The sequence below is a fragment of the Herpailurus yagouaroundi genome, unplaced genomic scaffold (genome assembly GCF_014898765.1).
Source record: "Herpailurus yagouaroundi ecotype Mexico unplaced genomic scaffold, PumYag 29, whole genome shotgun sequence".
NCBI classification, from domain to species: domain Eukaryota; kingdom Metazoa; phylum Chordata; class Mammalia; order Carnivora; family Felidae; genus Herpailurus; species Herpailurus yagouaroundi.
The window spans coordinates 89,469,681-89,541,769 of record NW_024412377.1 but is presented as its reverse complement, the minus strand read 5'-3'; the positions used below and the strand labels follow the sequence as shown (position 1 = coordinate 89,541,769).

At 35.5% G+C, this 72,089-nt stretch overlaps 1 long non-coding RNA gene and 1 pseudogene across 2 annotated transcripts; both read right to left on the bottom strand.

The window, feature by feature from the left end:
- Positions 1–24,925: 24,925 nt before the first annotated feature.
- LOC121041331 (60S ribosomal protein L37a-like) lies at positions 24,926–25,610 on the bottom strand (annotated as a pseudogene).
- A 6,440-nt stretch (positions 25,611–32,050) lies between these two features.
- Positions 32,051–66,313, bottom strand: LOC121041325 (uncharacterized). 2 transcript variants are annotated; one of them, XR_005795677.1, is made up of 4 exons: positions 66,160–66,313; positions 50,078–50,136; positions 34,851–35,024; positions 32,051–32,316 (listed from the first exon to the last, which is right to left on the bottom strand). It is a non-coding gene; the product is annotated as an uncharacterized LOC121041325 (long non-coding RNA). The 2 variants fall into 2 exon arrangements; XR_005795683.1 differs by lacking the exon at positions 32,051–32,316 and having other exon boundaries at positions 34,736–35,024.
- Between the last annotated feature and the right edge of the window lie 5,776 nt (positions 66,314–72,089).

Here is a 72,089-nt window from a genome sequence, read left to right as displayed (position 1 = left end):
CCTTATTGTCTCAATATTAACTATTTTCCTTGCCACACACTCCAGACCTCAGTCTCACAGAATTTCTCCCCAAACATGGCCATCTCTTTGGTGCTGCTGCACCCAACTGCCCCCATACCCAGATATACACTGCTCCTGAACACTACCTCCTTCTCACCTCGGCTCAATCCACCCTCTCTGAGCTCTCTGTGCATTTACTCCACTGTGTTAGCAATCTGTGTTCATGAACTTGTCTCCTCCTCTAGATTATACACTGCTCAAAGGAGGAGGCTATGAGTAATTCCTGTTTGTATCCTCAAGTATGAAATTATGGAGCACAATGCCTGAAAACATTCTTGGAGCCTGCCTCGGATTCTCTCTTCCTCTCTCTGCCCCTTCCTGACTCTTCCACATGCTCTCTCAAAATAAATAAACTTAAAAGAATACATGGGTATACTAAGAACAATACATAATAAATAACACAAAATATATCTTCGGCCTGTGACAATGTGTGTCTTTTGTTCTTTTATTTTAATTTTAAAACATATTACCCAACTCCATTAACTCAGTGATTTATAAGTATAAATTTTCAGTCTAAGGATAGGGGCTGCAAGGCAGGGTTCTAGCCAGGATTCTGAGTTTACTCAGAGTGACCTTGAAAAAAACACTTACATTGGCTTTTCTTCTTTGTAAAGTAGGAAGAAAAAAAACACAAGTCTCACAGATTGCTTTGTGAGGGTCACATGGTATAACATATGTAAAACACACACGACAGTGCTCTCATTCAGTAACATTACCAATTATTATTTTCACTGCTTTTCTTCTTTGAAATTCATATTCTTTACCACATCATATTCTGAGCTCTGCTTTACAATAAGTAAACAATTAAATGACCTGCCTTGGGGCGCCTGGGTGTCTCAGCCGGTTAAACGTCTGACTTTGGCTCAGGTCATGACCTCACGGTTCTCGGGTTCAAGCCCCGCATCAGGCTCTGTGCTGACAGCTCAGAGCTTGGAGCCTGCTTCAGATTCTGTGTCTCCCTCTCTCTCTGCCCCTGCCCTGCTCACGCTCTGTCTCTGTCTCTCAAAAATAAATAAATGTAAAAAAAAAAAAAAAATTAAATGACCTGCCTTTAGCAGTTGAGATGCCAGCTGCCCAATTTGTCTATTTTTAGCACAACTTAATGTAGAGAAATCTTTCAACTTCATCTAAGATTTCTCCTTGATAAATCCAACTGGTAATTCCAGTGAAACATAATCCAACTGCCTTAATCTGAACACCTGTGGATAAACCCACATTTTTGCTCTCAATGTCAGAATCAAAATTATGTCTTAAGAAGTTTAAGCAATCCTATCTTTTCCTTTTCAGGCACTGCTTTATTACATTTCCCATGTTTATCAGACAAAGACAGTATGGTATTATAAGCCATTATCACTTCTGCAAATTGATGCTGCTTCCTATTGCACACACTCTCACTAGCAGTAAAAAGTTTAGGTCAGGAATCACCTGTCAGATGATTTCTCATCTCTTGATCAGGCTTGAGCTCAGGGACAGCACAGCTTGCTCTTTCCTACGTACAGCATCATGGATTCTGTGCTCCTGACACTGATAAAGAACAGGTACCAGTGAAGGAGCTAAAATTATAAGTCTAGAGACATATAGAGGGGAGAGAGGTGACATTTTCACCAAGTTCATTTTAACCCTCACTATATTTTCTGAAACTTTGTGTTCTTTTATATTTCCTTCTTCAAATCACCCCTGAAACCCTTCTGAACCTACACATCACTGTCTTTGGGCTGAGAACTATATTATTATGTCGAATTTGAGGCCCTTCACAAAAAGAGAATACTCACAGGGATTATGACCAAGGTGACATGCATTGGGAACCTAGGTAACAAAGTGTGCCAAGGGAAGAGGGAGAATGGAGCTGAAAATACCATTTCCTCCTAGCAAGGAATTAACTTTTTTGCTCCAACTGGTATTTTGTCATACTATTAGAACAAGTGATTTCAGACTTAGAATCAGATGACCACATTATCACGACACTGTTAAAAATGCGTTATATGGAGAACAAAAGACATCATGGTCCTCAGCCCAACCGAGACAGAAAGTTCGTATCTGAAAGGATGCTGTCTTTCATTTTTTTAAAAAAACACCATGTAATGAACAAGAGTTACCCACTACCAATAGTGCACAGTGCAAATTAGATGTCTTTAGATTCTGAATCAATTTCTTCAATTGTTCTGTTTTGGTTGATCAATGAAGACTGAAAGAGTATAGTTTGCAAATATGTCTATCTTTTGGCCAAAGGACACCTTAAGCTTTAGGAGATTCTAATTTAGAATCAGAATTAATTGGTAATTGCATTTAACCATTTGTTATTAGTTTAATTTTAATAAGTACAAACACATTTATTGAATTTAAATGAAAGCATACTACTGATGAAAAGATGAATAAAATAATGAAGAGTGAAGAAGAGTAAAGAGTACTACTGCCACAATAGTAAAGAAAAAAAGGAGACTGGAAGAAATTATGTACAAATTTTAGCAATTAGAATTTGTGTCATTAGAGCCAAGTGAAAAAGTAATTGTCGTTTACAAAACAATGCTAAATTAATTGGCAATACTAAGAGGTATTTTTTAAAAAAAACAATGCATTTGTTAATAAGTTTCCTCCCAGTAGTAGAGAATTGGTGAAACTGGTCATCAAAAGTCAAATTAAATGTCCCTAGAATATTTTGAAAGTTGTTTTTAATAGGATCTGATCTTGTTAACTCTGGCCAGCTACCAAGTGGCTGAAACTCAGGAACATAAAACTATTTTTAAATGGAGATATGAAGAAATGTCCTTAATTAGTGTCTCTTCCCCCTACACACACCCACCCACACCCACACACACCCACCCACACACACACACACACACACACACACACACACACACCACTCATGGCATAGATGTTTTGAAACTTGTATCTTTCAAAGAATAATTTGAGCTACATATAAAAAAAAAGAATTTATATCATGATGGACAGTGTTACAATTATATTAGATCAAAAATGCACATTTATCAGATAGTAATTACTAATTTGGAATTCTAAATTCTAAAACAAGTGATGATTATTTCTCTTGTTTCATTCCTCCAATGTATATTGAAAATATTTACTCTCAGATTTCTGAGGTAGGGTCTGTCTATAAAAGTGTCATGGAAAATAGTGTCAAAATTGATTAGCATATATGTGTAATGGTACAGCATCAGCTGCTTACAAAACTGTTGAAAAAAATAATAAATAATCCACTGATCCTGTATTCTTTGTCAATGCACATTGGTTGAGTCTTAGAAAAATTTTACTAAGATCAATTATTTTGAATAGATTTGCTGATAATTCAACGTAAAGATTTTCTTGGAAATTTAAAATTTCAAGTTTATTTATGACCTAGTCAGGCAGGGAAAAAAAGGCTGAAATGGAAAGTTTGCATAAATACAACTCAGTAATAATGATTTACACATCTAAAACAGTATCAATATACAGAATATTTCAATTGTAGCTTTTGGTGTTATGTAAATTGGCTGCAAAAAAATTGTAAGAAAAAATTCTGAAAAACTTTTTGTGATACACTTACAGTTGCTTTTCATTTTCAAGACCCTTTATAATTTAATGACAATGCACTTAGTTGATACAAGAGATGGTGAATGTTCTTTGCCAAAGATTAACAAATTTTTCCATAAAAGATGAACCAGTTTCTTTAATATGGGTGAAGATGTTAGAGGAAATGGGGGCACCTGGGTGGCTCAGTCAGTTAAGCGTCATGATCTCACAGTTCGTGAGCTCAAGCCCCACATCAGGCTCTGTGCGAAAAGCACAGAGCCCGGAGCCGGATTCGGATTCTGTGTCTCCCTCTCTGTCTGCTCCTCCTTCACTAATGCTCTGTTTCTCTCTCTCCTTCTCTCTCTCCTTCAAAAATAAATACAAACATTAAAACAAAATTTTTTAAAGAAAATATTAGAGGAAATGGTTTCCTTTGTTACTGAATTTAGTCATTTGAAATTTCAATTATCTTTGGATCCAGTTTTGTATATGAACCTATGATTTCAACTTTTTATTTTCTAAAATCTATATTAAGTGCTTCCAGTGAAATTTTGAAACAGATATGGTTTAAGTACAAAATACATCATGGATTTTGAAAACAATACAAAAGAAAATATAAAATCTCATTAACAGTTTTATGTTTATTACATATTGAAATAATTATTTTAGATATACTGGATCACATAAAATATACACTAAAATTAAGATAATGTTTCTTTTTACTTTTAAAATGTGGCTACTAGAAAATGTAAAATGATATACCTGACTTGTATTCTACTTTTATTATTTTTTCTTGAATTACATAATTTTTCACTATTATTATTTTGTGCATATTTTCCACTTCCCTTGTCTTTTTTCTTTCATGTATATTTTGTAGTAAACACTAGAGGCATTTATCTATAAAACTTATTAAGTATTTGTATTGCACACTCAGTGGCCTCTGTTAAATCATTATTTACCTAGAATATCATTCTAGTAAATATGGAAATTACATTTTATTACTAATATATAAATTGTGTTAGTCATTTTGGACATTTGTCAAGAATTTAATGTTAAAATATTAATAAATTAATCGACATTGTATCTTTTCTTTGTGGGCAATGCCATGCAGAAACCTAAGTCTTAAATATTAACACATCGTGTCCTTCCTTTTCTTTTAGATTATCTGTTCTTTAAAATAGACTTTGAACTTGGTAAGAAAGCTTTAAGTGAGAATAAAAGTATATAAATTTATTTTATAGTGTTTTTTTAAGTTTCTTTATTTTTGAGAGAGAGAGAGAGAGAGTGTGTGTGTGTATGTGTGAAAGCAGAAGAGTGGCAGAGAAAGAGGAGAGAATCGCAAGCAGGCTCTGCACTGTCAGCACAGAGCCCAAGGTGGGGCTTGATCTCACAAACCACGAGATCATGACCTGAGCTGAAACCAAGAGTAGAACACTTAACCCGCTGAGCCACCCAGGTGCCCCTCAATATTTTTTAGTTCTAAGTGGGTTAAAAATATTGGAGGAAAAATATTTTAAAAATCAGACTTGCTAGCAAAGTAGGCAAGGATAGATCCGCACATATGTGAGACTGTTGGGTGTCATGCTTCAGGGTTTATGTATGGTAAAATTGTCTACATTCAGTCACAGAGGAGGTGAATTAGAAATTAGATAAACTTAACTGTAGAATCACTAGACACAGGCAACATTACTGTCCTCAAAGAGTCCCAGTAGTAGCTCAAATCACAGCCTCAGGGTAATTGGCACTGAGAGACACTTGAAATTATATGTTGGCACCACAGTCTCTGCAACTAATTTAATTATGCTCAGGACCAGTAAAATCTGGTCCAGAATGGGATATTAAGGTTGACTTTGAAATGTGAATAATGCTGATTTGTCACAGATCCAGCTTATAGTGTATTAATGTTTTACTTTAGACTGTGGTAAAGATGTGATGGTCCCTCCCTAGATTTTTTTACTTCCGTCTTTAGAGTTCTGACTTTCTTTCTTTTTTTTTTTTTTTAATTTTTTTTTCAATGTTTTTTATTTATTTTTGGGACAGAGAGAGACAGAGCATGAACGGGGGAGGGGTAGAGAGAGAGGGAGACACAGAATCGGAAACAGGCTCCAGGCTCCGAGCCATCAGCCCAGAGACCGACGCGGGGCTCGAACTCACGGACCGCGAGATCGTGACCTGGCTGAAGTCGGACGCTTAACCGACTGCGCCACCCAGGCGCCCCATAGAGTTCTGACTTTCAAAACATGAACAAAACAGAAAGAGAGAAGGAGGAAGGGAGGAAAATTGGGTAAGAGAAAGGGAGGTAGAGAGGAAAGGAGGAAAAACTCAGAAGAACAAAAAACAATAACAGCAAAAATAAACTCTAAAAACATTAGAAGCAATTCCTGTATTCCTTGCATGAAATGAGTTCTACAATCTCACATTTCTTCCTCTTTTGAGGAGAATGGAGGAGAAACTATAAATACATTTCAATTTAACACAGAGGTATTTTCCAATCCTTACTTCTTATCTTTATTCTCTTGTAAAGGTGGACACCCTCAGTATCACAATTACCTTGCTCTATCCTGGTAGGCTCCTATTTAAAAGAATCAGAGTATAAGTCCTAACTGGGTTCAATAAAAACTCACATACACACTCGCTGATTTCAAACTGTACTACAAAGCTTTGGATAGTAATCAAAACAGGATGGTACTGGCATAAAAACAGACACATAGATAGAGAACACAGAAAAATCCCTGGTATATATGGTAAATTAATCTATGCTAAAAGAAGCAAAAATATACAACGAGGAAAATGCAGTCTCTTCAATAAATGGTGCTGAGAAAACTGAATAGCTACAACCAAAAAAAAAAAAAAATGAAACTGGACCACAATCTTATACGACATACAAAAATAAATTCCAAATGGATTAAAGACTTAAATGTAAGATCTGAAATCATAAACTCATTGAAAAAACCACAGGCAGTAAGTTCTTTAACATCGATCTTAGCAATATATACATATATTTGACCAGTCTCCTCAAACAACGGCAACAAAAACTAAAATAAACGCAACTACATCAAGCTAAAAAGCTTTTGCATAGTGAAGGAAGCCATCAAAAAAATGAAAAGGTAACCAAGAGAAAGGAAGAAGGTATTTGCCAAACATACATCTGACATGAGGCACTAATATTCAAAATATATATTTACACAGGTTAATATCAAAAATACCTCCAAATAGCTGATTGAGAAATGGGCAGAGACCTTGAATCAACATTTTTTCCAAAGAAGACATACAGATGCCCAAAGAGCTGTGACAAGATACTCACCATCACCAATCATCAGGGTTATGCAAATCAAAACTACAAAAAACCACCACTTTATTCTGGCAAGTTAGTTATTATCAAAAAGATGAAAAAAAATAACAAGTGTTGGCAAGGATGTGGAGAACAGAAAACCCTCATACACTTTTGGCAGGAATGTAAATTGGTAGAGCCACTATGGAAAACAGTACGGAAGTTCCTCAAATAAATAAAAAGATAGCTACCATATGATCTGCAATTCTACTTCTGGGTATTTATCCAAAGAGATATATGCATACTTATGTGCACTGTGGCATTATTTACAATAGCCAAGATATGGAAGTAATCTAGGTATCCAGTGATAAATTAATAAAAAGGTGTGGGGGTTACACACACATACACACACACACACACACACACACACACACACATATACTGGACTGTTGCTCACCCATAAAGAAGAATGAAATCTTAACAGTTGTGGCAACATAGGTGGACTTAGAGGAAATTATGTTAAATGAAATAACTCTCACAGACAAAGACAAACACTGTATGATTTCACTTCGATGTAGAATAAAAAAAAAAAAAAAAAACAGAAACACTGTTAGAGATAGGAAATAAACTATTCGTTACCAGAGGAGGAAGGGATTGGGGGCAGATAAAATAGGTGAAGAGGATTAGAGGTATAAACTTCCAGTTATAAAATGAATAATTCATAGGGACATAATGCACAGTATAGGGAATATAGTCAATAATATTTTAATAACTTTGTATGGTGACAGATGGTAACTAGACTTATCATGGGGATCATTGCAAATACATAAAAATATCAAATCACTATGATGTACACCTGAAACTAATTGGATATTGTATGTCACTTACACTTCAATTTAAAAATGTAAAAACTCAAATTCAGTTAAATGCATGAGCTTATGCACATGTACAAGTGCAAATGCATGTACATGTATACACACATACACACAGAGTCCTGCCACAAGGAGTGTTTTAAGGCTTAGAATAAAGCAGCTTATCCATCATTAGAGCAGCTGGCAGTGCAGATATACCATCAGTGCTTTAGAAGTTTCATAATGTACTCAATTACAGTATTTGTAAATGAGTTGCCTGACGATAACACTGTCACGTGCCAAGCAGACCCAGAGAAGGGCAAGGGGAATTAGAGTTCCGCCAGCAAAACTTTTTATTTTAGTAGGGGCATTAGGAAACCAATAGTTCTAAAAAAAGAGACCCTCAACTAATCTAAACTACTCAATATATGGCCTAGGTACAGGGTGGAAAATGTGGTCTATCTTTTTGATGCATATAGTCTTTACCTGATATAAATGAAGCATAGATGTATAGATGTAAAGATACTTATATGACGTGTAGGAATTTGTTTGCCAAAGATGTTTTACATGAAGTACAACTACATGGAAGCAATGAGAGAACTATGTAAAATTACAAATACAACATTAGTTTTACTTTGTACTTTCTATGTGTCATCACTGGTGTAAATCCTTAAGGAATGTGTATATGAGTTGCCCTACTTCTTATCCTCTGAAAGGGGTTCAAATGATTCAAGATAATTGCTATCGCCTTTTTATTTATCTCTTTCAACACTTTCACTGGAGTTTTCATTATAACTCTACGAAGTGACCAACTGGACTTTCCACTTGAACGTGGCTAAGCTGAGAAAATTACTACGGCCATACCAAGCCTGCATATGGTGAACAGGCAGTCTCATTAAGATGGAATAAATACCAGCACCACTGTAATTTTTCTATCCTATTTGCCTTAATATACTCCAGCACTTCATCAAATATGTCAAGTAGCATTTGCTGGAGACAAACAGAGATCAAGGAAAGACTTGTTCTTCTCAGGCACCATGGTTCATAATAATTACTGAGCATCCGTAGAGCCTGGACCCAGCTTTGCCCTTTGTGATAGGTGACAGAATTTCTTGAGATATAATCTGTACACACATGTTATAAACCTTAATCATAGTTTTCATACAACCATGATGTTTCCATGATCTTTTTCTTCTCCAATCTGTCTTATTCATGTTGGCCTTAGCATATAAGAGATATCTATTTTTCCTCCCCTCAATGTACAGTCCTAGATTTTCTGATGCCAAACTCCCAACTAGTCTAGTAAGAAATAGATTTTTTCCTGCCAAGTCCCTTTACTGGCATTATTACATTAAAAAACGGGGACAGTTACTTTTACTTGTCTGTCTCTTTAAGTAAAATTTAAACAATTAAGAAAATAATTTGTCTTTAACATACTCCTTCAGGAGTCTGCTAAAAATTCGTGATGTTTATTCACTATGTACCCAAGCAGTTGATATGATGTAGTATTTTATACATTTAAATAATCTTTAACCTGCCAATTTATGTTAATTGCAGTGCCAGCTGAAAATAATGCACCATGTTACAACCTTCAATTGCATGTATATGGAAATGTCATGTATTTTTCATGAAACTTAAAACTTTTTCCGGTAAGTATGAGCATGTTGCAAAGAATTATAAATGTATTTTTATATGCATAAATAGAAAAAAACTAGGTAATTTAAAAAAAAAGTATTAAGGCAATGTGGTTGTAAAGTGTTTCCATGTGTTTCCCTTCCAACACTTAATCCCATTCTGTAACTCTAAAGATCACATTCTATTTGAAGACTACTCACTACTTACATATTTTAGCCAAAGTCTCCTAAATATAAATGTTGCACTTAACACATAATATTTATTTAGTATTTAATAATAATATTCATTTATGTATTAAATGCTTAGGAATTCTGAGAGATAATGCATATTTCTATGCAATAACATAATGCATTGTTCATAATCTTCTAACATAGTTGTTCTTTAAGATCCATTTAAACAAATACCAAAACATCAGAAACTAAAAAACTCACCATTTAATCTAAGTTTAGCTGATATAAAATAGCACGGACTTTGAGATACTTGCATACTTGGAAAACTGTAGGTATAATGGATTCTGAAATTTCCCTAAAGTCTGTAGAGTTGCTTTATAAAATTAAGATCAAACCAAGTTTCCTGAGATTCTTCATACTGGTGCAAATTTACATTGTGACCTTCTGGTCATTTGGGTATTGCTTTGGTTTTGATCTTCATCATGGGGTTGACATTATTAACTACATAAAAATCTGTTCTCTAAAAGTGGAATATAGAGGCTTGTAAAACTTCAGCATGCAGTTGAACAATGTCACATATACTAATAAGCTATATAATCAAATATCTATCACTGTAGATGTTATTCTACTGAAATCTTTGACCAAAACGTTAGTTTTTCTTATGCAAATTCATCTTAGAATAGAACTCATATGTTGGCAATATGATTCATCAAAAGAAATCAACTCTTTGTTTATCTGAAATGTTTAATGTTCTATCAGATATTAAATAAAATATTTAACCTAATGGTAGCATTCTTCAAAACAAAATACCTGAAACCAGACCAGGAAAATCACTATTTTTTTTCCTGGAAATTAGTAGTAAGACTCTTTGTGATTTAACTTATATAGGTAAAGTCTAGTCCATTTTAAGATTTTGATGGAAAAAGATGTTTAAAATCAATGATGCTTCTTTTTCCAAAACTTAGTGTATATAAGAATTGTTCTTCAAAAATGCTGGAATTTCATCTTAAATTGTTGTCTGATTGACTAAATCTACCAAAATATATTTGGTCACTTTAAACAAAAATTCTAAAAGACTTTTCTCTCCAGAATCATAAATCATTCTCTGCCAATTATTTATGGTTATAAATGATGTCACAACCACAGAATCTCCAAGAGTAATCACTTATTGCCACATATGTGAACCACTTGGTTAGAAGACTCTGATGAGGACAGCTGTCACTCAAGTATCTATGGTTTTTCTGATCTACGACCACCACAACTGGGACAACTAGGATAACTCAGTTGTTCTTCTCTTGCCTCATTCAACAGACTAGCCAGTTATGATCCATGGCAAAGGCAGAGAAGCTTCTGCTTGTATCACATATGCTAACATCCAACTAGCCAAAGAAAGTCCCATGGCTAACTTCAGCATCAAGGAGTGGTAGAAGGGGCTTCAACCTTACATGACAGAGGGTGCTGAATTAGGTAAGTTTAAGAAGTTTGACAGATAAAGCAACCATTCCCCCAATACACTCCTCTGCTTCTTTTTACTTAAGAAATAACTGTTGTTATAATGATAGCTACCAAATAAAACAAAAACTCACAAAAAAACCCCAACATCCCAACAATAGAGAAAATTTAATTTCTGCCATAATAGCACAACCTGAAAGCTCTTACACTTTAGTGAGACTTCACATATTTTATATAGGACAGCTAAGATTAAATTCTACATTGCATACTGTATGTAAGTATGAAAGTAAAAAGTTTTTTGGAAGGATGAAGTTGCAATTTTAGATAGGTGGCCAAGGAAAACTGCATTAAGAAGTTTATACTGGAATAAATACACGAAGAAAATGAGAGAGTGTGCCATATAAATGACTGTAGAAAGAAAAGTTCAAGTAAAGAGAAGAGCAATTCAAAGGCCTTGATAGAAGCATGTCTGATGTATTTCAGTAAAGCAAAGTATGACTCAATGAAGAGAAAGAAATTAAGAAATGGAAGTTAGAGAGGTAGTGGGGCTAGAAAAGGTAGAATTATGATTGTTGCAATGCCTTTGACTTTTATTCTCAATGGGGTGAAAAATCTGGAAATTTTTGAGCAATGGAATTTCATGATCTAACTTAAGCTTTAATGGGTCACACACTCTGCTGTGTTAAGAAAAAATTGAATAGTAGCAAGGACAAAAGCAGTGGACTTTAGGAGATTATTGCAAAAAAACCAGGTGGCAAATAATAGTGTTAGGACAAAAATTGTAGCAGAGAAGATGATGAGAAGTGAATGATAAATGTATTTTGAAATTAGAGCCAACAACATAATCTGATCAATAACTGTGGGGTATGAGAAAAAGACACAAGTCAAAATTACTCTAAGGTTTCCACCTGAGCAATTGGAAAATGGAGTTTCTATTTACTGAGATGGGAAAAACAGTGGGAAGGCAGATTTGGGAAGGATATCAGGAGCTAAGTTTCTGACATGTTAAGTTTAAATATCATGTTACATTTAAAAGTCACAGAGACCACTGGATGTACGGAGTATGGAGATCGGAGGTAAGATGATGAATGAAATTATTTATTTGGCAGTCATCCTTTTACAGATAGCATTAAAACCACAGACTGATGTGGTAACCAAGGTAGTCAGGGACAAAGACAGAAGAAGAGGTACAAGAAGCATACTACTGTCAAGAGTGGGAGGGATAAGAAGAAACCAGCAAAAGATATAAAGAAAGGCAGCCAGTGAGGTAGGAGGAAAACCAGGAAAGTACATCTGGGAGTCAAGTGAAGAGACTATAAAAGAAGAAAGAGTGTGTGATATGTACTTTTACACAAGAAGAACTAAGAACTGATGATGCATTTAGCGATAGGAATGCCATTGATGACTGATGGGGAAAATTGAACCTAAAAGGAGACATTACTACTGATTTTACAGCCTTTAAAAGGTAATAAGAATATTTTGAATAACTTTATGCTAAGGCATTTTAAAATTTAGATAAATGAGTCAATTTCTAAAAACACAGATCTTACCAAAACAGAAAAGAAAATCTAAATAGGCCAACACATATTAAATTGAATCTGTAATTTACAATATACCCATAAGAAAAATTCTAGGCCCAGATGGCTTCACTTGTGAATTCTCAAAAGATTTTAAGAAGATATACCACGAATCTTATCCAAATATAACAAAATAGAACAGAAAGGAATGTGACTTCTCATTTTATGTGAGCAGACAAGGATGATGCCAGAAAGAACTATTACAGGCCAATCCCTCATAAAACTAAATGTAACCCTCCCAATTTATCAGAGAATCCAATAATTAAAAAAAATAAATCATGATATATTTATTTATTTATGGGATGTAAAGTTGATTTCATGTTCTGAAATCAACCAATTTAATACATCAATCAAATTAATAGGGCAAAAAACACAAGACACATAATCATTTCATTACACACAGAAGTGTATTCAATAAAATAATATTCCACATTCATTCACAATAAAACCTCTTAATAGGTTAGGAATGGAATGGAACTTCCATAAGAAAAAGTTTAATTGTAAAGGACCTATGACAAATGTCATACTTCACTGAGACATACTGAAAATTTTCCACCTGAAGTTGTTTTCAAGACCAGTATGTTTACCATCAGAAATGTATTTTTACCATATTTTCAAGTATTTTTACAGTCAAAATGTCTGGTAGCTTTTTACTCTATTAAAATTTAAAGCTTCAATCAAAGACAATTTTAAGAAGGCAAAAATGTAGAAAAAAATCTTCCAGGAAGATGGTGGAATAGGAGGATCCTAAACTCCCTTCCTTTCATGGATACACATAGATACCATCCACATCAGTGTAAGTAACGCAGAAAACTGCCAGAAGACTGGCAGAGCTGACTCTCCACAGCTAACCATAGAGAAAAAGCCATACTGAAAACAGTAAGTAGGGTGGAGATGCAGTCAGGAACCAAGCTGCACCACAAGATGGTCCACAGGAGGATGTACCACTGCAAGCACAGAGAAGGAAGACCAACAGGCTCCATCCCCAGACATCCCAGGCATGGGGCACCTGCACTGAGAAGATGAATCCCCATAAGATTTGTCTTTGAAAATCCAAAGGGCATAATTTCATGAGTTCTTACCATCAGTGGGAATTAACACCTGGTACTTTAAAAATAAGTGACTCAGGAGAGCCACAGAGTAAAAAGAAACTGAGTCCCTGTCCCCACAGAGATAACCCAATCAACAGCTCACCTAAAAGACAGCATAGAGCAGCAATTTGAAAAACATGTAGGGCTTATGGGAAGGAAATATATTTACTAATTTTGGAGTATGTGCTGGGGGGCATGGATCTTTGGGAGACTTCTTCAAGAACAAAAGAGCTGGTGAGCCCTATTTTCCTCCCCCATTTCCCTCACCAACCCAGTCTAGATAGATACCTGTGGGAACCAGCATAGCACACTCTCTACCTAGCTTGCTAACAGAGCACCCTGCTTTCACACTCTTCAGTGGACCCAGCACCTCCAACAAACCCTCCACAGTTTTCCAAATCTGGTACCAGGTGTCCTCCCACCACAGACGTGTACAAACCATGCCAATGTCATGTACTCTGCCACCATACTGTTCTACAGAGTTTCCACCTCCAACCTGGCCTCAAAATAAATATATCCAAAAATGTGCTAAAAGTTTAGAATTGCACAAGCAGCCTCAATAGGGGCCAGATCATTCTAAAGTGACTGTCCCTGGGAGAGGGGAAGATACTCACACACATCAGTTTGACTGAAGTCCACACAGTGGGCTGGGGGCAGACAGACACCTGGTCTGATGGCAGGTCTAGCCCACCAATGAAAATCTCCCAGGGGGACAACCTAGGGAGAGTACCCTATAGGTAGGTCAGTGCTACTACATTTCTGACAAATGCCTGGTCTGACCCAACTTAAGCCCAAGGCAGCCCAGACTGGAGACATAGCTGACTTGCCTAACACATAGGAACAGAGAGGTAAAATGAGGATACAGAGGAATACATTTCAAAGAACAGGACAAAATCATACCAAGAGAACTAAATAAAACAGAAAAAAAGTAATATGCCTGATAGAGATATTAAAATAATTATAATATAGATACTCACTGGACTTGAGAAAAGAGTGGAGGATGTCATTGAGATTCTCAATGGAGAGAAAAGATTTTAAAAAAACCTATCAGAGACGAAGAACTCATTAATTCATATTAAAACATTCTGGATGGAATGAACACTAGACTAGAGAAAGCAGAGTAATGGTTCAGTAACCTGGAGGATGGAGTAATGCAAAGCAATCAGGCTGAACAGCAGGGAGAAAAAAATAATAATAAATGAGTATAGACTAAGGGAACTCTGTGACACCATCAAATGTAATAACATTCACATTACAATGATCCCAGAAGGAAAAGAGAAAATGGGTCAGAAATTTTATTTGAAAAAATAGCTGCAAATTTCTTGAATCTGAGGAAAAGAACAGAAATCTAGATCCAGGGGAACAGAGAGCATCCCCCCCCATAAACACACACACACACACACACACACACACACACACACACAATCCATGCAAGAGGGTCGATACCAAAGCACATAGTGATTCAAATAGCAAAAAGTGACAGAGAATCTTAAAAACAAGAGAAAACAATTACATATAAGGGAAACCCTGTAAGGCTATCAGCTGATTTTTCAGCAGAAACTTTGCAGGCCAGAAGGGAGTGGCATGATACATTCAAAGTGCTGAGGAAAAAACCAACAACCCTGAAACCAAAATACTCTATCCAGCAAGGCTACCATTTAGAATAGGAAGATAGATAAAGAGTTTCCCAAACTTAAGTGAAAGGAATTCATCACCACTAAACCAGCCTTACAAGAAAGTTAAAGGGGATTCTTTGACTAGAAAGAATATAAGCAGGAGTAAGAAAGTAGGAAGTACAAAAGCAGTAAAATTAACTATATCTATAAAAATCAGTCAAGGGATTCACAACATAAAAGGATGCAAAGAATGACACTATATACTTAAAATATGGAGACAGGAGTATAAATTTAGTGCTTTTAGGATGGATTCCAACTTAAACAAGCATCAACTTAATATACACTGTTATAGGCCTAAGATGCTATGTACAAACCTAATGGCAACCAATAATGGATACACAAATAATAAAGAGAAAGGAATCCAAAATATCACTAAAGAAAGCCAGAAAACTGAAAGAAATGAGCAAGAGAAGAAAGGAACAGAGAAGAGCTAAAAAAAAAAAAAAAAAAAAAAAAAAAAAAAAAAAAAAAAAAAAAAAACAAAAAAAAAAAAAAAAAAAAAAAAAAAAAAAAAAAAAAAAAAAAAAACCAACAACCATGACACAAGTAAAATGGCACTAAATACACATCTTGCCAATATTACTTTTAATGTGATGTAATAAACACTCCAAAGACACATGGTGATAGAATGGATGAAAAAGCAAATTTCATCTATATGCTGCCTACAACAGACTAATTTTAGACCTAAAGACACATGCAGATGAAAAGTGAAGGGTTGGAAAAACTTATACAAATACAAGTGAAAAGAAAGCTGGGGTAGCAATACTTGTATAGGAAAAAAAAGGCGTGAAAACAAAGACTTTAACAAGAGACAAAGAAGCACACTACATACTCAAAAAGGGAACAATCAAACAAGAAGATATAACAATGGCAAATATTTACGTACCCAACATGGGAGAACCCAAACACATAAAGCAGCTACTGACAAACATTAAGGAAATAACTGATAGTAATACAAAAGTAGGGGACTTTAACTCCCCACTCACATACATGGATAGATCATTGAAACATAAAATCAACAAGGAAACAATGGCTTTGAGTGACACATTAGACCAGATCAATCTTACATGTATATTCACAACATTTTATCCTAAAACAGTAGAATACATATTCTTCTCAAGTATACATGAGATATTCTCCAGAATAGATCATGTTAGGTCACAAAACAAGTCCTAACATATTCACAAATACTGAAATCACATAATGCATCTTTTCCAACCACAACACTATGAAACTAGAACTCAACTACAGGAAAAAATCTGGAAAGAACACAGATATATGGAGGTTAAGTAAAATGCTACTAAACAATGAATGAGTCAACCAAGATATCAAAAAAGAAATACAAAAATACATGGAGATAAATAAAAATGAAACACATTCCAAAATCTTTGGGATGCAGCAAAATCTGTTCTAAGAGGGAAGTTTATAGGAATACAGATCTACCTCAAGAAGCAAGAAATATTTCAAATGAACAACTTAACCTTACACTTAAATGAGCTAGAAAAAGAGCAAAAAATCCAAAACCAGTAAAAGGAAGGAAATATAGATTAGAGCAGAAATAAATGAAATATAAACTAAACAAGCAAACAAAAAAAAAACCCCAAAAACAAAACAAAACAAAAAACCACAATAGAACAGATCAATGAAACCAGGAGTCAGTTCTTTGAAAAAGATCAACAAAAAAGATAAAATTTCATCCAGACTAATCAAAGAGAGACAGAGACAGAGACAGAGAGAGAGAGAGAGAGAGAGAGAGAGAGATAACTCAATCAAAAACAGAAATGAAGGGAAATAACCAACACCACAGAATTACAAAGGATATAAGAGAATACTATGAAAAATTATATGGCAATAAATCGGAAAACCTAGAAGAATTGGGTAGATGCCTAGAAACAAAATCTCCCAAAAGTCAACCAGAAAGAAATAGAAAATTTGAACAAACTGATTACCAGCAATGAAATTGAATCAGTAATTTAAACACACACACACACACACACACACACACACACACACACACACACGCACACATGCACAACTTACAACAAAGTCCAGGACCAGATGGCTTCACAGGTAAATTATACCAAACATTTAAAGAGTTAATACCTATTCTTTTCAAACTATTTCAAAAAATAGAAGAGAAAGGAAAACTTTCATTCCATGAGGTCAGCATTACCCTGATACCAAAACCAGATAAGGACACTAAAAAATTAGAACTATAGGCCAATATCTCTGATTAGCATAGATAGAAAAATTCTCAACAAAATATTAGGAAACAGAATTCAACAACACATTAAAAAATCATTTATCACAGTGAAGTGGGATTTATTCCAGGGATGCAAGGGTGGTTCAACATTCACAAACTAACATGATACATCACATTAATAAGTATAAAAACCATATGATTATTTCAGTAGATGCAAAAAAAGCATCTGACAAAGTCCAACAACCATTCAGGATAAAAACCCTCAACAAAGTCGGTTTACAGGAACATACCTCAATATAATACACCATATATGAAAAACATATATTTCACTGAAGATGGAAAAAAACCAAATCATCTTCAATGGGGAAAAACTGAGAGCTCTTCCCCTAAGGTCAGGAACAAGACAAGGATGTCTACTCTCACCACTCTGTTCAACGTGGTACTGGAAGTCCTAGCCATAGTAATTACACAAGAAATAAAAAAGAATCCAATTGGTAAGGAAGAAATAAAACTTTCACTATTTGGAGATGACATTGATACTATATATGTAGAAAATGCTAAAGACGCAACAAAAAAACTACTAGAACAGATAAATGAATTTAGTAAGGTTGCAGGATATAAAGTCAATATAGAGAAATCTGTTGCATTTCTATACACTAATGAAATGGCAGAAAGATAAATTAAGAAAACAATCCCATTTACAATTTCAGCAAACCTAGGAATAAACATAACCAAGGTGAAAGACCTGTACTCAGAAAACTATAAAAAAGTGATAAAATAAATTGAAGATGACACAAAGAAATGAATATTCCATGCTTGTTGAATTGCAAGAATCAATATTATTAAAATGTCCATGCTACCCAAAGCAATCTACAGATTTAATGCAATCTCTATCAAAATACCAGTAGCATTTTTCAAAGTACTAGAATAATCTTAAAATTTATATGAAGCCATAAGAAAACCCCAAATATCCAAAGCAATCTTGACAAAGAAGAACAAAACTGGAAGTACCACAATCCCAAATTTCAAGATATACTACAAAGCTGTAGTATTCAAAAACAGTATGGTCCTGGCACAAGATAGATACAGAGATCAATGGAACAGAATAGAGAACCTAGAAATAAACCAAGGATTATATGGCCAATTAATCTTTGACAAGGGAGGAAAGAATATGTAATGGGAAAAAGACCATGTGTTAAACAGTTGGTTGAGAAAACTGGAAAGCTACGGGCAAAAGAATGATAATGGACCAATTTCCTACACCCTATACACATACACAAAAATAAATTCAAAATGGATTAAAGACCTACCTGTGAGACTTGAAACCATAAAACACCTGGAAAGAACATAGGCATTAGTTTTTCTGATACTGGCCATAGCAACATTTTTCTAGATATGTCTAGATATTATTCAGTCGTATAACAAAGAATGTCTCCTGAAGCAAGGGAAATAAAAGCAAAAATCAACTACTGGGACCACATCAAAATAAAAAGCTTCTTCAGAGCAAAGGAAACAATCAACATATCTAAATTGCAACCAGTGAATGAGAGAAGATTTTTGTAAATGACATATCCAGTAAAGGGTTAGTATCCAAAATATATAAAGAACTGATACAACTCAACACCAAAATAAAGCCCCCCAAATAATCCAATTAAAAATGGGCAGAAGACATGAACAGACATTTCTCCAAAGAAGACATAAAGATGGCCAATAGACACATGAAAAGATGCTCAACATCACACATCATCAGGGAAATGCAAATCAAAACCACAATGAGATAGCACCTCACACCTGTCAGGGTGGTTAAAATCAGTAACATGAGAAACAACAAGTGTTGGCCAGTATATGGAGAAAAAGGAATGCTTGTGTGCTGTTGGTAGGAATGCAAACTGATACAACCACTGTGGAAGACAGTATGGAGGTTCCTCAAAAATTAAAAATAGAACTACTTTATGATCCAGTCTGATTATTTATTTAAAGAATACAAAAATACTAAGTCAAAAAGATAAACCCCTAGGTTACTGCAGCATTATTTACAATAACCAAAATATGGAAGCAGCCCAAGTTTCCATCGATAAATGAACGGATAAAGAATATGTGGTATACACTCTCACACACACACACACACACACACACACACACACACACACACACATGCAGGAATATTATTCAGCTGCAAAAAAAAAGAAAGAATCAATGAATGAACTCTTGCCATTTGCAATGACATGGATGGAATCAGAGAAAGACAAATATCATGTGATTTCACTTATGTGTGGAATTTAAGAAACAAAACAGATGAATAAAAAAAGAGACAGACAAAGCCAAAAAAACAGACCTTACAGAAAACAAACTGATGGTTACCAGAGGAGAGGTGGTAGGGGGACAGGTCAAACAGATGAAGGGGATTAAGAGTCCTCTTATTGTGATGAGCACTAAGTAGAGAATTGTTGAAGCACTGTATTTACACCTGAAACTAACACCGTACATTAATTATACTGGCATTTTAAAAATACATCAATTTTTTAAGTGCAAATGTAATCTCTGAAGGGGAAGAATATAATCACCACATATAATATTCAAAGAGCTTATGTATCAAACATGTAAAAACATTTTCAAGTCATTAAGATAGATAATCCAATAGAACAATAGAAAATATATTTGAGCAGGAACTTTACAATAGAGGATATGTAAGTGACCAATAAACATATGAAAAGATGTTCAACATCATTAAGGAAAATTCAAGCTAAAACTAGAGTGTTGCACACCTCATATCACCAAAATGGCTAGGCTTAAAGAAAAAAGACTGATGTTACCAAATAGTGGTGAGTCACTAAGTAAATGGAGGAATAGGAATTCTCATAATCTGTTGGAAAATGCAAATTTTTTTCAACACATTGGGTATCTTTTAGGATTATCTTCTAAAATTGAATCTACAATGTGATCTTGCAACTTTATTTCCAGGTATATAAAATGCACATACATATGCACCAAAAAAGGTGTACATCAGTGTTTGTGGTAACATTATTCCTAATACCTAAGAACTGGAAACAATCCATAAATCCCAATAACAGTAGACTGGATAAATAGGTTGTGTGCATTTGTATAAGGGACCACCAAAAAGGCAACAAAAGTAAGGTATTTTAGTTATATTCACCCATGAATACATTTCACAAACATAATTTGGGGTAAAATAAACCAGAAATAAAATAAAATGCATTCTAAGATTTTATCTGTATACAATTTTTAAAATATTCAATACTAAACAGCGTTTAGAGACACAGGTCTTAATTTTGAAGGGGCATGAGGATATTTCTGAGTGCTGGCAGTGTTCTGTTACTTGATCTATTTCAGTGTTCTAAACTGGATGTTCACTTCATGTTATTTCCCTGAGATACATGTGTTTCTATATGTGTCATATAGTACTATAGAATATTTTTTCAACATACAGGTTACTGTTTTTCTCAATCACATAATCTACGTTGTTTGCAACACTGGAAATAACTGTGTGATTGTACATGTTCCTGTCAGAAAGATACACTAGGATTAACTGCTGGTGAATGTTCTTTACAAGGAAGACTACAGTTTGCCCCTGATTTAGCTTCCTCTAAATACAGAAGAGGGGTGTTTTGGCCTTTCCCCTGTAAAAGTAGGTCACAATGTCAAGACATGCAACATATTTTGAATCTATACAAGACTTTTCTTCCTGCTGTGCTTAATTTCTGAATCCAATGCTGTCATAAAAACAGATGCAGTGTGATGCCCAGTGTAAAGACCAAGTAAGATTTTCATCAGCACTACATGGTCTCAACTGTAAATTGGTCCTTCATACTCTGCTCAGGCAGATGAACCACATATTTTTAAAAGGTTTTATTTTAAAGATAGGAAAATAAAAACCAAAGTGCCCCTTAAAATTAAGAGAAGAATTTTCTCCCCACCAAAGGAAAGTAGAGGTGAGTGGGTTTTTTGTTTGTTATGAGAATTTATCTCTATTTTGTGTAAGAATATTTATGGTGTTGTGGAAAATAGTATTTACTAACCTTGGCCTTTTTAAAAGCTCATAATAGGTCTGTCAGCTATTTTGAATCTGATTTGAAACTAAGTTGACTGGATTCATGATTTAATGGAAAATATCAAATTTTTAAAAAAAAAATTCTAGTAATTACAAACGAATGAAAATGAGCCTTCCTTATATACCTAAAATGCTAATTTACGAGACAGACGAGATACGTATCTTTTCTCTTTTCATTGACTATGCAATCCCTCTCTCTCTTTCTCAAATAAACATTAAAAATTTATGAGAAACTTCTAAATTCTTCTTCAGAGTAGCTATACCATTCTGCACTCTCACCATCAATGTGTGAGTGTTCCAGTGGCTCTACATCCTCATCAGCACTTGGTTGTGTCAGTTTTTAATTTGAGCCATTTAAATAGGGGACCAATGGTGTCCAAATGTGATTTGAATTTACATTTCCCTAACAGCAAATATGAAGCCTCTTTTCGAGTGATAATTTGCTACCCAGAGACAGTCTTTTGTGATGTGTTCAAATATTTTATCAATTTTTAATTAAGTTTTAAGAATTGAGTTTTAAGAATCCTTTCAATACAAGTTCTTTAACTCTTTTCCAATGCTTTCTGTCTGTAGCTTCTCAATCCATTCTCTTAATGTCTTTCACAAAACACAGGTTTAATTTTGATGAAGTTCAACTGATCATATTTTTCTCTTATGAATTGAACTTTCAAGGTCAGATCGGAGACTTCTTTCCTAAAGCTATATCATTAAGATTTCACTCCAATTGCCTGGGTGCCAGTTGGTTAAGTGTCCAATTCAGCTCAGGTCATAATCTCACAGTTTGTGGGTTCGAGTCCCACATCAGGCTCTGTCCTGACAGCTTGAGCCTGGAGCCTGTTTCAGATTCTGTGTCTCCTCCTCTCTCTGTTAGCCCCTCCCTTGCTAACGATCTCTCTCACTTTCTCAAAAATAAGTAAAAAGGGTTAAAGGGTTAAAAAATGGTTTTATTCCACATTCTACAGTTTTAGATTTTGTATTTTTCATTTAGCTCACTGATCTACTGAGTTTACTTTGAAGAAGATGAGAAGTTTAGGATGATATTTTGCTTTGGGTTTTTGTTTGGCCAATGGAGGGCTAATTGTTCACACCATTTGAAGAGACTATTTTTACCCATTTAATTACCTTTGCACATTTGCCAGAAATATCTGATCATATTGGCATGGGTTTAAATCTAGACTCTCTCTGCTGCTTCATTGATCAATGTGTCTACCCCTTCACCAAAACCAGTGTGTGAATTATTATAGTATCATAATAAGTCTTAAAATTGAGTACTCTGATTCTTTCAACTTTGTTTTTCAAAATTGTTTTAGTTATTCTAATTCCTTTTCTTTTTCATCTGTAATTTAGAATTGGCTGATCTATATCTACAATAATTTCTACTGAGGTTCCCACTAAAACTGAATCATATCCATAGATCAATTTGGGGAGAATTTACATCTTTACTATGCTAAGTCTTCCAATTTATCAACAGGGTATGTCTCCCCATTTTTCAAAAGATTTCCTAAAATTTAGGGGCGCCTGGGTGGCGCAGTCGGTTAAGCGTCCGACTTCAGCCAGGTCACGATCTCGCGGTCCGTGAGTTCGAGCCCCACGTCGGGCTCTGTGCTGATGGCTCAGAGCCTGGAGCCTGTTTCCGATTCTGTGTCTCCCTCTCTCTCTGCCCCTCCCCCGTTCATGCTCTGTCTCTCTCTGTCCCAAAAATAAATAAAAAACGTTGAAAAAAAAATTTTTTTTAATAAAATAAAATAAAAATAAAAAAAAAATTTTTCATCAGCATTTATATTTTTTCAACATAGATTCTTTACATATTTTGTTAGATTGTTAGATTTATACTCTAACTTATTTTAAATTGCTGCTCCAAAAAAAATTATTGCAAACTTAGTGGGGGGAGGCACAGAAAGAGAGGGAGACACAGAATCAAAAGCAGGCTCCAGGCTCTGGGCTGTTAGCACAGAGCCCAACGTGGGGCTTGAACTCACAAACCGTGAAATCATGACCTGAGCCGAAGTCAGCCGCTCAAACGACTGAGCCACTCAGGTGCCCCGATAATATTTGCTATTAAATATTGAGTAAGAGTGATGACAGTGGACACCATTGCCTTGTTTATAATCTTAAAAGGATGTGTTCAGTCTTTCACCACTAACTATGAGGCTGGTTATGAATTTATTTGGAGATTCTCTTTGCCAGATTAAGGGAATTACTTTCTATTCCTAGTTTTCTCTGGCTTATGAAGAGATGTTGAATTTTTTTCAAATGCCATTGAGCATCATTGAATGTGATCATATAATTTATGTTCTTAGTCTGTTAATATGATAGACTAAATCAACTTACTCTCAAATATTGAGCCAACCTTGCATCATGCTCTTTTTACATATTGCTGAATTCCATTTACAAATATTTTGAGAATTTTTTGTGCGTTTGTGAGAAGTACTATAGTTATGCTTTTTTCTGTTTTTGTCTGGTGTTGGCATCAGAATATCGCTGACTTCACCAAATGAGTTGGCAAGTTCTCATATTTCTTTTACTTTCTGAAAGTAATTGTCTGGAATTTGTTACTTTCTGTTCTTTTTCTTCTTCAAGTACAATTTGGGTTTGGAAAGATGTTCTCCCCCTGAAATTTCTATTCATATGACAAATCCAGTCATTTATTTATGTATAAATGTTTACAGTTTGTGGCTTTCAAGCAATTGGTTTATGTCATTTGTCAAGTTTATGTGCATAGAACTATTCGTAGTATTTCCTTGTAACTCTTTTAATCATTTTGGAATATGAATTCTTATGCATCTTTCTTTCCTGATTTTGGTCATTTGTGTTCTCTCTCTCTCTCTCTCTCTCTCTCTCTCTCTCTCTCTCTCTGTGCCTTTGTTAGTCTAGGCGCAGGTTTATCAGTTAGATCTTTTCTAAGATCTTTTCCAAATTGTTTTGTTTATTAACATGAGAACTTAGACTGTGGCTTGAAACCTTTCTAATAGTCAACATTTAATGCTATAAATTTCCATCTCATCACTGTTTTAGCTGCATCCCACTAATTTTCATGTGTTGTATTTTCATATTTTTATAGTTCAGAATGTTGTCTAGTTTTTGAGATTTTTTCACCTTCTGAATATATACAAATATGCTAAGTTTTAAGTACTTAATTTAGCAATTCTTTTGGATTATATGTCCTTACAACAAATTCTCATTTTTTTTTTAAATCTGAAAATGTATTCACTTCACCCTCATTCCTGAGTGGTATTTTCACTGGATATAGAATTCCGAGTTTATAGTTCTATTTTGGCACTTTAAAATGTTGCTCTGTTTCTAGTGTTCATGGGTTATGATACAAAATCTATAATCTCAATAGGTCATTTTCATATGGCTGCTTTCAAGAATTTTTGCCCTTAGGTTTCAGTATTTTGCTTATAACGTACATTTAATACATTCCTTTGGCGGTATAATCTTTGTTATTTGCTGAGCATTTTCAAACCCTAATTTACATTTTTCACCAAATTTGGCAAGTTTTCAGTCATTATATTTTTGTTGTGTTGGTACATAAATTAACCCATTTATTCTAAGGTAGCAATGTTTCCAATGGTGGAGCTTCTCCTGGTCTTTCATCTCCTTCAGTCTTCTGATGGCAGACTTTACTGTGATGGCAGAAGTGGTGTTGCAGGTCCAGGCAATACCTGCTACCGTTTTCATGCAGTAACCTCAATGCCAGATGCCCATCTCTCCCTTTTTGTCTTGGTTTTGTCACAGAAAGAGCAAGTGTACTTGGTGTGCTAGCTTTTTTCAATCTTCTTCACCATTTTCCGAGGCAGGCACCATAACAGGTCCCAGATTTACTGACGATTCTAACTTTCTTGGTGCATTTAGCCATGTCCGTGCATACTAGGTCTGAACCCAGAGAGGAACAGCTATTATATTTTTAAACGTTTTGTTCTGTACGCTCTTTCTGTACATCTGTAAACATAGTATTAGACCTTCTAAAAATGTTTTGCCAGTGATCCCTGAATCTATTTTTCTGTCATTCAGATTGGATCATTGCTATTGATCTATATTCAAGTTCACTGATCTTCATTGTGCTGTTGAACCAATCCAAGGAAATTGCCTTGCTTATTTTGTTTTCAGTTCTAAAATTTCCACTTGTTTTTTATCTCCATTTTTATTTCTCTGTTAATACTGTCTTTCCATATGTTATACATGTGTTTGACCCTTACTTTCAAGAACATGGTTTTAATAGCTTTTTTCTTTAATATCTATGATTCCCCTGTCTTATCTTTGTGTACACACTAATATTTTTTCCTTGTAATATGCAAATGTTTATGGTTCTTTGTATACCAAATAATTCTCTACAAGATCTCAGCTCTTTTGAATATCATGTTATGAAACTTGGAGTCTTGTTTAAATCCTATACAAAATGTTGATTATTTCCACATTTTTTGTTGTGGCTTCAATGTCTGTTTTCAAAACCTCAGCAGTGCCATTCCCTGCATGTCCACTGTCCAGTGGCCAGTGTAGGACCTGGGGCATGCCTCACCTACAGTCAGTTCTCAAAGCTTTGTGTATGCTATTAAGTGTGATGTCCATGCATGTGCAGTTCAGGAGTGAACCCGGGGATTCACACAGTTTTGTGGGATTGTTTCCCTGAGCTCACTCCTTTCTACTATCTCTCCAACCCTCTGCAGTTCCCAGAAGCCCTCTCTTCCTGATTCTTTGGCTGTAAAGCTGGAGTTTTGGTTCCGTGGCTCTGCTATGTACTTCCCATTATTATAGATGCCTGCAGGGCAAAGTGGTAAAAAGAACAGAGGGGGAAAAAAGGCAGATGAGATTCTCCCTATGCTCTTGCAACCACTGGACCTCCCGAAGAGGTTTGTACATTCAAGTTTTACACATTTGCCCAACTATCACTGCTGTTTTCACTACTGCCACTGTGGGGGTGACCTGGAGGGGGGGGGGGTGGGGATAGGATGGAAGAAAGGAACTGAAAAAATTAAAGGCATAAAATTACTCTTTTGACACATAGGAGCCCACTTTCCCAATCCTCATAAAGTAAATAGAGAGACTCTGTTGGAGCTCTTTCTGTCTGTACTTGATGTGCTGTGTTGGGTTTCAGGCTACAATTCATTCAGGGTAGGAAATTCAAAAAGGGAAATAACATTTATTTTTCAGTTCTCAGCCATCCCATGCCTTCTGTCCAGAAATGTTGGTTGCATTCATTTGCTAAAACAAGGGTAGAGGATGCTTATTCCATCTTGACAAGAAAAGTATTTCTACTTTTTAAAAATAATTTTAAAAATTTAATTGTGGAAAGAAACCTTACAGTTTATCGTATTAACCATTTTTAAGTGTACAGTTTGATAGTGTTAAGCATATTCACTTTGTTGTTTAATAGATCCCCAGAACTTTCTCATCTTGCAAAACTAACATTCTCTGCCCATTGAACAACACCTCATTGCTCCCTTCCCTCCAGTCACCATGCTGCTTTTTGTTTCTATGTTTGACTCCTTTAGGTACTTCACCCAACTGGAATCACACAGTATAGGTCTTTTTGTAACCGGTTCCTTTCATTGAACATATTCTCTTCAAAGTTTACCCATGTTTCAGCACATGACAGAAATTCCTTCTTTTAAGGCTGAGTAAAATTCCATTATATATATATATGTCACATTTTTGTTCAGTTCATCCACTGATAGAAGTTGCATTGCTTTCACCTCTTGGCTATTGTGAACAATGCTATTATGAACATGTTATGAACATGGGTATGCTAATCACTTTGAGACTCTGCCTTCAGTTTTTTGGGTGCAAATACCCACAAGTGCACTTGTATCACATGGTATCACATGGTAATTCTAATTTTTTGAGAAATCCCAATATCCATAGTTGTACCATTTTACATTTCCACTAACAATGCACAAGACTTCTAACTTCTCCTTATCACCAAAACCTTTTAACTTTTTTATATAGTAGCCATTCTAACGGTGATGAGCTCATGTGGCTTTGATTTGCATTTTTCTTTTAAATTTTTTTTCAACGTTTATTTATTTTTGGGACAGAGAGACAGAGCATGAACAGGGGAGGGGCAGAGAGAGAGAGGGAGACACAGAACCGGAAACAGGCTCCAGGCTCTGAGCCATCAGCCCAGAGCCCGACGCGGGGCTCGAACTCCCGGACCGCGAGATCGTGACCTGGCTGAAGTCGGACGCTCAACCGACTGCGCCACCCAGGCGCCCCATGCATTTTTCTAATAATGATGTTGAACATCTTTTCAGGTGCTTATTACCCATTTATGTATCATCTTTGGAGAAATGTCCACTCAATCTTCTGACCAGTTTTTAATTGGAGTTATTTATTTTTTGTTGAGTTGCAGGAGTTCTTTATTCTGATTAGTTTCTTAGAAGATATATAACTTATAAATATTTTCTCCCATTCCATATGCAGACCTCCATTTTCTTTTAGCTTCCAGTATCACTATTGATCAAGAGGTCTGCCCTCTTGATCCTTTGTATGAAACCTTTTCCGCCCACCTCTGAAAACTCTTAGGATGTTCTCTTTTCTCTCAGTTATTCAAAATTTCATAATGTAAATTGGCATGTATGTATTCTACTCCATTTTTATGACTCATTTTCATTTAGAAAGGTCTTTCCTTCAGTTCTTGGAAAAATACTTCAATTCACTCAATAAAGATTTCTTCCTTTCAATTTTTGGTTTCTCTGTCTCCTTTTGTTCTAATATGTAGGCTTATTTGAGAACCTATTCTATCAGTTAAGTTGATATTTGACACTACTGTTATTTGAACTTATATACTTTTAGTTGTACATTTATAATATTCCAGATTCCTCTTATCCCTGTTTTTTTAACTATTGAATTAGAAATTTCATTCTTTAATTCTTGTTATTGTTCTGAAATTTGTACATTTCTGTATCTTTCATTGTGATTTAGGCTTAAATTTTCTATATTTTCTATATCTCTGTGAATGTTAGAACCCCAGATCGACTCTCTTTAGTCTATATTCACTATCTAACACTTTGTGGCCACCTAATGCTTATTGCTATCCTTTGACTTTGAACCATTTGTGACCAAAAGAACATTTGTTAGTGGGTCTGTTTGTCTGTATTTATCCAGCATTTCTATTTCTACCAACTAGGGTCATATTGCAGAGTTCAATCTGTTATGTTGCTTTACAGAGTAGTCTACCCATAGCAATTGTCATCGAATATAAAAATATGTTCATACATACATGTAGGTATTTTTTTAAATTTTTTAAAATGCTTATTGTTGAGAGACAGACAGACAGAGCACACATGGGGGAGGAGCAGAGAGAGAGAGCCACAGAATCTGAAGCAGCCTCCAGGCTCTGTCAGCACAGAGCCCCACGCAGGGCTTGAACCCATAAACCATGAGATCATGACCTAAGACAAAGTTGGAGGCTTAACCAAATGAACCACACATTTGCTTTTTTTTTTTTGTTTTTGCTTTTTGTGTTTTTGTTTTTTGCTTTTTTAAAAATTTTGCACTGGTGTAGGTATTTGAAGTTATCCACTGAAATAAAACAAGTGCATGATTTTATGATTCCACATAATATAATTTTTATTAGCACTAACCTTATAAAGAGAGCTAGGTTATTTTGTCTAAACCAAATAACCCTTTACAAATGACACCTTTCAAAGCCTCTGTAGTTGTAGAGAGGACGCTCTCTAACCATCTCAGCTCAGTTTGATAAGGAATGTTGCAAACAGCAGTGTATTATAATCCCTAATAAGAAACACTTGTATTTGTTGCAGGGCATGAGATATGGAAGTACTTACCAAACCTTCTGAACTTTGAACAAAGTTAGAAAGCCTGGCAACAGTTTATCCCACTAAACAATGTGTTGGCTGACTTAGAAAACAACTTCTCTATTTGAACCGTGGCTTGCATCCCTCTAAGTTAGCCATAGCAAATGTTCTTCATTATTTTAAAAGGTAGAGAGTAGGAGGGGGAGTAAAATATGGGCCTCAAGCATTTTTCCTCCAAAAATAAAAATAAAAAGAGAAAGGGAAGGAAGACGCCTAAAACAATATTACGCTGCATTCTGCACTTTGTCGTTCAATGCTTTACAATTGCCTAATTGTTCATCAGCGTCACTAAAGAAATGCCTTTTATTTTCTCCAGGCACTTAGAGATGACTAAGTGTCACTTAGTCAATTGGCAGAACAAAGAAGTCAATTTATGGATCACATTTTCTCTGTTTCGTTGTTCTTGAAAATAATTCACTTTATTGGTTTAGTGTTCTGGAAAGGTGAGGGATTGACAGGCTTGAAGTACAGAAATATCATCCCAGAGATTCAGGCTGCACACACACATTTCTGTTTGAAACTAGAGGTGAAAAGGTAAGAGTTTTTTAGTCTCTTCATGTAACAAACTACTCTAAAAATTAAACAATACTAAAAACTTCTGACTTCCTTCATGCACATTTCACCTGAAAATAGTTACCCGTCTGCATTTTTCTTTCCACACCAACCCTATTAATTAAGCTAGCCCTCAATCATCTCTTTGGTACATATATAAGGTAGTTATTTAGCATTACAACATAAAAAGCTTAAAATACCATTTCTGTAATTCTCCTCTACTTAAAAGGTGTATTACTCTGCAGAAGTTGGGAAAATATGTACCATGGAAAGAAGAAAATAAAAATTATCCATAAATTCATACCAGAGAAAATCACCATTAACTTTTTTATATAATCTTGTCATAATTTTCCTATATTCATGTTAACAAATTGTAATCCTATGAATATATTATAACTTCATTTTTTTATTTGTGAACATTTATAAGAGATCAAATATTCCCCTAAAATGATTCCTAAATTATTGCCCATAAATGAACACATCTAGTTTATTAACCCATTCCCTTTCTATTGGACAGCCAATTTACACTATGTATGACCACAAATAACATTGAAATGAGTATCAGTGAACATGTCTCTGTAAGTATCTCTATCTTCTTAGATTAACTTGTTTGTAGTGGATTACCAAAAGATACTGAAAATTTTAAGGTTTATACACAGTATATGGCCAAATCACCTTTTCCAAATTTACTACCCTCAAAGTAGAGTTAGTTTTACTTTATATTCATATCTTTGAATGGTGAAATTAACACCATAACTACCATTGGGCAATGGACTGCCTTGACTCAGTCTCCAGCTATTGGATTTTTCTATTAGCTTATATAGAAAACTAAATTTACTACGGAAGAAGGTATACTCCTTTATTTTTATTCTTGTACTTTTCCAGCATAATCTTAGAAAGAAAATAAGCTTAATTTTATACTTTTAATTATCTTTTAATCTTGTATACCGGTAAACCTCTAAAATAACTCATTGCTATTTCAATCACTTCAGTGTAAATTCATGCCTTAGAAATATGGCATGTATTCACATAACTACATGTTTCCTTATCTTTTAAGAAAGGTGTCTAATTATGGAATATGTCATTATGCTCTTTTAAAAAAAAACATATGCTATCCTTTTCAAATTAAACTAAAAACTTTTGAGGGTCTGGTGAGAGAAAAATTTAGAGAAAAAGTTAGAGAAAAAAATTGGAAGAAAGACACACAGATGTTTGCTATTCCCTTTTAATCACTTTTTCCCAGAAATTGTTCCTTTCACCAGAATTTACTAAATATGGGAATAAAACTGCTGCAGAGTACAATCTATATCCACAAATGAAATTATCTAGTTATATTCAATCTATTCTGTATTTTTGAATGGCAAGTGCATTTTCCATATGCATAGTGAGCATTGAAATGCACTACAGCCACAAATTGCGATTAGAAAAGCTGCTTGTTTAGCAGTTTCAAAGGGAGGCAACATGACAATCAAACATGGAAAGCAGATGGAAAATTTATTTTAGGACATGTAGCAATAATACAGAAATTAGGGAGCAATTAAAACATGAAAAAAAAATCAGTTTAGCTGAGAAAGTGAATCCAAAGTTATTTCAGTTCACTTCCCAATTATGCTTGTTCTTAAACGAAGATTTGAATTAGGAAGAATGAAATCTGAATGTTCTTTCAGCAAATAAGGTACAACTGAGAATGACATGTAGTGATTGTTCAAAACAATCTTAACCAGAGCAATTACTCAATACTAGCATTTATTTTTAGATGGTAATTCCCCATATTTAGACTGTTGGCTAGATATCAGCAGTGCCAGAAACTCATTGTATTCAGCTTTGTATACTTTTTAATTATTTTTTAAAATTAAAATTTCAGTTTTAAGTACATTGCATAACGTTTAAGTAGACTGCATAATAGTAAAGGCCCGATGAGTGATTTTCTCATACCTCTTGTGCCAAACACATCAGGAGAAATTAATGTGACCTTTGAAAATAAATCCTTCTGTAAGTCACCATTATTGGACTTGGCGGGAACATGCCAAGGCACAAGGATACCTTTGCAGGAATATTTGCAGGTCTACATGTAATGAACTACAGCATTAGGTAGAAGTTAATTCCAGACACTTACCCAGAATTCTCGCGCTGCAGTGCTGGAGACTGACACAGAAGGCAGCGGGCAAATCCTGAGAAGACGGGGCTGGTGGAAAAGCCTTGGGTTTGCCAGGGTCTCGGGCTGGATTTCCCGGAAGTAGAGCCTAACCCGAGGATTCAGGTGTAAGTGGTTTAATAGGAAAGTGCTTCCAGGAGAAATCAATACAGGAGTGCAGGATCCAAGACAAGGAAGAGGTTGAAGCTAATCAGGCGCTATTTCTGGCAAAGGCCCTGGAAGGTGGTGTCAGCCTTCAAAGAGAAGTTTGAAGTGTTAGTTATGCCTTAGTTTATCCCAGTTACATAAATGCACCTCAGAGAAGACATAACTTGCTTAAATTAAGTTGTCACCAAATAGCTGATAGGTCTCCTCAAGAGTTAATAACATATTGAGTAAATAACATCAGATTCCACTTCTGATGCATCGGACGTTCAACCTCTTTGAGAAGCCTGTGCTATTGGGTCTTTGCATAATTGCCAACCCAACACCATGACTACTCAATTTGAGCTTCTACAGTGGAAAAGACAGTGGTTCAGATTGGTCCAGATTGTTTTTATTTTTAGTGACACATGATTTCTATTTATTGAAAAAAATTAAACAGGTATATAATGATCTGATGAAAATCCTCCCTTTGATTCCCCCACCTTAACCCACAGGTATGATCATTATTAATTATTTAGTATGTACCTCTTTTAGACCATTGACTGAAGTTGTATTTGTAACTGTTTATTGAAATACCCAGATCATTCCTGATTCTGTCATCACTTTAAAAAAGTATATGAATAAAGGGCAAGTTTCTCTGTCCTCCTTCTCTTCAGATGCAACTTCTAGAAATAATTGGTTTGGTATTCATTTTCCCTATTTTCCAACTTTATACATATATATCTGATATATATATATGTATTTGTATAGATATAGTTTTAGAAAAATATGTTTATTACTCAATGCATTGCTTTTTCTGGTTAAAAATATAATATGCACAAATTTCCAAATCTATATATATATGTCAATTATCACATTATGTTTAATTCTTGTATAATTTGCACTTTATATGACGCATCATAATTTATTCACCCATTCTGTCTTACTGTACATTAGATTATTTCTATGCATTGCTTCAGAAATAATACTGAAGTAAACACCTTTTTACTGATATTATACTATTGCTTTGGGGGAATATATTCCCCCAAACGGGACTTCATGTCAAGTGTGTTTATCTTTTTATTTAATATATATCATCATTACAGCAGTTTTCAAAAATAATGAAAAGTCTCTAAAACACAGATGTTACAAAAAAAAATATATATATATATATAACTTAGTGGGAGGGAATATTATATATTTTATAAAACAATGCAGAACAATATATGTTAAAGATGAAAGAAATCTTTGGATTGTTTTAACAATCTTTCACAAAATCCCCAAACATTTTTTATATGATACGATAAAGCCATTGCATGACGTGCATGGCCTCATCTCACGTAAGACAAAAAAAATCTCTCAGCCAAAAAGAACCTTTAAAATAATGTCTTTATTTGTCTCTCATTATACCTCATGCAAGAATACACGTTCCACAGCGGTACTTATTTAAGTTCTCCTTTTTCTCCCTTTTTTTTATTCGCACATTCAAAATGTTTCTGTGTTTCATTTTTAATGACTATTAAAAACCTCTACTTTAATTCTAATCTGGATGCTACTGTCTCTCTTCACTTTCCTTTTCTTCTTGGGTCCTCATTTCAAATAAAAGCATAGGCAAAAGGAAAAAAGAAAAGAAGAGAAACTAAGTGGGAAAGCTAGAATTCTCTTAAAAGGGAGGTGACAGAAAAGCAGATAGACCTTCCTACCTATCTTTTTGTTTATTAGGCAGAAATTTCTCAGAAGGTTTGAGGTTATTTTAAACAAATATATGCAACACAGTAAAATGAGGCCAAATATAAAAGTGAAACCTATAATGCACACCACAGATTTCTATAGGATAATTACATTGTAGTCTAGAATTTGGCTTCGACCTTCTTCATAACAGAAGAGTGAAGTTTTGGGTTCTGTTGAGGGTATACAAAGCAGAAAAGCACATCACTCCCAGCCTTAAAATAATAAAAACATTCAGATACTCAACAGAATCACAACTACTTTTGAACCCACAACTACTTTTGAAGTTAAGGTCTCAGGGTAACTAACCTGAAATCTAAGGAAACACAGGAACCTTTAAGGAAAGACAAGATATGAGCACTTACTGTCTTAACACCACACAGTCCAGTAAGAATGATTTAGCCAAAATTTCAACCAATTGGTAGAGGCCAAATATGGGCTAATGTGAGGATAGTGAACATCTAGAAGAACAGACACAGGGAGGATTCATACTTACTCACCAAGTCTTCTCCATAGACCTCACCAGGTATACATAAAAACTGGAGCAAACTTTTTAGAATTAATAATTAATATTTCATGTTTCAATAGATAGAAAAAAATCCCATTTTATTAAATGAACACTACCTTAATACAAAACAGAATTGTAACCGTAAAAGAAAATAAAATGCGTGCTAATTCCACTTAAAAAAAATACGTAAAATCCTGAATTGAAATGTTGTATAACCTAACTCTGCAGCATATTTTTAAAATAAAACAATCGTAGTTGATTAATAGTTATCTCAGAATAGAGTGGGTGGGGAATGGGACTAGGCAGCAGGGATAAAGGGAACAAAAAGTAAAACAAAATAAATGAAATAGAAGCAGGGTCATAAATGGACTGATGATGATAGTAAGCTTTTTTATTTATTCCATGTACCTGAGTTTTAATTAAAACGAAGATAGACCAGAGCAAGGAGCAGTTATGGGACATCACATGAAATGTTCATTTTTTGGAGATGGACATCACCCTGGAAGAGCTAGTATGGTTTTCTGCCTGCTAGTCTGCATCCTCCCTCCGCCAGCAGGCAATGTCATCTGGTTGGTCTTGTTTCTGTGAACAAAAATTTATAAGGCATTTTATGTCACTACCTAACAAGAATCCTCTGAATTTAAGATTATGTAACCTCTGAGAAGGCAAGACGCACATGGTCAAAACACAAAAAACAAATACACATGGTCCGAATTTCACAATACAGAACAATGAAAATTAGAAAGTAAAAAATAATAATAACATCACCTAGATATAGAAGAAATATTAGGCACATATCATTATAGACATCTCTTTAGCCACATCTCCAGACGGAGGATAGAGAAATGTAGAAATAAGAGAAACAATTTCATAAACAGAAATGCACTGCACATGTCACTCTAAAATAAAGTATTAAATTAGTTTTATTTAAATGCAACAAAAGAAAAAGGAAATGAAGTGAAACTGGAATAACTGCTAACTTCACATAAACATTTCTTCACCACAAGATATGTTAGTTTCTAAAATATACCTATAAGGTTGAGGGGGAAGAAAGACTGCAAATTCTTTAGGCATTAAAATAAAATCTTAACTGCATTAAAAATTTCTAGATGCCAATTAACTCCCAGGTATTAAATAAAAGTAAATCACTTGGCACTTATTTACACCAGAAATTTTTAAAAATATGTCCACAAATTCTTTGACAAGAGATAAAACTAACTCACCTGGAGAATGGGAAAGAGTAACCTCTGAGACCAGGACATGAAGGGTGTTGTGACTTTTATTTGTCTTTCTTCCTTGGACCCCTCATTCTGAGGGAAGCCATATACTATATCATAAAGACACTCAAACAGCTCTAGGGAGACATCTACTTCGTGAGCAACTGGGGCTCCTTGGGAACATTAGCTAGGGACTGAGTCCTTTGCCAGTAGCCATTGGTGATCCTCCAGCTGCCCCTCCAGCCCCAATAAAGCTTTCTCAGGACTCAGTCCTAGCCAACATCTTGACTCATGAGAAACACTGAATCAGAACCATCCCGCTAAACCACCCCCAAATTCCTAACTCACAGAAACTATGAATTACAAAGGTATGTAAAAATAGATAGCTAAAACAGCCTTTTATTCCTAAATTATAAAAATTTTGATTCAATTACTCAGTGCTCAAAAAGAATGACATCTTGCCATTTGCCACAATGTTCATGGAACCAGAGTATATCATGCTAAGTGAAATAAGTCAGTCAGAAAAAGACAAATAGTATACACTTTCACTCATATGTGGAATTTAATAAATAAAACAGATGAACATAGGGGAAGGGAAGGAAAAATTAGGTAGAAACAGAGAAGGAGGCAAACCATAAGACACTCTTAACTATAGAGAACAAACTGAGGGTTGCTGGAGGGAAGTGGGGGGGGAGGGGCTAAATGGGTGATGGGCATGAAGGAGGGCACTTCTTGGGAGGAGCACTGGGTGTTATATGTAAGTGATGAGTCACTGGATTCTACTCCTGAAACGAATACTACACTGTATGTTAACCAACTTGAATTTAAATACATAAATTAAAAAAAAAATTATTCTATCTTCAACACTGGATTTTGTTTTTCATTTGTCTTTTCCAGAAGAGTTAAATATTTGTTTTGACCTTTAAATCAAATGATAATTTAGCCAAGCATAAAATTCACGGGTCACACGTCCTTTCCCTCACACCTGTGTAGGAGTTGATAGTCCATTTTCTGGCACTGAACATTTAATTAGCTTCCTTAGTACAGTTCTTCCATTTAACCACTAAGTAATTTGGTTCTAAGCTTTTTTTTATATCAAGTTTGTTTAATTTTTTTTTTTAGATTTATAGAAAAACTTTGAAGGTCAAAGACACTTCCCATATACTCTGTACTCATTTTCCTCTGTTACTAACGTCTCACATTACATTGAGTTAGAAGACTTAAATATTTCCAAAATGAGAGGAGTGATTCTGACTAGAGATTAAATGTGGGATTATGGCAATATATAGATTTTGAAGCTCTCACCATGGATAAGGCTGCCTAGGCAGTAAGTTTAAAGGACAATCTAGGGGGGCGCCTGGGTGGCACAGTCAGTTGGGCGTCCGACTTCAGCCAGGTCACGATCTCGCGGTCCGTGAGTTCGAGCCCCGCGTCAGGCTCTGGGCTGATGGCTCAGAGCCTGGAGCCTGTTTCCGATTCTGTGTCTCCCTCTCTCTCTGCCCCTCCCCCGTTCATGCTCTGTCTCTCTCTGTCCCAAAAATAAATAAACGTTGAAAAAAAAATTTAAAAAAAAATAAAAATAAAAATAAAGGACAATCTAGGGGAAAACCTTAAGGAAACCCAATGCTTAATGGCTAGATAGAGGGGGGAATGAGACTACAAAGTAAATATAGAGAGAATAATGGCCAAAAATACAGGAAAAACCATGAAAGTATAGTATTACATAAGCCAGTGTTAGAGTATTTCTTGAAAGGAGTAGTTGGGGTTATCAAATGCTATAGAAAGATCAAGAAAAATAAGTGTCTCTTAGATACATGATGTAAAGGTCCCTCTTTAAATATGAAACAAAACTCACCAAGTATGGCCATATTGCAGTTTTTCAAAAGAAGGGTGACATGCTGAGGAATTCTAATAAAGATAATGCAATATCTTTTAAGATTCTTAATTACAATTTTCAATTGAATGTAAGGCAAAATTGCAATCATGGAAAGGAGTCTATACCTAGAGTAGTGACTTCAGGTTCTGCATTTACAATTATAGCATACATGCCTTCACCTGTGTTTGAGGAATATTTCAGAATGTGGGTATCTCCTAATCAACTGTGATTAGACCAAGGGTAGATCCTTGATATTACACAGGCCAGTCAGAGTCCTTTCCCAAGTCCAAATTAGAATTGAGAGTAAGAGAGGAGTGTCGGGGCGCCTGGGTGGCGCAGTCGGTTAAGCGTCCGACTTCAGCCAGGTCACGATCTCGCGGTCCGTGAGTTTGAGCCCCGCGTCAGGCTCTGGGCTGATGGCTCAGAGCCTGGAGCCTGTTTCCGATTCTGTGTCTCCCTCTCTCTCTGCCCCTCCCCCGTTCATGCTCTGTCTCTCTCTGTCCCAAAAATAAATAAACGTTGAAAAAAAAATTTAAAAAAATAAAATAAAATAAAATAAAAAAAAAGAGAGGAGTGTCAACTTCTTTGTGAGATTGTAATCATAACAAAAGAACTTGAAGACCATTTTGTCTCCAGTGTTGTTTGTATAGGCCAGAAAGCATCTTCTCTGAAAGAGGACACTTGTTCCGATCTCTGTCTCTCATTGATTTAATTCTCTCCCTGTGTATGTTTTATTTGCCACTGTAATATCCAGAAACTACCTGTTTTTCAATGTGTACTTCAGCTCCAGAATTTCCAGGTTTGTTTTTTTTTTTCAACGTTTATTTATTTTTGGGACAGAGAGAGACAGAGCATGAACGGGGGAGGGGCAGAGAGAGAGGGAGACACAGAATCGGAAACAGGCTCCAGGCTCTGAGCCATCAGCCCAGAGCCTGACGCGGGGGCTCGAACTCACGGACCGCGAGATCGTGACCTGGCTGAAGTCGGACGCTTAACCGACTGCGCCACCCAGGCGCCCCCAGAATTTCCAGGTTTTAAAAACAGGCTATATCACTATTCATAATTTCCAGTTCTTTTCTTTTTATTTTTTTTAACATTTATTCATTTTTTGAGAGACATAGAGAGAGCACAAGCAGGGGAGGGGCGGAGAGAGAGGGAGACACAGAATCTGAAGCAGGCTCCAGGCTCCGAGCTGTCAGCACAGAGCCCAATGTGGGGCTCGAACCCACGAACCGCCAGATCATGACCTGAGCGAGGTCAGACGCTTAACCGACTGAGCCACCCAGGAACCCCATAATTTCCAGTTCTTAATTTACATTTGAAAATTATGTTTGTAATTCTAAGAGCATAGTAAATAGAGTTATTTTACAATCCATGACCAGTAATTTCATTGCCTAGTGTGCCTGTGGATCTATTTCATTGCCTATTGTGTTGCTTGTTGCTTATGTTGTCTTTTCCCCTCATCTTTGGCTGTGTGCTTAATGTTTTTGAAAAAAAATTGCAGAAACAATTTGAAGGCTGAAATGAAGTTATCTTCCTGCAGAAAGAATTTCCAATTACTTTTGACAGGCATCTTGGGACACAAGCAAAACAGGTGATCTTAAGTTAATTTCAAGATTTGAGGTTTTCTGTGGAAACCAGATACCTTAGAGCTTGTTCAGTGCTTGAAAGGATTGCATTACTTTCTATTGGTCCCTACTCCTAAGGCGTGGGTGACCCTTAGGGGTTGTTTACCAGGGCTACCCTCCTTTGCTAAGCCTTGGACTCAGCTTTTGTTGCTCCAGATCAAAGAAATCGTCAAAGATACTGCTCAACTCCTCAAAGTTCTTTCTAGATCTGAAAACGTCCCCTGCACAGAAAGAACTCCAAAGATCTTTGGATTTCTATGTTCTCCTGGATATTGACATGGTTACTCCTATCATTTTGAACTCCAATATTTCTTTTGGTTGATGATCATGTTTTCTGGGCCCAGAAATTTATATGATTTATGGACCCATCTTTTGGAAAAGGACACAAAATCAGACACAGAGTCTTGAAAGGAAGCATACAAGTGAAAAACCCTGGAACCTAAGCTTCATGGTAAATCCTCCTCTGCTAGGCTTCACTTGGTGGTTTGGTCCAAATTACCTGGTCACCAATTACCACAAGTTCAAGGCACTTTCCTGGATCCTTAAAGGAATGTACGCTATTCAGTGTGGTGTGATACTCACATCATGAAGAGCAGCAGAGCTAACAGATCAGAACATCTCTCTCTTTTCACATGCATCTACTCTTTGAATGGAATGGCAGTAAGAATCAACCCCATTATTTAGACAGTTATTTATATCTCACTCTCACTTTTTTCCTCATATAAGTAAGCATATTTGAATCTGCAGAAGCTAAATTTGCATGTGATGCAACTCCATTATTATCTGTAATTTTTCTTTCGAGGGCTTCTTTAACACAAAAGCTGTTTCAAAGTGCATGTTCTAATTTCAGATGAATGCATATTTTTAGCTATTTTTTTATTGTTCATCACAAACTTCATCACACTGTTGCTAGTATTATAATCTGCATGGTTTATGTTTTTTGGAATTTTTGAGATTATGCTGAGACCAAACAGTTAACTTTTTAATGTTTTGTGTATGCTCTAAAAGAACGTATATTTTCTGTTATTGGTAAGAAATTCTCTATAAATCAACTTGATTAAAGCTATCAAATGTGTTACTAAAATTCTCTGTACCCTTATTTATTTTTTGTCTATTTTATTTGTTGATATCCACATAAAATGCCTAATGCCTGTGTACACATCAATTCTTAATGTGTTCATGTTTTGTCCATTCTGTTAGCATGCAGAAAATGGTAGCTGGTGGACCAGAAATTCCAAATAATCTGTGAGACAAGGTAAAAAAAAATAGGATCTAGCTGGAGAATTTAAAAAGTCTGAAACACACACAGAGGTGTACATTTCCTGCCATGACATAGTAACAGGGTTTGGATTTAGATTTCCATAGGAAATAATTACAAAACTGGATTAAATTTCTAAAAGAACTGTGTTAAGACATTGGCCAATAGGCACCTTAGGACCATTAAGGTAAAGAAAATGGGAAAACTCTACAATTGCCTGGCTTTCTGCCTGGAGGCACATCAGCTTTGCAAACTGTGAAACTGGGAGAGAATGTTGCTCTTGTTGAAGTGATGACCCAGAGACTGGAGTTCAGGGAGGCTGAAGTAGCCAGGGGTTGCAGGCTAGAGTTGTGGAGAAGGGGAGATAAGCAGAAAAGGAGCTTCAAAATTCAGCACGAGAATTCTCTTGAATCTTTGCTGAATACTCAACTATGTATGCAAGGGCAAAGAGGGGGCGGGGGCTTTAAGCTGAACACTTTCCAGAGCGCACAGAGATGTGAGAGCCCGTGATGTTCACTCAGGGAATTTGGTAAAAACCCGAGAAGAACCATGTAAGACTAAACTATCCCTACAGTAAAGGAAAGCAAAATTTTCAGCCCACCCCAACAAGTGTTGAAAATGCCAGGGAAACCACAAGTAAAATCTAAAGCCCGGCAAGATAGCAGAATACAAGGTCAATGTACAAAACCATTTTTATGTGTATATACTGGCAAATAAATGATTATAAATTAAAAATTTTAAATACCATTGAAGCTAGCATTAAAATCATGGATTATTTAGGGGTAAACTTCACATAATATATCCAGATGTGAGACCTAGGTATTGAAAAATCACAAAGATTGTTGTGAGAAATTAAAGGAGATTTTAATAAATGGAGATATCTACTATGTTCATTCACCAGAATACTCAATATTAAGAGTCAATTCTTCTTAAATTCATCTGTAGATTCAATGCCATTTGAATTAAATACAAGCAAGGTTTTTGGGTTAAAATAGAAAAGATTGATAATACCAAATCAAGGATATGGAGCAACTGGAATGCACATCATTGGTGGAAATACAAAGTGATATAGCTAACATATTAATCTTCTCTTGCTGTGTAACGAATTACCATCAGCAGCAGCTTAAAAAACACATTTAGTATTAATTCATGGTCTTTACAGATCAGAAATAGGGTAGGTCCTTTGCTTAGGGACTCACAAAATTTCCATTAAAGTGTGGCCAGGGCTAGGTTCTCATTTGAGGCTTGAGGTCCTTTTCCACCTCCCTCGGGTTTTTTGGCAGAATTATTTTGACTGTGGAATTCATGGAAGCTCACTTGAATGAGCAAGGGCAACAGCAACTCTAAAGTGATTTCAGCACAGATTTGTATGCAAGGTAATGTGTTGACAAGAATGATATCTACTCACATTTGCCACATTTAACTGGTTAGGGGCCAGTCACAGAGTTTGCACACACTCAAGGCATGGAGTTATAAAAAGTATGAACACCAAGAGACAGCAATCATGAAGGTTAACACAAATTCTCTTCCATAGTCAGGCTGAAAATTTTTCTGGTAGTTTCTTATAAAGGAACTCTACACTATAACCCACTACCACTTCTAATCATATTTGCCCGAGAAAAATTAATGCATATGTCTGCATAAAGATCTGTATGCGAATGTTCATAGAAAATATATTTATAATAGCCCCAAACTGGAAACAATTCAAATGTCTAGTCACTGGTGAAATTATGAGGTTATACAATGTTTTTCAGTACTAACAGGGAATAAGCCACTGACACATGCAACAACATGAATGAATCTCAAACATCTGTGCTAAGTAAGTGAAGCCATACACAAAGACTACATTCTATTTATATGAAATTATAAAGAATTTTATGTAGAACAAGAAAAACATAATATGTCACAGTGCCAGCAAGCAGGCTTATGGCTGCCTGGTACCAGGCATGAGGGGTGGAGATTGACCAGAAAGAAGTAATTTGGGATAGTAATGATATCCTGTATCTGCTCTGCAGCGGTAGCTTTCTGCACGTACATAATGTCAAATATACGCCTGGCACTTGGCAGACCCTTTGCAATGTCATATCCCATCCCTCCTGGGCAGGAAATAGAGCATGTGGAGAAATGAGATGTCCATCTCACTGCTGAGATCAAGGATGATAACATGAGTTCATAGCGCACTCAAAAAAAACAAAAACAAAACCAAAAAAACCTCAACATTCATATGCCTGACTATATGGGAACTGGAGTAAAGGAAATAAATGTGGGGTTTATTTCTGGATAGGAAGTCTCTGAGGGTGGATAGTTCAGTGGGTGAGAACATATTTACTCTGGCTACTCAGAGAATTCAAATTGGTACAGAGCAAAATAAAAACAGAGATATACTAGATGCAATGAAAATGAAAAGAAGGTTAAATGAAAAAGAAGAAATAGGTGAGCTGTAGGTACAGGGGAAAGAAAGGTACAGGCATGCCATGGGTGATGACAAGGTTCAAATCTATAGAAACAGAATTGAGATACTTAGAGTAAGCACGCCGAATCCATCATTTTGGAAGATACATGAAGTGGAAGTTCAATCTGCCAACCTTTAAGTCAAGTAATTAAGTATTTGAAATAAGATTACAGAATAGATGGGAAGCCTGTAAGTTATGGCCGTGAAGATGGGATGGTCATGATGCAAACAGATACGGGGGACTTCAACAGATGTATCACAGGAGTGAAGTAACCAGAGGACAGTAATTGTTCACTATTCTGAAAATATTCTTATCAAAACACCAATCTCTCCCAAAATATGCAAGGTCAGAAATCACCTTAGGAAATGAGACTGTGGGCTGCCACAATAGCACCTACACATGTATTGAACCACAGGTTCAATCAAGCCATCAACGAATTTAGGTGCCACGAGAGCCGATATTGTTTTGGCTGATTCTTGCATATACAGAGTGATGTGAAAGATTCATTTGAACAGGATTTTCTCTGCCACTGGCCCTTTTCTTAAACTGTTTATCAAACTAATTTATCAAGTTAATCTCAATGAATTAGATGCCAGTCAGAGCCCTTAAAAAGAGAAAGCAGTAAAAGGAATTTTGAAATGTTGGGATAAAGCGAAATCAAGAGCTGAATGTAGGCAGCATCTCTATAATCATGATGTAGGGTTCATACAAACCAAGCAATTTCAGGCAGAGAAGACCCAGTTGTCTATGTACAAGCTTCCCATCTTATGTATAACAAAACTATAATGTTCAGGAAGCAGTTAAGCTCCCTGAATTGATTTAAAATATTTTCCCGTGTGGAGACAGAACATTTTTTAGGAAAAAAAAAAAGTCTACCAAATGATCTTACTAAAGCATGGTACATATCTAGCTTGGTGGACTTGCTCATAATGCCAGCAACGCTTACTAAGGAGTCAAGCAGGAAAGAAATGTTGCTTCCGATTAACCTCAACCAAAACCTTAAGGTTGTTTGTTACTGTAGGTGAGATTATAGAACAGAGAGATTGATTCCCCACTACAAATAGAGATCTGTAAAATAGTATTGATGTTTTATTTTATTTTTCTATTACAGATGTTCTTGTTGATGGTGTTATAAAAAGGATAGCATGATCATATCTAACATAAGCAGAAATGTCAATGTGTAGCCATGGAAACAGCCTGGCAAGCCAGTGGTAACCTACCCTTCATGTGGATTATTTTTCTTCTAAATGACTCCTTGGACAACAAATGTATAAACATACAACTATCAAAAATATAAAAATCAGACATGTGTAGATTGAAAACAGTGCTACCCCAAATTCACAACTCAACTCAAATGCCTCAGGTCACAAATTCATGCCTCCAGGGATAGTATAAAAGAACAAACCATCTTGGCAAGAACTCCTGGCAGATGGATAACTGGGACCTGCTTGGAAGAAGCAGTTCTACCTGGCTCCAGAGGTTCATTACTTCAGGGGGATGTCAGCCCAGAACGACACACTTTCTGATTTTCCAAGAAAATCAGGAAATTAGGTTTGTATGTAAAATCATGTAATTTTTAATCTTGTCCGCTTATTTTAATTTTAAAACATTTATAGACCAAACAAGTTTTATGTGTTTATGTTTTTCAGGGAGAAGCCAGTCTCTGGCCCAATTTTATATCTGGGCCAATGGACTATCAATTTCATCTGATTGATTTACTGATTGAGATTTAGTTGCATCTCTATATTCACTTACTTTCTTTGGATTGATTATATAAAGCCCAATGGGTTGGCTTCAAAAGAGAGACTCAGAATTTTTAGGTAATCGGCAAATGAGCTGAGCTTTATCTCTTTATGGAACCTTTAGAAGAACTTTAAATAGGTAATTTAGGATTTAGTTTTGTTCACAGAGTAAACAATTGAGTGAATTATGAAACTGGAAATTGTGAATCCATCATTTAAACCAGTTAACTTAGTCTCAAAAGCATCTGATTATTTCACGTGGAATACACTATTTTGGTTTTCTGTAGAACCTAGTTCACTGAATATAAACTACTCTTGCTCTACATAGGTACAAGATAAAGGTCTGAAGAGACCGTGGCCTAGGGCAGTTTGGATTTTGTTTACAAATATTTTAAAGATGTCAGAAATACCCCAGAGTTGTGCAAGGGCCAGAGATTAAGAGATTCAATCTAAGAAAAGAAAAAAGAAATCCCACTAATGATATGAGGAATTGGACAAAGGATGACATTAATGATACCCACTTATATTTTGCTCTGACAGTTCATTTGAGATGTGTGTGTGTGTGTGTGTGTGTGTGTGTAATGTATTTCTTTGAAAATAGAAATATCTTTCTGAAGGAAGGCTTAGTTTTTTTACGACCAAAGCATAGCTAATGCAGCTTAAATAAGCAATAATTGGTGTTGGTAAAAACGTGTTTGAATATTAATTAGAAAGTTGGAAAATTTTGATGTTTAAAAGAAAAATATGAATTTACCAACATGAGGACTTCTTCCAGAACTTCAAATTGGGGTTCTTATCTTGAAAACAATAATTATTACTGTCATCGTTATTATTATTAACCAATGAAGTATTTTGTCTGCAAATGTTTCTATTGGGATTAAGTTACATGAAGAAATGTTTTTTAGAGAAAGATCTGGTACCAGTTAATTAACTATGTGCTCTGATTTTTTAAAAATAATCTTTATGGAGATAGAGAAGCTTAACAAAAGGCAACTGTTACTGATTAACCTAAATATTCTTTCTTGGTAGAAGTTTTAAATTTAGGATTCTTTAATTAGAAGCTAAGAAATTACCGGTCTACCTTCTGAACAATATATTCTTAAATCAGTAGAAGAAAAAGAATTGCATGATATCAAAGCAAGTGTACTATCAGTTATCCATTAATTTTTATTCTGTACTTTGGAACAGATATGAAATTAAAAATTAATAAATTAAAGGAAAGAAGTTGCCAATAAACAAATAATGGAAGGTCATGGCTTCCAAAATTTCACCAACTTTATTCTAAATATTTGATATGCCAATTGCATCATTTCCCAAGACGGTTCTGTAACTTAGGGGAATTTTAAGGAGACATTGATTAGAATTAACATATACATATAATATCACTTATAGAAAATCCATGTGGATGTTGATAAATGTACACTTATGAGGATTACTTTCATGGAAAGCCAATGAGCAACTATGAAAGAAAGGAAATTATTTGAAACCACGAAAGCCATACTTAGGCAACCATAAGGCACCACAAAGAAATCTCTTTTTTTCTAAATGCCTTCTAGGAAAACAGTGTCCAGGAATTAGATCCGACCTTCTTTCCCTGCCCTGGCTTTCTTGAGGTCTAACTAACAGACAGAAAAACTGCACACACATTTAATGCATACAATTTTATGAGTTTAGACACATACATACACTTGTGATACCATCACCACAATCAAGATAATAACCATTGGATCTAGTGTTTGTAGCATCTTTGATAAGGATAGACAGCTTTGTAGAAAAGCTTAAGTTGCTTTAAATATTTTTATGTCTTAAGAATATTGGAAATTTTATTACATTATGTGAGGGAGATCAGAGTGACCAGAGTGAAGATGTGACAATTATTAGGAAAATATCGGAAATAATAAATACTCTTCAGTCAGTGGCAACTGCAGTGAAGAACATTGACCTCTTATTTGTGAAGTTTGCAAAGTATGTTCCAGAAAACAAAGAGAAAATCCAAAGCAAACAAAAATACCTATCAGATGTATTCCAGCATTTTTAGCCATCTCCATTCTTACTTATTAAAAAAAAAGTGAAAAGTGGAGAATATCCTTGACAATGGAAAGCATTTTATGCCTGACATGCATTGTATCACTTAAATATTATGAATCCTGTCAATGCCTGTAATCAGTTCTCACATACATACGTGAGGATTCACATCGTTTCATGATTAGAACACTACATATTAGCATGCATTTCAGGAAACATTATTGCATTTGGGCTCCAAAAGTGAAAATCCTTGGAATTTGAAACTGCATATGCCAAAATCATCTTGGTCAAAAGATTCACAATATCCATTGTGAAATATATAAAATATGTTTAATATAAAATAATCTCCATTTCAAATAAAGCAGATACATATCAATATTAAGAAAGCAAAGAGCTGAGCCTAATGTTGGAGATCTCCCACTGACACATCACTCCCTAGTAAGATATAACCACTGAAGGATGATCACATGAGACTTAACAAAGGGCCACATATGGCCCTGGGTTTAGTTATTAATGTATTGAATTATGTTTTTATTCTAATTGTTTCTTCTTTACTCTTCTATGCTTAAGGGATATGCTCATATAAATGACTGCAAGATAAATAAAGCTGACAAACACAAGTGACTGTATCTTTTGGCATTAAGATAATTATAGATCATTACATGGTAGGAATAGTCAATAGCCCCAAAGTAATATGATTAAATAAAGCACTTTAAAACTGTAATTCACCTAGCCTTTTTAATATTTTACTATTTCTTCTTTGTTGCTCCAAAGCTATGAATTTTAAGATTTATTTGTCACTACTCTCTATATTTTCTGCTGTACACACTATTTGTGGGCTATGGCAACCAATCCCCTTGGGCTTGCTTTTGCTTTAATTTGCATAAACACAGGCATCATATGAATATTCAGTGAGTGGCTTTGCATTAAGTAAGTGCCCTTAATCAGCTTTTCAGTTCAGTTTTATTGGTTGCACGCACAGTCAGTTATTTCATCCAGAAAATCTGAAGGCCCTACAAACTAACCAGGTAAGGATTGTAATTCCTTGATGCATTTAATGAAAGAATATTATCATTTGATTACATAGGTTCTGGAGAATGCTAAAAGCATGGTGGGTTTTTTTTTTTCCCTGTGTTTTTTTCTTCCCTTGGTGGTCAGGTGGGTGCATGATTCTCTAATTTGCATAAACATCAGATCTATGAATAATTCATCAGGGTTATTTTAAACACTAGGCTTCTACTTTGGATGGCACTAGGGTACCGCCATTTGATTGGCTGAATGCTGTTTTCATCACCAGCAGAATTCCTATAACATGAAAGCACCTAAAGGGGCTGAATTGAATATACAGTATTTGTTTTTTGAAAAATGTCTGTTATCTTTTCAAAGCAAATTGTGCTCTTCTCTCCCTCCCTAACATTAGAACTTGTAGCTTTTCATGATAAATACATTACAAGCTCAAATGTGGCTACCGTTTGTAGACTTGACCGGTATCTATGATTTCTGGAGAATGGGGTAGCAGCTGTATTCTTCTAAACATGCATAAACATGAGCGACATGTAAATAAGAAACTGTCACATGCATATGGAGCCCTGAACAGCTCCATCGCTAGGATCCATCTATTTCTCTTTATCAGAATATTCTCTGAATAGATAACTTTGAGGCTCTTTCATCAATTTTAAAATGCCATGGACAATTATGGCACTGTATATGCATATAGTAAGCATATATGATCTGACAAATTATTTCTTGCGTAATATTTAATTTATAGTTTCCTCTCAGCCCACCTACAGATTTTTAAATTTAGTAGTTCCTTGCCATATGATAGTGACAGGAAAACTGTTAATTAAGAATGACCAGCTAATTAATTATTAGGGTGTAACTCACTCCCACGATTTACTAAAAATAAATTATGCCTTTATGCTTGTGGAGATGAGGAACACACAGGTTTACATCATTCTTTGTTAGTTACTTGAACATTAGCCATTTGCATTTCTGGTCTCAGAGTCCTCACTGACAAGATTCTCACTGTAAGCATTTGTGATCTTGAAACATTACAGAAATAGGAGATTGGGGGATGGTATAAATTGAATTTACTCTTTGGCACATTCCATTTTTGTTTTCCTACTTCATACAGGAATGTATCACAAATAAGATGTTGAACAATTACTGTTATGAAAGGTATAGGAATGACATGTATAATCAGTCTGTGTAATCAACTAAAAAGTACTTCAAGTTCATTGTATTTTCTATATATTATATGGATAAAAATACCAAAGGCATCCTTAACAACTAACAAAAAAGGCTGAAAATTTCTCAGTATTTCATAGGTTTGCCACATAATTTTTTAAGTTTACTCTAAATCAATATTACACTGTATTATTTTTCAGTCTTTTTATAAACAGTATTCAAATATGAGCTTCATATGATGCTGAAGCTGAAGAAAAATGACAACCTTTTCATTTCCTTTTCTAGCTCTCTATAAAGCTAATGATAGTGTTGGACTAGTTTCCATTTCTCTTTACTTGAATTATTTGTAGTTAGATGAGGGTCTTTCTTTCTTTTTTCTCTCTCTCTCTCTTCCTTCCTTCTTTCCTTCCTTCCTTCACTACCTCCTTCCTTCCCTTTTTCTTTCCTCCCTCTCTTCCTTTTTTTCTCTCCCTTCCTCCCTCCCTTTCTCTCTCTTTCTTTCCTTCTCTATATCTTTAGAATCAATACGCTAAAAAAATATTTTTGAGATAATATTCCTTCAATCAGAATCAACTTTCATGAGCAAATTTGACATATTTATTATTTTACCTGTTGACAAAATACTTTATAATAAATGATATGGAAAAAGGAATTCAAAACAAAAATTGTTTAAAATGAGACAAAATTGCAAATATCTCTCAGAATCCCATGTACTTATATTAGCAATTTTGTTTTACATTTAATTATAAATAATAATATTAATCTCACATCTACAGTGTGCTATATTTAATTAAATCTTGCAGGATTCAGTATGGATGCTGTTTATTTAATTATCAGCCATTAAATGTTTACAGCTATAATAAAGAGCAAGCAATCTTTACTATACTATATAGAGATTATAGATTTGGAACTAATTAACCAAACATTCTCATTCAAGTGATGCTCATTCTACTGAATACTTCCAATGTGAAATCAGCTAAACTTACATTTCTTCAATATTTAGTCCTTTCACTTGTTTCAAAACAATCAAAATTATTTTCTAAACAAGAAATTAATAGTTATAATTTCAGAAAAGATCTTATCCTTCTTTAGATCTATGACAGCATGTTTATAATTCTATTTTAGGTACATATAATTTTGTGCTTTTACCCTTTATATTATTTGGAATAATAACTGAAGCTCTTTTGAAGAAAACATATTTTAAATGAAGTTGGAAACCACCAAGATAGTGAATGACCACAGAATTTACCTTTCATTTCAGTAAGAGATTCTTCCTAGAAGGGCAGCAGGCATCTTGTATTGCATAAGCTTTGTATAAAGAAAACAAAGCATTTGTTTTAAATTTTGGAAAGTAATCATCACAAAAATATAATTAAAATTATAACACATTACATTCCTAAGGAAAAAAAATAATTTGTATCTTTCAAATAGTCTCATTTCATGTAGTGCTTTTATATTTTTAGACATCTAAGAAGAAAAGCAGTTAGGTATATGTTTATACTGTCATTTAAAAGACATGTTTCATTAAAAAAAGATTTTTTAACATCTGATCACTCTGTATTTGGTGGATAAAAAATAAACATTCAGATAATGTTATCTGTAATGTTTCCATCCTCAATGTAATCTTCTGATTAAAACTGTCAGAAAATTGTCCAAAAATTTTTTTCATGGGGTTTAAGCTATTAAAGCTGTGTATATGTCATTACTAAATCGATTGGTAGTTAAGGAAAATTGCAACCAACCAGTGCTTTGATCTATATAAAATAAAACCTGGATTGGTCTACTTAAGTTGAAGCCGTAAACTTATCTGTACAAGGAACACTTGGCTGTACAGAAGTTTTGGAACTGAATATCACCTTAAGGCAAGAGATATCAATTATCTTTTACAGATCCCCTAGCAAGTTCACGCATCCTTATAAAAGACTGAATGTTCTCAATAAATCTAGGATGTCCTTTAGGAGTTCTTAGTCTAATTGACATGACCCATATACAAATCTCTCCACCCAGTGTCACTCTTCTCCAAGGAACCCAATCATTCACATTGGCAAATATACTTGAAATTTTCTTTTCATTTTCCTGAAATAATACTGTTTAAATCTAGACAGAATAGACCAAGTCTTGTTTAATAACACTGTGTGTGAGTTATCCCATTAAGTTTCTTAGTATAGAGGAGGCCAAGGAGGAGGAAAGGAGATGACAAATTGGCTTACTTTTGAGTTCTCTTATTCTGATTGGAGTTCCCCTCAACTACTCTGGTGGCTTGACTCTATTGGTTAAAATTTGTATACTCAAAATACTTTAATGGGTAGGGTTTGCAAAGTTATTGGGTAATGAATTCATAGCTATTCTTATAATATAGTCCTTGTCATATTTAGGTTATCAGCCAATATCAATAAAGATGCTACTGGCTTAGGTAGTCTATATTTTTATTAAATTTTAAGTTCAGACTTTGTTTGCAATTTCCTAAGTACCACTGACCCAGTGGCACTCTGAACTTAGTGGTGAGGAGAGCAAAAAGTATTTATAACTAAAATTCTATTTTAAAGGTTATTTTTGAGGGAACTAAAACATTTTCAGTCTTCTATCATACCATTTATGAAGGACATATATGATATATTGAGAATCTTCCTGGGATGATTACTTAAAATAGAGCTGTAAGGAGAAATTTTAACAAGAGGCTCTTTTAGGATTATCATGTGTTCTCTTGTTAGCATAGTGTATTACATTTATAAATTTTTTTTTATCGTGACTCTTGAACAAATTACTCTGGATTCAAAGAGTACTATATTCAGTGTTTTTGCCTTTCTAATTTTAAGTGAGGCTGATTAAAAAAACTGGTTTTTTTTTGTCAAGTTTTAGTATCAAAATTATATTAACCTTATGAAATGTGTTGAGCAGATTTCCTCTTTTCTCTGACACAGGTTGTATATGAATTATCTATTTCTTCAAGTTTTGCAAAAATGCCTATAAATCTAACTGGGCCAGGCATCTTTTGAGGGGAATGTTTTTTTCTTCTTGATTCAAGTTCTGGAGTGGTAGTGATCAATTGGGTTATTTCTTCCTGTATGTATTTTGATCATTTATATTTTTTCTAGAAAAAGGTTCTTTGCACCTAACTTTCAACTTCATTAACATGAACTTTTTCATTGCATTTTCTTATGATTTATAAAATGTCTACTATATGTGTGACATGTCCCTTTTTACATTTTGTATTTTATCTATTTGTGATATTCTATTTTTTTCCCTCGGTCACTCTTGCGAGTAAGCGGTTTATCTGTTATCAATACTTTCAAGAAGTAGTTTGGGGTCATCTATATCATTTCCTTCTCTTTAATTTCATTCATTTCTATTTTTATAGCTTTGTGACCTTTAGTTCCTGAGAAATTGTTGCAAAGCTTTGCTCTAGCTTCAAAATTCTGTGGTTCTATAAAAAGTTATCCTATGTTTAGAAGCCATTGGAACACTCATATAAACAGAAAATGGAGTGGGATGCTATTACTAATTTGGTGAACTTTTTATGTAGAAACCTTTTATCCTAAATAACCACCACCAGACCATTTCATAGGGCCATCAGCAGACTTTAGCCTTGGAGGCAATCTACTTGGAAAGACACCTATTCTGCTATCCTGATAACATGATTTTTCTTAGTGACTTTTTAAAAACTGTATCATTTCATTTTGACAAGAGCTCAAATAGTCCACAAAATAGTATTTGAAATATGTTGTGCTCACAATTAAACACAATTACCTTAATTTCTTAGAAAGTATTTGTGAAAAGTTCACAATGCAATACACATTTTATATATTTTTAATTTTTACAATAACATTTATTTACTTTTGAGAGAGAGAAAGACACAGAGTATGAGCAGGGGAGGGGCAGAGAGAAGGGAAACACGGAATCTGAAGCAGGCTCCAGGCTCTGAGCTGTCAGCACAGAGTCCAATGTGATGCGAGCCTCGAACCCATGAACTGTGAGTTTACGACCCAAGCTGAAGTTGGACACCCAACCGAGTCATCCAGGCGCCCTTGCAACACACAATTGTTTTAGACTCACACAGAAGATCACTAATCTACTTGGGATTTTGTGTTTTACTTTCTCCATTTTGTGAGTGGACCACTAACACAAAATTATCTTAAAATCAGATAAAGCTAATGAAAAAGTGCATCAGTATTCTACTCTGCTTGCTTTGATAGTATTTTCTTAGTAAAATCCAATTCATGCCCTTGGTATTTTAACATTAAGTTAAGTTAAATTCTCAGTTAATAGACACACATAAAAATCACAGACTGAATTTTTACTTGTTTCAAGAGTTGGTTTTTGTTCGCTTATGTGATTGTTTAGTTGCCTGTTCAAAAATTCTTCTAGAATGAACTGGTATGAATACCAATGTGTATTCTTCCCTCTAAGCCTGGTAACATGATAAGTCATTTGGTGTAAACAAATGCTGCAGTCAAAGCTACCTGTTGGAAATATTTTAAGTTCCATACACATTTATTTTTTAATTTTTAAGTTTATTTATTTATTTTTAAGAGAGAGAGGCAAGGGAAGAGAGAAAGGGGGACAGAGAATTGGAAGCAGGCCCTGTGCTGTCAGCAGAGAGCCCAGTGTGGGGCTCGAACTCACAAACCATTAAGATCATGACCTGAGCCGAAGGCAGATACTTAACGGACTGAGCCACCCAGGTGCCCCAACTACAGAAATATAATGAAATAAATTCCAAAAAGAAAATAAGAACTTTCTGGAGAAAAGGTGTTTTATAGAATATAGTAACCTTGTGGAATATGGTAACCTTGACTGACAGCTATGACATTAGAATTTTGTCATCAGTTATAGCCTCCTTACACTTTTTAAAATTTATACTATATGAATGTGACCTACTTTAGTTAATTTTTTAAAAAGGCTCTGATTAATTTATCTGCTTTTAAAATGTAAGTAAATTTGAGAAGAGGAAAATAATTATTCAAATGCTAGTGCTATATACAAGTGGTCAAACGTAGGAAAAACTTTATTTTAAATACAAATCATACATTACTGAGATGTTTTAGCCATGATTATTTTCATTCCAATGTGATCAATTTCACATTTCCTTCTTAACATGATTTCAAGAGCAACTTTCTACTTATTTCAAGGTCTGTAAATTGTTTAGTTCAATATCTCGTTCCCAGATATTTGTATCAAAATATGTCTGAGCTTGCACCTATATTTTCACATTAAATTAGACCATTAAACCTAACTTCAAATACCCAACTCAGTGATTCTTTTTCTCTGAGACTACCCAAATTCCTTTGCCACCAATTTTGAAGTCTTCTGGTTACAGTGAGAAGAATTTTGCCTACCAACAGACTATTTTAATAAGTCACATAAAGTACCCTGGAGAGAATCTGATTTCACACAGAACAGAGAATAAAGTCTCAATAGTGGTTGTTTCTTGATATCTCTGAGACAATAAATGATGTTTTAAAAGTAGTAATATCAAGATTTTGGGAGTTTTTACTTATAATTAACTTACCATACCTTTGTGCAACCTGATAGGATTTTTACTTGATGGCAGATTTGTGTGACATAGTGGAACAAGCTGGGAAGAGAGTCAAATCCCATACCAAATCTTGCAATTATATAAGGACTCTCCTGGAAAAGAGTTCTCATTCTTTTATAAGTACAATGCAGTATTATATTACCAGTATTTATATTTTATAAATAAAGCATAGAATGTCTTCTATCTTCCTGGTTTTTTTCTTTGAAAAATAAACAATAAATAACTTTCTCTAAGTACTGAGCCTCACGTGAGGCAATCTGTTAAAGGGCAGTCACAATAAAAAAAATAATAATAAAAACATTGCTTTGAAATACTTTCTTCTTTATGTCAAAATTTGTAGGTTTTTTCTCTTTATGTTACCAGAAACATAGAAGAATCTTGTATTAAGTGTTCATCTGCTTCTTCTGTTCTTGTCCACCTAATAGGTTAGTCTTTGATAATTGTATAAAATAAATTTTACTGAGGCTGATTATAATATGCCAAACAATAGATGCAAGCAAGAGAAGAGAATATGAAGCAATAGCAAATGATGAATTTTTAAAAAATCAAAAAACATCCCTTTCATCTAAATGCTTAGGGGAGGGTGTGGGGAGAGAGAAAGGAAAGAATATTGCATTATCTACATGCAAAATAATGAAGTGGATGTTATCTTACAAAAATTAACTCAAATGGATTAAAAACCTAAATGTAAGACCAAAAACTATAAAACTCTTAGAAGAAAACATAGGGATAAAAGTTGATGACATTGGATTTTACAAATATTTCTTTGATATGACACCAAAAGCACAGGTAACAAATTCAACATAAACAACACTACATCAACCTTAAAACCTTCATGCACATCGGAGGATAATCAACCAACTGAGAAAGAAACCTATGGAATGGGAGAAAATATTTGCGATCAGATATCTTATAAGGATTTAATACCCAGAATATATAAAAAGCTGCTACAACTCAACAACAAAAAACAAATAATCTGATTTTAAAATGGACAAAAAACTTGAATAGACATTTCTTTACATAAAATAAACAAATGGTTAAGAGACGTATGAAGGGATCCTTAATATCACTAATCATTGAAGAAATGCCAACCAAATTGACAATAAGATAATACCTCACACCCATTAGGATGGCTAATATCAGAAGAACAGAAAATAACAAATGCTGGAGAAGATGTGGAAATATAGGAGCACTTGTGCACTGTTGGTGGGATTGTAAAAAGTGCAACCTCTACAGAAAACAATAAGGCAGTTTCTTAAAAAATTAAAATTACCATGTGATCCAGAAATCCTTAGATTTCTAAAAGAAGTGTAAGCAGGGTCACAAAGAGATACTTGTACATCTACATTCATAGCAACGTTATTCACAGAAGCAATCCAAATCCAAACTCTATCAATGGACGAAGAGACAGACAAAATGTGGTATATACACACATATATGTACCCACATCTATACATATAACCTATGTATATACATACACGATGGAATGTTATTTAGACTTAAAAAGAATAGATACCCTTTTACATGCTGCAACATGGATAAACCTTGAAGACGCTACACTAAGTGAAATAAGCTAATCACAAAAAAAGTCTATACTACACGACTCCGCTAATACGAGGCATCTAAAGTCGTCAAATTCATAGAAACAAAAAGTAGAATGGTAGTTACCTGTGGCTATGGAGAGGAAGAAACGGGCATTTTTGTTCAACAGGAATAGTGTCAGTTTTGCAAGACGATAGGGTTCTAGAGCTCTGTTGCACTGCGCAGTAATGTGAATAGACTTAATGCTACTGAGCAATACACTTAAAAATGGTTAAGATGGTCAATTTTATGTCACGTGTTTTTTGGTTTTTTGTTTTTACCGCAATTAAAAATTTTCAAGAGGTTTAATAACTCAACCCAAATTATGCCAAACTTTTCACTATTAAGAAAGAAGGGTTTGGGGCGCCTGGGTAACTCAGTTAAGCATCTGACTTCAGCTCAGGTCATGATCTCTCAGTTCACAAGTTCAAGCGCCACATCAGGTTCTGTGCTGAGAGCTCAGAGCCTGGAGCCTGCTTCAAGTTCTATGTTGCCCTCTCTCTCTGTACCTCCCCCACTTGTGCTCTGTCAATCTCTCTCAAAACTAAATAAACATTAAAAAATGGTTTCAAATGTGTTAAAAAATTAACTCTTAACAAATTTTTGAAAGAACAGTATAATTTCAAAGTGTTTAACAGAGGAAGTCAGTAACATACATGAAATTAAAGTTTGAAAAATCTGGGTATAGGTAATTGAGCAAACTGGAAAATGCCCACTTTATCCTAAGATATATCTACTTATATTTGGTTCCTGGAGAGTTAGAGCACAGTCATCTTTTGTTGTACAGTCTGATTAAAATTTTTATCATCTTTTGTTTCTAAAATTTTTAATTTTTCCTGTTTTTTTTTTTTTTTGCTTTTGTTTCTGTTTAAACAAATGTGCCCCGCAATGGTTCAATAAATAAGACAAATGCTGTGACTATAAAAGCTGCAGTTTGTAATATACCACATCTAGAACCCAGAACAAATGAATTAGACAGAAGTGGTCATTATTCTAATTAAACAATCAGGTAACATCAAGACAAGTTGGTTTGCAGCATCAAAACTGTCCATTTAAGTCCTTTTTCTTAATGATCAGAGGCCTCATGTTTTCGCCTGCCTCCTCATCGTGTTTTGTGTGAGATCCATTACAGGACAGGAACTTTTTGGACCTCCAACAATGGCAAAACACAGCTTTATCTCCCAAAGCTTCTATGTCAAAAGCATGTTTACTACCTTGGGACTGTCTTTCTGGATGTGAGGTTTTACCATAGATTTGTTGTGATGATTTCTAACATTAAACCTTCTGTAGGCTAGATAATCAATCGCAGCTGTGTCAGGAGCAATGGTACCTGTGGCGATCTATTCAACTCGTACGTAGAGGTCAGACTCATGGCGCCGTTGCCTGAAAGGTGTGTGTGCAGGACCCTAAGAACAAACAGGCTCTCGTGGAAGCAGGGCTGGTGTAAAGGCGTGAAAAGTGGACTAAGCGTACTGATGCCTGGCAGACGCCGAGGTGGGCGGTAAGCACATGTGTGCTTCTGGTATTTTTAATTATCTAGCTATCCAGCTGTCTTTAATTTTCCAAGCACCCATCCATTCACCCATCCACGCATATTTAATTTTCCTCCTTCCTCGCCTTCCTTCCACCCTGCAATACCTGTAGGTGCTTACCATGGCCCTATGTTCCTAAACATTGTAATTCTCTAAGAACTTGAATGTTGAAGGAAGGTCTCAAAGAATTTTTAGGAGTTACCATCATATTGATAAGACTATGGACACATCTTGTACGTACCTATCAAATCCCCCAGATGATAAGCAACAGCAAACGTGACTCCTCCTTTTCTCAGTCCGCGTGAGAAAACGTAGCTGCCACCGCGTTTGCTGTTCTTCACACTAGTTGCAGTGTCGGGACAACTGCACGTTTTCCACAGTGCTCTCTAGCAAATGTTTTGAAATTTACCCTCCAGAGACCATCTGCTATAAATGGGCTTCAGTGGAGTTAATGAATATTTTATTACTGTCTCGCCTTATTTTGGCTTAAAATGGAAAACATGGGTTAAGTGTAAAGTGTCAAATTAACAGAAATGCTTCACTGAACCATTCAGTCTCTGAAAAAGTTTTGTTAAGTATATGTGTGTATTTCGTGTAATCAGTTTACCAATGTGAATATATGCCAGGGAAAACATGAATGACTCAATATGAAATGCCTAATACTTTCTAGGCATAATTTCTGGCACCATAAACACATCACTTTTGATTGATTTGAAATAAGGCAGTCATTGACTGGTTGAACGAATCTGATAGGTCATATGTTCTCTAGAAAGTCAAATGCCTTGAGAACATTTTCTGCAGTAAAGCTCTTCACCACACACCATTTTTTCTGTTGTCACTATTTGATCATCCTTTGCTTTGTGACCGTGTAAAATAGTGCTGAATTTCTCAAGTTGTTCATTATTTGCCTATGGGAGAATTACTGTGGAGTCTGGGTCAAATTTGGGGCTTTAGCCTTCAAAATTCCTTCTTTCTAAAATAAAGAACCAACTATTAGTTGAACTATGTATAGTTACAAAACATCACACCTTTGCATTGCAGCAACAGTGTATATGTTTTCTATGGTTTTAAAAACAGATGAGCTGAAATATCAGGTGAGATTTGATGACTTCATGTTGCTCTGGTCAGGAGATGCAGTTAAAAAATATCTACTGAAGATCTATGTGTCTGAGACAATGTTAAAATTTTCAGATATATCATCTCACTTTATCTCCCCAATTACAATGATTTATGAGAATGCATATCAGCTACACTTTACAATTGAGAAGGTGATAGGTCAGTCACAGATCAGGATCTCACAGTGTGTGAGTTTGAGCCCCACATGAGGCTCTGTGCTGACAGTGCAGAGCCTGCTTGGGGTTTTCATTCTCTCTCCCTCTCACTCTGCCCCTCTCCCTCTGTCTCTCAAAAAATAAATAAATAGACTTATAAAAAATTACAAAAAAAAAAAAAAAAAAAGGAAGGGCCAAACAGTTTATCCAAGACCACCCACTTATAAATTGAGGTTTGGGTTAGTCTAACGCAAAAGCCGATGTTTTGTGTTTTATCATGTGAACTCCAGCCCTTCATAGCCCTTCACATGAATACAGTTATTTTTAAATTAGAAAGATTAAAAATTCACTTTGCTTTTTTTCAACGTTTTTATTTATTTTTGGGACAGAGAGAGACAGAGCATGAACGGGGGAGGGGCAGAGAGAGAGGGAGACACAGAATCGGAAACAGGCTCCAGGCTCTGAGCCATCAGCCCAGAGCCTGACGCGGGGCTCAAACTCACGGAGCGCAAGATCGTGACCTGGCTGAAGTCGGACGCTTAACCGACTGCACCACCCAGGCGCCCCTCACTTTGCTTTTTAAAAAGAAAAGGCAAAAGGAAGAAAAACTGTTTTTTAAAAAAACTTTTTCAGACTTTTTATTATGTGATAAACATTGTATAAGATACTTTCAAATGCTTTGTACTGAATCCCTAAAATAAAAATTAGATTATTTCTACAGTAAATATAACAGGTATGGTTGGAATTATGAATTCTAGACTTCATTTCTAGTTAATATAATCCATATTTTTCTTAATTAGGTGGATAATAGATTTTTTTGACTTCAGGTAAACATCATAGATAATGGATGTTTTGCTTTTATTTAAAAAAAATTTTTTTTAAGGTGTATTTATTTTTGAGAGAGAGAGCAAGAGACTGTGCGTGCTTGAGTGGGGGAGGGACAGAGAGAGAGGTAGACACAGAATCTGAAGCAGGCTCCGGGCTCTGAGCTGTCAGCACAGAGCCCAGCGTGGGGCTCAAACTCATGAACTGCTAGATCATGACCCAAGCTGAAGTTGGATGCTTAACTGACTGAGTCACCCAGAAGCCCCTGTTTTGCTTTTAGATAGCAACAATTGCGACCCCCCCCCCTTTTTTTTTGCTACATTTATTTATTTACTTACCAAATTTTCATTGCGTACATATAATAGGCCAGGTACCCTTCTAGGTGCTGGAGATGGAAATAGAAACATCTACCCCTATAGAACTTACATTCTACCGAATTTTATCTCTAGAACCAACTCATACACTACCTGGAAAAATATTAGTTACAGGTAATATGCCTATTTGATAATCTTCACCTACCATTAGTTTGATTCAAGAGTTCAGGATCATCAAAACATCAAACTTAAATTGTATCTTAATCTGCCAATTGGTAAATCAATTTCTTCCTTTGGCTTTTTTTTTTTTAATTTCAAGAAAATCATTAGAATAAAGTACTCATATGTTTACCTGAAACAGACTTCCCTTCAGTCAACAAATAACATCAACAGCAAATTCTGAGGCTGAGTAGGTGGCTATATTATTGAGCTTCTTTTAATTGTTTTTGACAGTCATCTCTCTTATATTCCTTTGCTTTCTTATCCTTACCTCTATGCCTAAGGCCTAACACACCCGCTTTATATGGGGGTTATCTCGTACCTTCTTACATTCATTCTTTTTTTTTTTTTTTTCTCTTCCTAGTGACATTTCTCTGTTTCTCCATTACTTTCTTGCATCTGAATGCATGGAATGAAAAGTCTCAAAGTTGTTATGTGTGTGAAGGAGTCTTGTTTCTGTGGTTACAATGCTATTATATAATAATGTGATGTTTCAGGATATATATTAATCTGTTACAAGTTTCACTCAGTCCTTAAAATTCATCATTACATATATAAACCGGTTGCCTTCATTCTCTGATTACTTGAACAGTTTAACAAGATGGAAAAGTACAGAAAATTAGAGGACATTGCCCCACAAAGTACAAATATTATACCCACCCTAGACAAAAGCAGGAAGTTCAGAAAAAAATGGGGGGGGAGATAATTTCCAAGAAAGCTATATAAATGCTTTTTCTTTAAGCTAAACACAGATGAGCATGAAAATAGAAAAACTGTTATTAGGTAGAAAGCAGAATTTATTTAACCTTTTCTGGTTGTGGGTAATTGGCACAGAAAGGAAACTTTGATCCCACGACTTGTGGGTACAAGAGCTGGAGTTGTTTTCTTCTTGCCAGAGCCACAGCATCAAAGAAAGATGCTTAAAACATGTTTAAAAACATGTTCCTAATAGTAGACTTACTTGCAGAATTGGAAAGCTTAGCCTGAAATTGCAGCACTTGCCTATCTCTGTGCATTAGAACACAGAAATAGAAACAGCTTATTATCTAGAATTATAATTGGCGAATATTCTAAACTTTTAAAATCAAAACTTTGAACAGCATGCTATTAGCTTATCAAGTTTCACTTGAGTAAGCAGTTGACATGAACTGGATTGGATCAACGTGCTAAGGGACATGGATGATGCTCATGGAATGACACAGAGCCTTATGAGTAAAGAGGAAACAGTTACACCGGAACAGCCCCAGAGACATTGTGCCTAGTTACACCTTAACTAAAGATGATTATTACACCAGGCACTCCTTCCGTCTTTCCCTCCTTATTTCCTTCCTTCCTTCCTTCCTTCCTTCCTTCCTTCCTTCCTTCCTTCCTTTGGATTGCATAATTTATTAATATCTATACACTGTGATAGGTTTTAGAGATACAACAGTGAACAAAAACCACAGAATCTCCTCCTCAGAACTCACACCTCAGTTATTTATGTATATTTTTCATAGTTTGGTAATATTAGTACAGAGGTAGAGACTCTTTGCTACCTACCCCATATCCACTGAACCCTTTTTTCCTTTTAAAGAAATTTGGGGTGCCTGGGTGGCTTAGTCGGTTGAGTGTCTGACTTCAGCTCAGGTCATGATCTCACGGTTTGTGAGTTCGAGCCCTGCATCGGGCTCTGTGCTGACAGCTCAGAGCCTGGAGCCTGCTTCGGATTCTGTGTCTCCCTCTCTCTCTGCCCCTCCCCTGCTCATGCTGTCTCTCTCTGTCTCTCAATAATAAATAAACATTAAAAAATTTTTTTTACATAAAGAAATTTCTGTTACTGAGGGCGCCAATGTAGACAGATAAAACATTTCCCATCTTTCCTTTAAAAGAGAGTTATCCAACAAAATGTAAGCAAAGGTCAATGGATGAGTTTCCCAGCAAACTTCTTTAACTGAGGGCTACATCCTTGTGCACTTTGTCCTTCTTCCTTCCTACTATATGGAACATGGATATGATGGCTGGAGCTGAAGCAGTTATTTTAAAACCATGAGACAACTTGAACATGGAAACAATATTCTCAAAATGTAGAGGGGAAAAAAATCAAAGGGGCCTGATTTGGGCCAAAGTTCAGGAAAGCCTGCCTATGAATTTCCGCTACATGAAAAATAAAGTCGTGTGTGCTTCTTACTTAAATTATTTCAGTTTTTAAAAATATGCCATTCTTTCTAATTATGACAGATACCCAAATATACATATATATGTATATGTGTATATATATGTATATGTACAAAAGACATAAATTCTAACACAAACACAAATTTATACACATATAATGAGATGTTATTCCAAATGCGGACTTGTTTATTTTCAGTCAAAACTTCCACAAACCCCTGCCATTCCAGCTTTAAAAGTTTTTCTGTTGAAAGACTGCTTGAAATGTTTTGAGGAAAGATGCCCAACTAGAGAAACTGGTTGGCCATTCTATGCAATTTTTGGTATTCAGAAGGGATAAACTAGTCAAGAGGAGGAGCCCCTTACCCACTGAAGTTCAAGATAAGCTACTCCTGTTATGACGTCTTCTACATTTGCTTTGATTTCAGTTCTACCATTTTCTAAATTCTTAGAGCGTATCTTCTATGTCATCAAATTCATTGTTGAATTAACCACCTTTTTTTTTTAAATTTTTTTTTTCAACATTTATTTATTTTTGGGATAGAGAGAGACAGAGCATGAACGGGGGAGGGGCAGAGAGAGAGGGAGACACAGAATGGGAAACAGGCTCCAGGCTCTGAGCCATCAGCCCAGAGCCTGACGCGGGGCTCGAACTCATGGACCGCGAGATCATGACCTGGCTGAAGTCGGACGCTTAACCGACTGCGCCACCCAGGTGCCCCTTGAATTAACCACCTTTTAGTAATTGTCATTGTTTATGGGTATCTTCTCTCTTCAGTACAATTAGCCTTGCAAAGAAGAACAGTATCTCTTCATGTTATGTTAGCCACTAGGCTGAGACTAGGACAAGCTATTCAAGTATTAACTAGGTGATCGTATGACCCAGAGATCCTTGTTTAGTGAATAAAACATGGTATTTTGATTTGGAATATTTAAGGTTTCTTTGTTTTGTTTTTCTTTTTAAAGGGTGCTTGGGGAAAACCTGGGTGGCCCAGGCAGTTAAGCCTCTGATTCTCGGTTTCGGCTTAGGTCATGATCTCATGGTTTGTGAGATCAGGCCTTGCACTTGGTTCCACACTGGTGGTACAAAGCCTGCTTGGGATTCAATCTCTCTCTCTCTCTCTCTCTCTCTCTCCCCACACACACACTCCACACATGCACATGTGCACACTCTATCCCTCTCTCTCAAAATAAATAAAATAAACTTTTAAAAAATGTTAAAAGGTATTTATATGAGCACTTCTTATAAGATAAATGTTTTCTTTTTTTTAATATTTACTTCTTTTTGAGAGAGAGAGAGAGAGAGAGAGAGAGAGACAGAGCCTGAGCAGGGCAGGGGCAGAGAGAGAGAGGGAGACACATAATCTGAAGCAGGCTCCAGGCTCTGAGCTGTCAGCACAGAGCCCAATGCAGGGCTGGAACACATGAACCGTGAGATCATGACCTCAGCTGAAGTCAGACACTTAACCCACTGAGCCACCCAGATGCCCCAAGATAAATGTTTCCTGAAAACACATAAAAGTTTCATCTCTTGTTACATCCTACAAGAGCATTTTTAGAAGAATGTCTTTTGGGGACACCTCAGTGACAAGTTTAGTGATAATAGTCAATAGGCTGCTCTTCCATTCTTTCATTCAGCAGATCTTTCTTGAGGACCCTCTACCCAGCAAGCATTGCTCTAAGCTGGAGGGGAGGGGAGGGGTGAGACGGATGGGATGGTAGTAGGGCAAAAACTGCACCACAGAGAACTATTCTAACTGGAAAAGCAGACTACAAACAAGTATTTCGAATGTATATATATATACATAGAATATATACATAATGTACATATATATACATATATATATATAGAATATAATTCTATATCATGAGAATAAAAAGTTCTCGAAATAATTTAAAGCAGAATGGTAGAAAAGAAAATGATAGGAAGAACTATTTTTCCATGTGGAGGTAGCAAAGTCAACAAAACGAAGCTCTGGAAAATGGCTTGCAGGTCCCCAGTTAGAGATGCCCTGGGTTTATCCCAGAAGTAGCCAGAAGTCTAGTATGTCTGGACAGCCATGAGTGAAGCATAGTGCTAGGGGAGGGGAACCCAGAGAGAGGCAGGGAACAGATTACTCAAGATTTCGGGGGTGAAAGTAAGAGTTTTCATTGTACTCCAAAGGTAATGGTAAGTGACCAGAAAGTTTTAATCAGGGCAATGCATTATCAGATTTGCATATTAAATTGTTCTTCTGGGTACAAGATAAAGGACAGAGTGTTTGAGATGCTGAAAGGAAACTGAGAGACCAGGTAGTAGATGACAAAGGAAGAAAGAATGTGGAGTGGACTAAGGAGAGTAGTGTTGAGAAGTCAAAAGGGGCGACATTCAGCAAATACTCAGCTAGTAGAACTGAGAAGACTTGCTGATGTAGGCGATGTGGTGGCAATATTTTGGTTAGAGTCAACATATAGAGCAGATGAAATCCAGAGTGACAATATAACGCACTGAGGTACTCAATAAAATGTTCTCATTTCATCCAGAGAGAACAAACTTTCCTTAAAACATTTTGCCTTTCAACTGTCACTGGATAAAGGGAGTCAGAGAATACTATTAAGAATTCTGATTGGCGGTGAGTATTTCTTTTAAGTGGCTAATCAGGAGGTAGAGGGAGAAAAAATAAAGAATGATAAGTTGTAGGATGATCATTATTTTGTAAACAATGTAAACGATCTGGATTCTAAATTATAAATGTTGAATATTGCTACTTTTATTTTGCCTCAGACCTTCACTTTGTCCCCTGGCAACTGGCAATTTTAATTATAGTAAGAAAATTTTTTTTAAAAATTGACAACTTAAAAATGTATAAAACCAGATTGGATAAGTTGAAAGTGCTCAGCAGGATGCTAGGTATATTTTATCTTTGAGTTATTGGGTACCATCAGAAAGATAGACATTCAGAGGAAGGAGCACATACCAGAAAATTGACAGCTTTGCGAATGGCTTGAAAGGTAGGAGAAAGATATATTTTAAAGAATACCAGAGAAAAGGAGTGAAACCTCCCAAATGTAGAGAACTCGGTGATTAAGTGTGTTGTCAATAGCTTCTGACAGCAGGCATGCAGTGAGACTTTGGGTATTTCACACACTGGCACTTTTGCACCACACAGATAAACACAAATCAACTATTTTGCTCACTGAGTTTGATGAGTTTACTCCATTTCCTCTATAGTCAACACTACTCGGATTAAATGGTATTTATTGTTGATTCCACTGGGAATCTGGAATCCAACCTATCTGGAATATAGCTGATTTGTGACAGATCACAGTGAGAGGTGAATCCACTGGTGATGGATAGGTAGGCAGGTAGGTAGGTAGACAGGCACTGGGGCCACTGTGGCCAGATTGTTGTATCCAAAGAAGGTGAAAATATTTTCTATGCCCTTGTGTAAAATTCCCAGTTTATTTTTATACGATAGCTCTTACTTAGACAGTCTTTTCAATTTTAGAAATTAAAAACCAAAAAGGAACTGATGAACAAAATAACTTCACAGAAATCATTTTGGAAGCACTCAAATTTTAACACTCAATTCTCATTAAAAGTCTCAATGTGGGAAACTTCTAAAAGTGAATCAAGATCAAATGATATCAGCAGTAACAGTTTTTGCCAAGATAAAGCCTGACCTTTCTAACTTAAGCTAGGTTATCAGGTTCACTGGAGAGAATAATGGAACTTGTCGTTGGAACTAGTAGTTAGCAATTAGGGACTGTGCATTATAATAATTTCATTTAGCATTTGAACAACTTTAAGATGTGATTATTATCTCCTTTTCATAAGATAAAGAAACAGAGATTCAAAAAGATAAATATTATCTGGGACTTGTAAAGAAAAAGTAAATGGTAGAACAGTGATTTACACTCACCCTTTTTGTGGTATTCCTACACCCTTCTTGCAGTAGGGAATCTTCATTGGACTGAAAGGAATGGTTAGAAGGTAAATTTCAGCTCCTAAAAAGGAAGCACCTTCTATCTATTAAACACTCTTCAAGCAAAACAGACTTTCTCAGGAGATCTCTTCCGGCTGCAAGATCATATGAGTCTACTATGATATTCTATAATCATGATAAAATAAACTAAGAATGGGATTTTTATCATGCAATTCAATGTATTATAAAAAAAGACTCAGGTAGGTATATATCACTCTTAACAGCACCCGGGGAAGGCAAGGAAAGATGGGCCCATAACCCCTTCACCACTGTGCGACTACACCAGACTGATGCTGTTCATCTTTAGTTGCCTTGCAGGGCAATAAGGGAAGACACCAGAGTCAGATTGTGAGTACCAGCCACAGGGAGCTACACATGAATTAATTCATGTTTTGTCCAGATCAACCAGTAAGAGAAAAATCCACCAGAGTTTTGTGGGGTCACAACTGCCAACCTTATCTTCTCCAACTTTTGAAATAGAGATCTGATATTTACTTCGCATCTTCACAAAAGCATACTCTGTCTTCTGAAGGAAACTGACGTGAAATTACCTGGCTAGTAATTAGCCAAACAAAATTGGCCTGGCTAGTGACTCAAGGTACTCTGGATTGTTTTGAATCCAATACAAATTTATTTAAGAAGGAAAAAAAAATGCTACTCTAATCTAACCACAAATGTCCTTATCACATAGATACTTCTCATTCACCTGATGCATTAGAACCATACCAGTTATATTCCTATTCCTTGAGAAGTTGCACTTTATCTAATTTGTTTACATTTTGACCTTCGCCACTAGTTCTGATCAATTTATTTGTAACTGTTACATTCATACATAAATAGAAGCTATAGTTCTACCATTAAATAATATCTACTTAAATTTCAGGTATTATGGCTACTGATAGTGACAAGAAAATTAACAGAAATCTGAAATATATCTCAAGATGCTATGAAATATATTTGCCTCTGCCCTTCAACTTCAGATAAACTGTGCTTTATATCCTCATTATTAATGCATATTATCTGACATGAATATTAAAATACGAGCATTTACAGAAGAAATATAAACTGCATTTACTACCAACATTGGCAGGGATGTGCAGGAACTAGAACTTGCTTACACTGTTGGAAGAAATATAAAATGGTTCAACCACTTTGGTAAATAGTTTTGAAGTTTCTTAACATTTTAAATATACATCTACCAAATGATCCATTCATTCCACCCTGACTATGCACTCAGGGTGTAAACATACCCATCTGTCAAAGATTTATACGCAAGTGTTCATAGCAGCTTCATTTTTTATAGCCCCAAACTGGAAACAACACATATGTCCATCCACAGGTGAAGAGATAAACAAATGTGGAGGATGCATATTATGAAATACTATTCAACAATTAAAAGGAGTGAATTATTGATGTGTGCTACAATCGGGGTGAATCCCAAAATTATGCTTAGCGAAAGCAGTACATACTGTAGGATTACAGTTTTATGAAATGAGAAAAAAATATGCAAACTAATTTATAGTGGCAGAAAGCAGATCAATGGTTGCCTGGGTAACCAGGTGGGGAAAAGGAGGGATTACCAAGTAACCCAAGGAAATTTTGAGGAGTGAGGGATATGTTCATGATCTTGGTTTTGGTGACATTTTAATGGGTTAATATATATTTCAAAACTTATATTCTACTCTTCTAATATGTAAAGTTTATTATATGTCCATAATGTCTTTTTTTCAATATATGAAATTTATTGTCAAATTGGTTTCCATACAACACCCAGTGCTCATCCCAAAAGGTGCCCTCCTCAATACCCGTCACCCACCCTCCCCTCCTTCCCACCCCCCATCAACACTCAGTTTGTTCTCAGTTTTTAAGAGTCTCTTATGCTTTGGCTCTCTCCCACTCTAACCTCTTTTTTTTTTCCTTCCCCTCCCCCATGGGTTTCTGTTAAGTTTCTCAGAATCCACATAAGAGTGAAAACATATGGTATCTGTCTTTCTCTGTATGGCTTATTTCACTTAGCATCACACTCTCCATTTCCATCCACGTTGCTACAAAGGGCCATATTTCGTTCTTTCTCATTGCCCTGTAGTACTCCATTGTGGATATAAACCACAATTTCTTTATGCATTCATCAGTTGGTGGACATTTAGGCTCTTTCCATAATTTGGCTATTGTTGAGAGTGCTGCTATAAACATTGGGGTACAAGTGCCCCTATGCATCAGTACTCCTGTATCCCTTGGGTAAATTCCTAGCAGTGCTATTGCTGGGTCATAGGGTAGGTCTATTTTTAATTTTCTGAGGAACCCCCACACTGTTTTCCAGAGTGGCTGCACCAATTTGCATTCCCACCAAAAGTGCAAGAGGGTTGCCGTTTCTCCACATCCTCTCCAGCATCTATAGTCTCCTGATTTGTTCATTTTGGCCACTCTGACTGGCGTGAGGTGATACCTGAGTGTGGTTTTGATTTGTATTTCCCTGATAAGGAGCGACGTTGAGCATCTTTTCATGTGCCTGTTGGCCATCCAGATGTCTTCTTTAGAGAAGTGTCTATTCATGTTTTCTGCCCATTTCTTCACTGGATTATTTGTTTTTCGGGTGTGGAGTTTGGTAAGCTCTTTATAGATTTTGGATACTAGCCCTTTGTCCGATATGTCATTTGCAAATATCTTTTCCCATTCCGTTGGTTGCCTTTTCGTTTTGTTGGTTGTTTCCTTTGCTGTGCAGAAGCTTTTTATCTTCATAAGGTCCCAGTAATTCACTTTTGCTTTTAATTCCCTTGCCTTTGGGGATGTGTCGAGTAAGAGATTGCTACGGCTGAGGTCAGAGAGGTCTTTTCCTGCTTTCTCCTCTAGGGTTTTGATGGCTTCCTGTCTCACATTCAGGTCCTTTACCATTTGGAGTTGATTTTTGTGAATGGTGTGAGAAAGTGGTCTAGTTTCAACCTTCTGCATGTTGCTGTCCAGTTCTCCCAGCACCATTTGTTAAAGACACTGTCTTTTTTCCATTGGATGTTCTTTCCTGCTTTGTCAAAGATTATTTGGCCATACGTTTGTGGGTCTAGTTCTGGGGTTTCTATTCTATTCCATTGGTCTCTGTGTCTGTTTTTGTGCCAATACCATGCTGTCTTGATGATGACAGCTTTGTAGTAGAGGCTAAAGTCTGGGATGGTGATGCCTCTTACTTTGGTCTTCTTCTTCAAAATTACTTTGGCTATTCGGGGCCTTTTGTGGTTCCATATGAATTTTAGGATTGCTTGTTCTAGTTTCGAGAAGAATGCTGGTGCAATTTTGATTGGGATTGCATTGAATGTGTAGATAGCTTTGGGTAGTATTGACATTTTGACAATATTTCTTCTTCCAATCCATGAGCAGGGAATGTCTTTCCATTTCTTTATATCTTCTTCAATTACCTTCATAAGCTTTGTATAGTTTTCAGCATACAGATCTTTTACATCTTTGGTTAGATTTATTCCTAGGTATTTTATGCTTCTTGGTGCAATTGTGAATGGGATGAGTTTCTTTATTTGTCTTTCTGTTGCTTCATTGTTAGTGTATAAGAATGCAACTGATTTCTGTACCTTGATTTTGTATCCTACAACTTTGCTGAATTCATGTATCAGTTCTAGCAGACTTTTGGTGGAGTCTATCAGATTTTCCATGTATAATATCATGTCATCTGCAAAAAGTGAAAGCTTGACTTCATCTTTGCCAATTTTGATGCCTTTGATTTCCTTTTGTTGTCTGATTGCTGATGCTAGAATTTCCAACACTATGTTAACCAACAGAGGTGAGAGTGGGCATCCCTGTCGTGTTCCTGATCTCAGGGAAAAAGCTCTCAGTTTTTCCCCATTGAGGATGATGTTAGCTGTGGCTTTTCATAAATGGCTTTTATGATGTTTAAGTATGTTCCTTCTATCCCGACTTTCTCAAGGGTTTTTATTAAGAAAGGGTGCTGGATTTTGTCAAAGGCCTTTTCTGCATCGATTGAAAGGATCATATGGTTCTTATCTTTTCTTTTATTAATGTGATGTGTCACGTTGATTGATTTGTGAATGTAGAACCAGCCCTGCATCCCAGGAATGAATCCCACTTGATCATGGTGAATAATTCTTTTTATATGCCGTTGAATTCGATTTGCTAGTATCTTATTGAGAATTTTTGCATCCCTATTCATCAGGGATATTGGCCTGTAGTTCTCTTTTTTTACTGGGTCTCTGTCTGGTTTAGGAATCTAAGTAATACTGGCTTCATAGAATGAGTCTGGAATTTTTCATTCCCTTTCTATTTCTTGGAATAGCTTGAGAAGGATAGGTATTATCTGTGCTTTCAATGTCTGGTAGAACTCCCCTGGGAAGCCATCTGGTTGTGGACTCTTATTTGTTGGGAGATTTTTGATAACCGATTCAATTCCTTCACTGGTGATGGGTCTGTTCAAGCTTTCTATTTCCTCCTGATTGAGTTTTGGAAGCGTGTGGGTGTTTAGGAATTTGTCCATTTCTTCCAGGTTGTCCAATTTGTTGGCATATAATTTTTCATAATATTCCCTGATAATTGTTTGTATCTCTGAGGGATTGGTTGGAATAATTCCATTTTCATTCATGATTTTATCTATTTGGGTAATCTCCCTTTTCTTTTTGAGAAGCCTGGCTAGAGGTTTGTCAATTTTGTTTATTTTTTCAAAAAACCAACTCTTGGTTTCATTGATCTGCTCTACAGTTTTTTTAGATTCTAGATTGTTTATTTCTGCTCTGATCTTTATTATTTCTTTTCTTCTGCTGAATTTAGGCTGCCTTTGCTGTCCTGCATCTATTTCCTTTAGGTGTGCTGTTAGATTTTGTATTTGGGATTTTTCTTGTTTCATGAGATAGGCCTGGTTTGCAATGTATTTTCCTCTCAGGACTGACTTCGCTGCGTCCCAAAGCGTTTGGATTGTTGTATTTTCATTTTCGTTTGTTTCCATATATTTTTTAATTTCTTCTCGAATTGCCTGGTTGACCCACTCATTCGTTAGTAGGGTGTTCTTTAACCTCCATGCTTTTGGAGGTTTTCCAGACTTTTTTCTGTGGTTGATTTTAAGCTTCATAGCATTGTGGTCTGAAAGTATGCATGATATAATTTCAATTCTTGTAAACTTATGAAGGGCTGTTTTGTGACCCAGTATATGATCTATCTTGGAGAATGTTCCATGTGCACTCGAGAAGAAAGTATATTCTGTTGCTTTGGGATGCAGAGTTCTAAATCTATCTGTCAAGTCCATCTGATCCAGCGTATCATTCAGGGCCCTTGTTTCTTTATTGACCGTGTGTCTAGATGATCTATCCATTTCTGTAAGTGGAGCGTTAAAGTCCCCTGCAATTACCACATTCTTATCAATAAGGTTGCTTATGTTTATGAGTAATTGTTTTATATATTTGGGGGCTCCGGTATTCGGCGCATAGACATTTATAATTGTTAGCTCTTCCTGATGGATAGACCCTGTCACTATTATATAATGGCCTTCTTCATCTCTTGTTACAGCCTTTAATTTAAAGTCTAGTTTGTCTGATAGAAGTATGGCTACTCCAGCTTTCTTTTGGCTTCCAGTAGCATGATAAATAGTTCTCCATCCCCTCACTCTCACTCTGAAGGTGTCCTCAGGTCTAAAATGAGTCTCTTGTAGACAGCAAATAGATGGGTCTTGTTTTTTTATCCATTCTGATACCCTATGTCTTTTGGTTGGCGCATTTAATCCATTTACATTCAGTGTTATTATAGAAAGATATGGGTTTAGAGTCATTGTGATGTCTGTATGTTTTATGCTTGTAGCGATGTCTCTGGTACTTTGTCTCACAGGATCCCCCTTAGGATCTCTTGTAAGGCTGGTTTAGTGG